We start from the raw sequence: 60948 nt of genomic DNA, 5'->3' as shown, positions 1-60948 counted from the left end.
ACGGCAGACTGCTGGGAGAGTGCTGGCGCTTTAGGCATGGGGGGGGGGGGTCAGATCAACATATGGAATGAATTCTGTACTGGCCATACATAGGGTGTGCCTTGAGTGTACAGGGTTTGATGAGGTCAGATCAACACATGGAATGTCAGAACAGGTCAGCTTCATATGGAGATCTAAGGGTGGCAGCGGGGTCAGTGTCTTGAGTGTACACTGTACAGGGTTTGTTATGACTGTAAGTTATGACTGTAATATTGTAAATCGTATGACTGTGTATATTCTTATCTCTTACAGATGATCAGCCTTCGCAGCGTGTCTGTCCACCTTTGGAGATCCTGCTTGCTGTCGGCATCCCTGTCTTCGTAATGTTGGTCATCGCTACTGCCATCTTAGGTGACCCGGCATGTTTCCAATACTGTAAACCTAGTCTGATGTAGATAACACCAGCCAACTAGCTCTAGCTTCTAAGCTCTACTAGTATATAGCCTACCATGTGGACTCAAAGTATGTTTAACCAAATGTGTTTAAATATTGTACAGGATGAACTTTATTTAATTTATTAGTTTGATACTTAATTCCATTTCCCATTCTGTCTTAATTTAGCAAGGTAGAAGATGTGTAAGGGTTATAGGGTCATACATAGTAGATGTGCCATCTTCCTACGGTAGCATTATTGTCAACTGTTAAAACACCCAAGGCTAGCAGGGATTTAGGGAATTGTGGTATTTCATTTGAGAAAGTGCAGAATTTGTAGGCATACATATAAAAGGTCAGACAGTTGGAGGTTGAAGGTAGGCCTACTATATAATTGATCAAAGCTGGTACGAATGTCTTCTTTAAAGAGATAGTGTCTATCCCAATGAGCAAATATGAAATCAAACTTTGCTGGTTGTTGATACTGTATTATGTGTAGCAAAGGGAAGCATATTCTAGCCAGCTTGTTGTTGCTGCTGCCAGATTTTCCAAAGAAGATAATTATGATTAATGGATTAGTGTATTGTCTGGGTGTGTGCTGGCTGTTACAGCTAGATTACAAGATTGTGACTCTAATTGGCACCATCTGATATGCAATATTTAGTATTTTGGCTGTCCAGAAATGGAGCTGCAATTTTGGCAACTTTTGACTTGTTCTGTTGTAATGAGCCTTTGTTAAGTCTTGGATTCCATATATTTTGCTATGCTTTTTTGTAATTTTACCTTGCGGTGGCTCTCGTCAGCAGTCAAACAATGAATTGTCACGTAATTATCATAAATAAACACATTGGATTGGGGTGCAACAAGCATGGATCTATAATTCTGCGTCATTGTTGAAAAGCTTTGTGGATCCCTGTCCTAGGACAATACAGTAAAGGACAGCTACAAGGAGTGATAACTCATTGTAAGACAATAAGAATAATGTATGCACTTGACTTATTAGTACTCATTTATAAATTGCAGAAATGATGTATGTACAGTATGTGTGACTCTTTCCCGGGCGTATATCTATTCTACATCTGAGCATAGACATGGTAACGCCCCACCTGCCTCTGATTGGCCTACAGACACGGCTGGCCTTACCAGACTTTCCTCCGAGGTGGATACCGGTAGCTATATGCTGGATAGTAGGGGTGTGATAGGGGGTGTGTTGTCAATGGTTTCCTAGGAGGATGCATCAAATCTCTGGTTGTTTGGGGTGGACTAGGCATCAGCTTCCCTGATTGGCCAATATTATGATCCATCGGTTTCGCCGATTGGCACAGCTTTGCGTTACGTTTGTGCCGCTGCGGCACTATAAGTGGTAGCGTGTACAATGGATCTACGGTATAGGCGAAACATTGATTTGATTCCATTTCACAATCCAGATTTTTGGAAGCCCTAAATACCTGTCATAAATAAGGACTTGCGTGAGTAGAGTGCGCAAGTACTGTAATCGGCTGTGTATGTCGGTCGTATGTTAGTGGCATCCCTCGGCCAATCAGGGATTGGCTGATGACGTAACTAATGTATGTTTGGTGGTCGTGTGTGTGTGTGTGTGTGTGTGTGTGTGTGTGTGTGTGTGTGTGTGTGTGTGTGTGTGTGTGTGTGTGTGTGTGTGTGTGGTGTGTGTGTGTGTGTGTGTGGACATTAGTTTGTAGCAGTACTTGCACGCACTTGTTTGAAGTTGGCACCTCGACAGAGTGCATTTCTAGTTATTTGTCCATGATCAGCATTTTAATGCCTACAAAATCTAATTGATTATTCAGCATATAAGGTGATGTTTTTGTGACTTTGTGTAATACTAATACTAGACTCCACAACACTGTTCACTTAACTTCCTTGTTTTTCTTTCCGGTGTATTTAAATTAGTGAAGTTCCTGTGTTTCCCCTCAAAACCACAAGACGTATCTTTTCCATGTTCGATGAAGACCAACTGCAGCATCCCAACATACCCAACTGCCAACAAGAACCCATTCAACCACACAGGAAATATCAGTTCAGGTAAATTATACCGTATGCTTAGCATTAGTACCGTTATTGTTTCACCCCTCCCATTTCTCCATCATTGTGCCTCTGTCAGCCTGCTCAGATTCAACCAGCGATCGTACGGGCAGTTGGCGTATTGTCGGGGGGACGTTGGCGGCGGAGAATGAGTGGGGCTGGCAGAGCAGCTTACACTGGAGAGGGAAACATGTATGTGGAGGGGCAATCATCTCCCCACGCTGGGTCATCACTGCTGCTCACTGCTTCATTGAGTAAGAGCTGGAGAGTGGTAAGAAAGGTGGAATTATTTAGGACACGGATTGTAGCGGGAAAGACCCTGAAGATGGAGGGGCCCCTTCAGGGAGGCATGGTGATCCCATTCTATTTTAGATGTGTAATGCCAAAGTAAAGTTAGACTTTGTTTGCACAATGATGAAACCCAATTAAAATACCATGTATATAATACCTATAATAAATTAGGCTTTAAAGGTGACAGAATTTCAAGTTGCATAGGAAAAATAGCATAGAAATAGAATATTTCTATGCTATAGAAAATTTAAAATCAAATCTCCAAACTGTGCAATAAACTTCTTGCCTATAAGTTTTAGTGATGGAAACAAGAACTATATTTTCCCACAACAGGTTGTACATGGTGCATGAAGAGGACTGGCATGTTGTGGTGGACACAGTCAGTGTGGCAGATGAGTCTCATGGAAAACGCTACAGAGCGCTGCAGGTTCTCTATCACCCCCGCTTCAACAAAGACAACAATGACTATGATGTGGGTCTGCTACGCACAGTCACTGACATCCATATGAAAGGTGAGAGGGGAGGGTTCCATCTGCTGGAGGTTCATCTCCACACAGTTTATTGAAGTCGGCTCCTCAACAGCAACATTTAGATTCAACACTTCACAGTTGCCAACTTTGTACAGTTAGTTAGCTGCATATTATAGGATATAACTGGCACGTTGTAGAATCGACGAGGATAAATAGGATTTCCACTCAAAACAATAATCATATACAGTAACAGTTATATATTAAGAAAAAGCAAAAGCAAAAAGAAAATATATTAATGTAACACATTAGTTAGGTTAACTTAACCCAACAATGTTCTCATTATACTAAGTCTACAATGTAGTCTATATGACAACATTAGATGTTCCAACCTACATCACACACACACACACACACACACACACACACACACACACACACACACACACACACACACACACACACACACACACACACACACACACACACACACACACACTATAACTGTTGTAATCATCCCTTCGTTTATGTGACAGTATGTAACAATGTTATTTTAGGTGGAGTCCGACCGGTGTGCTTGCCGAATCCAAGTGAGACGTTCCCAGCTGGAACCTCGTGTTGGATCACTGGCTGGGGATACACTCATGAAGGGGGTGTGTTGCTTGGTTACGCCCACACTACTATTTCATAGAAGTATTATCCCCTCTGATCATACTGTTTATCCCATTCTGACCTGAGATCAGATTCATAACGAGGTTTCCGCTGGACACACACTGGTCTGATGAACCCATTCTGACCTGAGATCAGATTCTAAAAATGTCAGTCGCTCTTCGATTTTTCAAAAATAGCAGACCTACAAGCTCGTATCGCGCCACTCGGTGGCGCGATATGAGCTTGTAGATCTGCTATTTTTAAATAGCTAAAGCATAACATGATGCTGACACCAAAATGGGTGCCCGTTCAGAATGGTTTATTGTATGTTGACTGTCACTTTATGTTCCCTGTTTCTTCAATCATCCATACTATTTATTTATTTTTCTCTTCTTTTTTAAGCTCTTAATTGGCATATTTACCGTATTTTGTATAATTTCCCCTTACATGTGTTCCAATGCCCAGTGCTATTCTATAGTCTAAACTCAGTTTTATTTGTCATTTGTCACCTTTCCTCCCCTCATTCTCTTTCTCAGGTTATGTGTCAGATAATCTGAGACAAGCTCATGTGAAGGTGATATCTCAGTCCATATGCTCTCGCCCGAGTGTCTACGGCTCCCACCTAACTCCCAGAATGCTTTGTGCAGGGAAAATGGAAGGCGGTTTGGATTCCTGCCAGGTACCCAGTTGCACAACATTTCAATGGAATCTTGCATCAGATAAGACACCATTAGTCAACAAAACTGACATACAACTTTGTCAACATGAAACAACACCCATTTATTATTTTGATTGACTGATAAAACGTTTGTTCGGCCCATGTGGTTTGAAGGGAGACAGTGGAGGCCCTCTGGTGTGTCAGACAGCTGAGGGAGACTGGCGACTGGCAGGGATAGTGAGCTGGGGAGAAGGCTGTGGACGGCGCAATAAGCCAGGAGTCTACACCAGAGTCACCCAACTGATGCACTGGGTTGGAAAATATGTAGAGGTATACTCAGTGAGTGCACTGTGGCACTAATTTAGTGTTAGAGATTTTGGATTCTACTGAAGCCACCCACCAGTGGTTTGGATAAGTGTCCACAAATGGAATGATGTTTAGGTAGTTTAAGTAAATTACACTGTAAAATCCAGTTAAGTATTTATTTTATTTATTTCACACAATCTGGGGAGATTTACAGTAGTATGTAATACATCCTAGTAAAATAAAATGTCCTAGTTCTACCCATCTCTCAGCAGAACTACTGTCAGAGTGACCTTAAACAATGCACTTAGTGTGCATTAAGCATGCATGGTGTTGCTAAGGCTGTTCAGAGTCTCAGACTCTACTGTCTTTTATGTTTATTTACCGATTTATATATTATTTACCCTGGAAAAAATAGAAAGACAAAACCCAAACAAAAGGTAATTAACTTAGTTTAAATTAAGCTGCCACGTGTTCTGCTTTCACAGAAGGACAAACCAGATGAATCAGAGGAATCGCCAACAGCCACTACTACTAGTAGGATTACTGCAGAGAGTACAAAGACAGCATCACACAGCCATGAGGCTGGAGCCCCATGGACAAGCTCCTTCAGCCTGCCGGCTTCCAGAGACTAACACACACTAGATACATTTTCAGTAGGTCTTTATACAAATCAAGACACCAGGAAGAACAGTAGGCTACTTGCTATCAATAGGTCAGATCTTTAGGGTCCCTGTAAATTTCTCCTGCAGCTGTCCCAACTATAAGGCGTTGGGTCAGAGCAGAAGTTAAGTCTCTCATTTGAACAGAGACAACTTAAAACTGTTATCTAAGCTATATTAATTATGAATTGTGATTTCCATATACATCACTACCACATCATAGTTGTTGTTCTACTAGTAGTATTACTACCACATCATAGTTGTTGTTCTTCTTATCACTGCATTTCATGGGCCAACGCAATCATACTGAAATAAAGCACAGTCAATTGTATCTGCTTCCTTTCTGTGTTGTTGCAGTTTATGTTTTAGAAAAGTTGTTACTAGAAAAGTACCAAAAAGTACCAAAAGTACTTGAATGTCACATTTCACTAGTAATTCTGTATAAAGAAAGTATGGAAACAAGCCTTGATGGCTTATCTGAATTATCCTTGAACTGTTAATAAAGTATTCAATCAATCAAGCAGGGCTAAAGTGGTTTAATATAGGTTTTGTAATAATAATCCAAATCTACAAAGTACTAATTAACTACGAATTTCAAATAATCGTAGTGGAGTAAAAGTACAATATTTGTTTCTGAGATGTAGTGTAATACAATAAAAGTATAGCATTTTGAAAATACTCTAGTATAGTAAAAGCACCTCAAAATATGTAGTACTTAGTTACTTTCCACCACTGCAGTAGATTTACTATGCTTACCACATAAGTGTTTTCATATTTGTTGAGGGAGATTTAGGGAGTAGCGTTGGTAGCGTGCAATTTAAAAAATTAGTTTTTTTTTATTGAGGTTCTGCCCTTGCTGCAATTGTGTTGGAATGGACACTGGCACTGTAGTTTGCACTTTGATACAGTAGGTGGCGGTGTCACCTCACAATACCGCCACAAAACCTTGAAGAAGAGGAATGACCATGACCAGTTTGCCCACTGTGCGATAAGGTACAGTTCAGGAGAACATTGCAATCAACGATGACCCGTCTTCTATTGCGCCATCATAACAATATTTGTGATGGCAGAAATCCAGCTTCCAAACGTATGACAGGGTAATGTTGTTCCTTTATAGTTCCTGAAATGGTACTGTTAGGTGGACTATTGCATCAGTGTAAAACTGGAGGGTTCGGGAAGCATTTCGCCATAAACCGCCGCTACATAAAGTTATTCGCAAGTTAAGTTAAGTTGTCAATCATTAGATTTAGATTTTTTTGCAATAAGTTACAAGGACAGGGATATCATATACACACACACCTCAGGTAGCCTACAGTTGCCGTTGGAATCGGAATTGCATGTCTGCGAATAATAATACCCTGTTCAGACGATTGGTTTACGGTGCTGAATTGCTGATACTTTTGCTTGGTATTTTTTTTCCCCAACAGTTGAAACAGAATGTGCTCGGTCAGAAACATGGCAAAACCTGTCCAGGCTCTGGCCTTCAGGCTTTGCATAAGATCATCAACCAGGAGCTCGAGTCATGCTGCAGCCCACAGCAGACTCATCCGCACGGGCGTTCACAGCAGCCTGCAGCCCCTAAACGTCTCCCGAAGAACTTACTGCTCCAGGGCGGCGCTGGAAGGACTCCTCTTTAGACAGGTGAGCTTCAGTCATTAATAATAATAATAATAAACTTTATTTGTATAGCACTTTTCATACATAAATGCAGCTCAAAGTGCTTCACAGGGCAGGACACAAAAATAAAATACAATAAAAACACAAGTAGTTAAAATGATAAAACAATAGCAGAGAAAAAAAACCCGAATATAAGAACATAAAATAAATAAAAAGACATAAAATAAAAATAAAACTCAACTAAAAGCAAGGGTGAAGAGGTGAGTCTTGAGTTGAGATTTAAAAATGTCTACAGAGGGTGCGTGTCTGAGCTCGAATGGAAGTTTATTCCAGGCTGTTGGGCCATAGAAGCAAAAAGCTGCCTCACCGTACTTTTTTGTGCACTTTTTTTTAGGCACTTCAAGTAGGCCAGCATTGGAGGACCTGAGGGGGCGGCTAGGGACATATCTAGGTAGGCAGTCACGGAGGTACGGAGGTGCGAGACCATTGAGAGCTTTATAGACAAGTAACAGAATTTTAAAGTCAATCCTATAAACAACCGGAAGCCAGTGCAGAGATGCCAAAACTGGAGTAATATGTTCTCTCATCTTAGTTCTAGTTAAGACTCTAGCTGCTGCATTTTGGACAAGTTGTAATCTGTCAGTCGTTTTCTTAGGGAGTCCTGAAAAAAGTGCATTGCAATAGTCAAGCTGTTTGTATGGGCGGCAGGGGGAATATTATATCTAACATTAAAACATTATACGATACGTGAACAAGACATCCAAAACGAGAAATCCCTACGACCAGGGATGTTCTGACTGCCCAGTGCCTACAGGGGGGCGGGGGCGTGTCGGGGTCACGGGGCTTACTCCTGGAAATTGTCATTTCACCAGAATGTAATATCTACTCTGTTAAAATGTTTCTGGGGGATGCAATCATTCAGAGATGTTGCATGGTTATTATTAAAGATGGGTCTTACATTTTCAGTCATCAAATTAATTCTTGAGGAAATTGTACCCATCATATCCCAATGCTAGTAAATCAAGCCTGATAAAAGTATCAAACTCCCCAAATTCACCAGAACACAGGTGTGCTACTCTGTTAAAATGTTCTGGATTCCCACAGTCCAATTTTGGCAGCCCTGGCCATACCACAATCCGCATGCTTGTGGTATGGAATCCTGGATGGTTCGACTGTGTTGGAGTTTGGAAGCGCTCGGTTTCAGTAAAGCAACATCCTGCTGCGCTGCCTCCTGCATTATGTGCCAATCAAAACGGGTGGTACGCGGGGCGGTGAGTGATTATCCAACGAGCGCTTCCAAACGCCAACACTTGGAATTTGGGAGGAATTTCTTGACATAAAGTAGCTCATATAACATGTCTACCGTGGATTTTTATGAAACAAACACTTTGCCGATAGTAAGAGGATCGTTCAATTCTAAAAAGGGCGTTTTGGGGTATTTCACCCCTAATAGAGAATTTCTCACAGTTCCTAAGTTGTTTGCGGGGGTCATATTAGCCAAGAACAGCTGAGATATTCTCTGTTAAATGAAGTGCATACATACTGTATCTTAGCCAGGTCCTGGAGTATTTGTGTCCCCAGTCTCTCTCCCTGTTTCCTTAAGTCAGAAAAGCCGCAAACATCTTTAAAAATACAAAAGTTTTCTATTTAATGAATTGTAATTTGTAACAGTAACTTTTATAGATGATCTACTCCATCACCTCATACCCAATGTCGTCATGTTTCTTCTTCATATCTGTTCAGTTATTTGAGTCAGTGAGCAGTACCTATACATACCTGCTGGCAGACAGAGGGACCAAGGAAGCAATACTCATCGACCCTGTCCTGGAGACTGTTGACAGAGATCTGAAGCTTATGGATGAACTAGGGCTGACTCTGAAAATGGCAGGTATGGTTCTAAAATAAACGATTAATTTATAAAAGCTAATACGTGTGGTATTGTGTAGCTGTGTAAACCATCCTAAAGTATTTTTTTCTTTCTTCGATAATGCACACTGAGTTCAATCAGTGACGGATTAACCCCTCTCAAGGCCCTGGCGCTTCACAAAATCAAAAGGCCCCTACTGATTCAGCCAATTAATTAATTAATTAATTAATTAACATGCATGCGTTTAGCGCATATCCACTACTGCCTGCGCTGCCCGCTGACACAAGACACAGCAGCCAGCAGGCACTGCGCACAGCCTTTCCAACTACAGTCTCTGCTAAATTATCTGCAATTTCCCCGAAAAATAATTAGCCTATATCTACAAGCTCCATTAGCAGGCAGCAGCATGTTTTGTCTAAATTGTCTTTGTGGCCAACAAATGTAGCTACATTTGCAAACAGTGCTGTTGACCATGTTGTTACATGGTCCATATAACATGTGTGCACCAACAGACAATGCCAATATGCTATATTAATATGTTTTAAAGACAGATTAATTATTGACGACAATGCAACCTGTGGGTCCAACGTCACTGAAAACTTTCATATAGCAATTAAATTAATTTACTCACGAGTGCTGAAATCGTGAAATGGAGGATGTAAGAACACACTTTTGTTGTATTAGAGCAGGGTAAATATGAAGTTTTGCGCCAAGGTCTTGTTTATATTCCTCTTTACATAGGCTGTATGTTATTGTCGCAACTTGGTCCGTCTGAGAGGGGGCCTTCTTGAGCAAGGGGGCTTTCTGAAGGCGTCGTTTACTCGCTTCCCCTCTGTCAGAGGTGGAAGCGACGCGCAGCCGTGGGGAACCCCCCCAAACCGACTGCCCCCCCCCACCCTCCAGAAAACTGCTACAGAAACTCTCAGAGAAGACCAAAAACACTAGCGGGGGTTCCTATGTTGCGTTATATTTTTCAAAAGAAGAAACAGCTGTACATATATAGTCTCGTACCAGGCCCTGCAAGCTTCGGGCCCTGGCGCTTAAGCTCCACCTAGTTCCATTGTTAATCCGCCTCTGAGTTCAATCATCCACTTTGACTGCTGTGACTAACCATGTTACCGTGTCCACTTTGGTCTAAACTCACTCCTCAGCTTCACCGCTTGATTTAGATCATTTATGCATAAAAAGGAATTGTTCAAATTGACAAAACAGTGGATAATTGAATATTTTACTGTCTTGTAAAAGCTCAGACCACTTATTAATTTATAATTAATAATTATAGATAACTCAAATTGCTAAATTAAACAACTGTGTTTTTTGCATGGAAATTTGGCTATACTATTTAAATTAAAATAATTAAAATATCATACTATAATTCTAACAATGTCTGTGTGTGTGTCAGAAACAATTTAACAAAGCATTATCTCCTCATTGCCTGCACCAATCGCTCCCACTTTTCACACAGGCATTGACCATATGAATATGGAGGGCGTAACGGAGCCCTTTTTCGATTTGACACATTAATGATTAATAATGAATTTATTAGTGAATTAAAAATGCGACCAGGGCGCAGTACCCTGATTGGCCACCAGGGGGGGGGGGGGGGGGGCAAATATCTCACAACGGGTAAGGGCTAGTATATATAATTTATTGATACTTTTGTCCCGATTTATTATTGTTTCTCACCAAGTTCCTTTCCTAGTCAATACGTCTTTGGCAGACCTTGTATTGAACTGTGCTTTTCCTATGTTAATAAAGTTTTCAATCAATCAATCAAAGAGGAGAAGACAAATAAAAGTAACAAATAAAATGTAAACTAATGCAATCCAGTTATTATGTATCAGTCATTTCACAACCATTAACTAACGTTACCGAACACTCCGCTACTGATTCAACATACTAATTTGGTGACTAGACCAATTTCCCCCAGACCAATACATGTGTGCAGTGGGACACACAAATTGTGCTGATTGTCGGCCACAGACGCTCAATTACGTCCTAACTGACCCAAGTCGGCTTGTTGTGTTAGGGCCTCAATGCGCATCCTCTTTTTCTCAATAGTAAACACCCACTGCCATGCAGACCATATCACAGGCACAGGTCTGCTGAAGCAGAGACTGATAGTGTTGAAGAGTGCCATCTCTAAACACGGTGGTGCCACTGCAGATGTGCTCCTGTCAGACGGAGACCAGATTACCTTTGGAGATTACGTAAGGAAGAAACTTTCAACACAATGTACCGTGCTCAGATCTAATTTGATGGCTATCTGTGTTTTGGCTATTTTACATATTCGTCTCTAGACTAATGTGTAACAGTGGCAAGATAGTAGTATATAGAAGTAGTCAAAACACACTCATTGTTTTTTTTTTTAAATCTCAATTGAACAAATAAAAAAAGCTGTGAGACTGAAAATGGTCTATTATTTTACTTTCAGAATGCTATCATGCACTACAAATAAATGGTAAATATTTTCCATTATCAGGAAAAGCACAAGTGTTTCGCCTCTCTGTTTCTTTGTTACTCTCTGCTACACTTTATTCAATTGTGTTTACTCTGCCACTCCCTGCTTCCTCCACAGTACTTGACAGTGAGGGAGACTCCAGGACACACAGATGGGTGCATAACACTGGTGACGGGTGACCAGAGCATGGCCTTTACTGGGGACGCACTGCTGATCAGAGGCTGTGGCAGGACAGACTTCCAGCAGGGTAGGCCTGAGCTCTTACTTTGATTCATCAGGAAGTTATTTAAAAATGTACAGGAGTATTTGTTTACCAAATGCTCTTGATTCTTGAGGGACTTACAAAGGTAGGTCATAGTAAGTGCCATGAACCTTTGTCAATCAAAAAAGGTAAACAAGTAAACACCATTTCTTTTTTTTTTTTTTTTTTTTTTTGCGGCTTACGCCTTTTATTGATTTTTTAAGGGACAGATAGTAGGTTGACAGGAAACGGGAGAGAGATGGGGGGATGACATGCGGTAAAGGCCGTGTCGGGTTCGGGAGTCGAACCCGTGGCACACCGCGACTGGATCACCAGTCCGGTGCCCAGACCGTTACGCTACGGCCTGGGCCGTAAACACCATTTCTAACATTTCTTATACCAAATTACACCAACACCAAATTATTCACAGTGTTGGTAATTTGATTAATGGCAATATATCACATTTATTGATTGGGAGGGAATTGTTAATGGATGAGCTTGGGAAGTTGGGATGGGCATAAAATTAATATTATTATTAGGCAAGTGGTCCGAAGCATTCCCTGGGGGGTCTGGGTATTCCTGGGACTCGCATAAATACGTGTCTCTCTGTCTCACACACACACACACTGACACGCACACAGTGGGCCGTCGTTGCCATAGGTAGTTACGTTATTTGTCCTGGCCGACTCGTGTGGTGTGTGAGACACACACGCACACAGTGGGCCGTCGTTGCCATAGGTAGTTACGTTATTTGTCCTGGCCGACTCGTGTCTGTGTGTCTTGCAACGACCCGTCGTTGCAAGACACACAGAATCAATGTGTGTGAAGACCTTTGCTTCATCACGGTCAGTACAGGAGAGTCTGTGGGGTTTTGTTTTGTGGTGGAATGGAGCAATGTAGAGACGTTGACATCCAAAAACATACGGCTGTCCGCTGTGAGTGCATGTTGAGAACCCCTGGTGTAGACTAGGAGAGTGGTGTCATTGAGGGGGCAGAAAACAGCGCTCGAGCGCTGCTCATGTAGCTCTGGAAAGTGACAAGGTGGAGTTTTAAATACATTGTTTTCCTTCAGCTGTGCAGATATCAGCAATTTTAGGCATGTGTGCAATATGGCCAGGGCTGCCAACTGTTTAAAGTATTGAACAGTGATAACTAAAGTCTCTGTAATGATCTAAAATAAAGGGATTTAAGATCAATAAATGTATGTGCGTGTGTGTGTGCGGACACAGGGAGAGGCTGCGCACACACACACACACACACACACACACACACACACACACACACACACACACACACACACACACACACACACACACACACACACACACACACACACACACACACACACACACACACACACACACACACAATTCAATTCAATTCAAAGGGCTTTATTGGCATGAGAAAACATACGTTTACATTGCCAAAGCACACACACACACACACACACACACACAATCACAACCAGCCACCACGCCACCCACTGGTATTATTGTCAATAACGGTACTGAAAGTAAGGCTATAAGGGCATTAATGGCCTGGGAGTGGGAGCCCTTTTTTTCCTTGTGTGTGTGTGTGTGTGTGTGACTGCACTTCCATAGCTTGGGGCCAGGAGGGAGAAGAGTTGCTTGGAATGTTAGCCAAGTTGTCATAGGTAGGGAGGGACAGATGACCTACTAATCCTAGTGTGTGGGATTGGATCATATGTGGCACAGTGGTAGGCAGGGGGTTGCCATGCCCTTGGGTACATTGTGCTGTTGGTGAACACTAGTGTTTTTTAAGTGAATGCAGATTTGGTCAATCTGTATGTATCCTTACTTACTTTTGACAAAAACAAGGTCTTCTGTTTATTTTTGTAATGTAGCTTAATGAACACATGGTGGCAGCATTACATGTTTTCTTGCCATGAGTGACAATCTCAACATAACTTTACTCTTTCTCAGGTTGCCCCAAGAGGTTATATCAGTCGGTTCATCAAAGGATTTTCACACTGCCTGCTCACTGCCTAATCTACCCTGCACATGACTACAAAGGTTAGCTGCAAATCCCGCCTTCCTTAGTCTCATAATAATTATTTTTGGTTAACTGATTTTAGATTAAATTCAATTTATTATTGGCTATTTATGGTAAGTACTACCAGCTTTACATATGGATACAAAGAAACTGCACTTTGCTTACACACTTTATTGTGAGAGAAAGAAATTGTGAATAAGTCCAAACTAGACGTTGATATATATATATATTTTTTTATTTTAAATAATACTGTAGATGAAGTAAAAGACTGCCTGTCCAAATGTTGACCAGCCACATCCTCTAACCTCTTATCATCTTTTGAAGCAAGTCCAAGATAAAGTCAAAGGTCATCACACCTCGATTGAAACTGATCGATTGACTGGATGTGTTCCTGTCTATCAGGTCAGACAGTGTCCACGGTCGGTGAGGAGCGAAAGTTCAACCCCCGTCTGACCAAAAGCCTGCAAGAGTTTGTGGAAATCATGAACAATCTGAACCTTCCCAAGCCTGCTAAAATAGGTATGGAAGAAGAAAAGGAAAAAAAACGTGATTCTAGTAGTCAGTCTGTACTACAATGCCTCCATTATCCATGCACATAACACTTAATCCCTGGGGTATACTGTAAGAATTATCATGTGAATGAGTATGACAAAGCTGGATTCATCTCAGTGTTTCACAACGTTTTAAATAAGAACATGCAATGGTCTCCAGCTCACATTCACATTGGTGAAATTACTGTATAGTCAGCATTACTTACTATTTCAGAAAATTACATTTCTTTACTTTCTGTTTTTTCCCTTGTCAGATATTGCAGTGCCTGCTAACCTGGTTTGTGGACTACATGAGGTTTGAGTATTTAACAAAAGCAATGCTGTTACTGGCAGGCAACATGATCAGATTTACACTGTTGTGTTGACATAGGATTAACCAAAGCTAAATATTTGAATTTGATGTCAATATAATATTATGTTAAGTACAAGTTTGTATATTTTAAGTTTAAATGATACTTGCTGTTCATCAGCAAATGACAGATGATCAGTTATAATTTGCTACACATGCACAGAAGCCTAAAAATAAAAATAAATACTATTAAGCGATGTTTCAAAATGTTGTAGGGAATAGGGAAACAAAATTATGCATTTTCGCTATTTTATCATCTATTTTTTTAATAAATTTTGATTCTTCTTTCAAATGTCAAAATGCGTTGCTCTTTATGCAGCTGCTTGGTTATTAATAGCACAGAAGTTAAGAAGTAATGCTCAAACAGGAATGTTCTATTGAAGGTTTGGTTTAGTATTCATGAATGCTCAACTTAGACAATTGAGTCCTTCCACATGGCCTTCCCAGTGATTCCGGAGTCCTCTTGCCAAGGCAACGTACACACACACACACACACACACACACACACACACACACACACACACACACACACACACACACACACACAAAAGCCTTTTTGCATAGTAGGAAAATTAAACTCCTGTTTGCATTCAGATTTCAGAATCACTGAAGGCCATGTTTCCACTGTGAGAGTCCTTGTCATGGCTGTGCGTGCCTGCGTTCATCTATTTATTGAATATTAGAGTCCTCTATTGAAATTCATCACTCTGTACTGAAATATAGCGTCCTCACTTGAGAATGTCCACAGAGAAAACATATTGTATTGAGTATTTGTAGGGGATATATACTGTATGCTTACTCTTCATGTCTGTCATTATGGCCCATTGACACTGTCAGGAGAGGAAGACCGGTTTGGGTGGATGTGCATGCCTTTGACCTGATCACACATTAACTGCTTACGCTTCTGATCGTACACTTAAACCCCAAGGTATCCTTTCTTGTATTTCCAAGCAATGCTATATTCTCTTCCCGTGAATATTGTTTCCCCCGAAAAGGTAATTACTTGCGCAAGCAGAGCGCGCAAGTAATAATTTCGCCCAGTCTCTTTCACCGTGACAGCCAACCCGCCATTTCATGTGTATGCAAAAAAACATCAAATCTGTGCCTGGTTTGCTGGGACCAGATTACACAAATGACCATATTTCTTACGTCATCGTTGAGAGCTAGTCATACGTATACTATACATAATCAGTAAAAATTAAATAGCAAATTGTGCCTGATCTGCTGGGACCAGAGTACGTGGTGTGTATATGTATGACTAGCTCTCAATGATGACGTAAGAAATATGGTCATTTGTGTAATCTGGTCCCAGCAAACCAGGCACAGATTTGCTGTTTTTCTTGCATACGCATAAAATAGCGGGTTGTCTGTCACGGTTTTTGGCGCAAAGTAACCACAGTATACCGCTAATCAATTTACAACTACATACTCTATAGTATATGTATATGTATACGTATGTCTTACGTCATCATTGAGAGCTAGTCATACGTATACTATATACATAATCAGTAAAAATAAAATAGCAAATTGTGCCTGATCTGCTGGGACCAGAGTACGTGGTGTGTATTTGTATGACTAGCTCTCAATGATGACGTAAGAAATATGGTCATTTGTGTAATCTGGTCCCAGCAAACCAGGCACAGATTTGCTGTTTTTCTTGCATACGCATAAAATGGCGGGTTGGCTGTCACGTTTTTTTTACACAATTAAATACAAATCCAACTAGACTCTGATCATGATTTAGTATTAATATCACTATAGTCCAAGATGAAATACATTTAAAACAATTGACAATTTACAATAAGTAAAAGAATAATTATACTGTATAATATATTTTAATTCAGTTTATATACATTTTTTTTCATCACATATCAATGATTTATTTTTCTTTGAAAAACTAAAAAGGGATCTAGAATATATCTACATCGATAAAACTGTATTTCTTATATAGATAGAAACATACTTAATAATACTAGGTGTTTATATGCATAAAGTAGGTAGGTAGCAAATAGTTACACCTAATGATTATACATTTCAAACGTTCCTTCACAGATATACTGAGATTTAACAGTTTACAGCGGTCGAAAGTACTTGCGCGCTCTGCTTGCGCACTAGTTGGCCATTTATGGCCTACTAGTGTGCAACAAGCAAGTATGCACTCGACAGAGTGCAGTTCTAGCTGTGAAATGCCTGCAAGTGTTTTGAACTCACTTGAAAGGCACATGGCAGGCTGACAGAATGTCGCTGTGGCTGCTGTGAACTTATGACTGACTGAGTGAACAATATCTGGTAAAAGAGCAAAGAAAAGTTCATTATCCATGTCACATGCACGTTGCTAGCACACAAATAAACACACACGGTCCAGCTCTGTCAGAGGCAGACAACCCTTCTCTCTCACCTAGCTTATGCTCCATCAGGCACACCTGTAGGCCTACCACATCAGGGGCGTGACCGACCAAGACCATGCAAGCATTAGTGTTACAAGTGGAAGATAGGCTATGTTGTTTTGGTGGCAGTGTTTTTTTTTTCTTCATAGAAAAGCCCTGTTTGGCTTTTGAAAAGAAAAGGTGCCACTGCCAGCTGTTCTTTTACCCACTCTCAGAGCCTTAGAAATAGACTATCTATTATACGGCTCTGCCCACTCTGTCCCCCATCTGCTCAGCCTCAGGGTAACCCCACCCCCCCTTTCCACCATCCACTTAAACAGTTTGCCACCCTGGTCCCTGGTCGTCCTCTGCCCATACTCTCCCACACGTCACTGGAAAAAATAATCTATAGTTCTATACTCTGCTGTGGGGAGTCGGGGACTCGGAGGAGGTAGGGCAGTGTGATAAATGTTTTTCAGTGAAGGGAGAGGGTTTCGGCTATTGCAATAAATAACCAAGGGTCGAGTCTGAAAGGCGGAAGAGGTGTGTTGGAACTTGGCACTGTGCCCAAGTGACATTGTAACGGCGTAGAACTATAGCTCCTGTAACAAAGAAAGTAAAGTGGTGTCGTCGCGCCAGTTCTGTGAATAAAAGTCCCACTGCGGTGGGGACGGTACTGAAACTGGCGGTGTTGTTTCGAGTCGAGCCGCGCGCTTCACACAAAAAACTTTAGTGCCCGCCTCCCTTGCTCTCGCACATGCACTAGTACATTCCATTTCACCTGTTGACGCCGACAACTCAGTGAGCTGCCACTTTTCATGGGAAACTATTTGGAGGGATTGAATCAAATCAAGCGAAGATAAAGATATCAAGGCGTAAGAAGGAAGCGGTCCATCCATACAGAAAACAAAGCAGAAACAGTGGACTGGACGGACGCTGTGAAAGTGAAAGCGCACTGAAGTTCACCCAGTCGCTCTTCTTGACTTGCCAGTTGCCACAATATGCAGTTATTGAGGAAATATATCACTTTTCACTGAATTTCTGTCCGTTCTCTCAGGTAAGGTTTCTTTCTCTCGTAACGAGTATAGCCCACATTGTTTCAATTGAAGTTAACGACTTAATTTGTCACATTTTCACGTATGTTGACCTATTTAAGATGACAGAAACACTGGCATAATTTGTTAATTAATCTTTAATGGTTATTATCAAAGATGAATTAACAAACTTGATGGGCGATCGAGTCGTCAATTAAAGTTTGGGCTAAGATCTTCAATATAGGCTTGTATTGACACCACATTAAGATAATTAAAGTTGCCAATTTAGTTTTTTTTATGCGAAATTACCTGCGCGCCTGCGAATGCCTACACACTTTCTTTGTCAATGAATAATCGTGGCTGATGCAAAATTACACTACTAACTTGTTACTTACTTGTACGTGCCCTTTGCCCTAAATATGACACATGATTCATTTTTTTTTTCATTAGGCCTATGAGTTGCAATATAGCCTGTTATTTATGAGTCTACTGTCTACCTACAATAAGAATCCTTGTCCCATGGCAAGCTCAGTTTACGTTAACTCCCACTTTGTTTACAATGTTCTTGTGATATCTCGCTTTTATCCACCCTCATCAGATTCAGAACAGAACAGAGCATAAACAAAGGGTGGGAGTGTATAGGGAGTGCTGCTGAGTGAATGAATTTCCCTGGGAGGGTTGGTGTCATGGGAATTCATAGGTTTGCGTTCAGTCATTCTCTCACACGCCTTGTTTTGGCCATTATGAACAAATCTATGTCTGAGCCCTTCCTCCCAGACTGTCATTAATGGCTCACTAGTTCCCTTGCATCAGGAGAGAAATTCTCAGGCAAATGGAATCTCTGTTGGAGCTGTTGAACGAGCACCAACGCCAGCAATAGTTACACGGGAGCCTGTGCCAATTAGTGCTGCATTGAGCACATTCCATACTATACTATGCACAAACAGAGATGTGTATTACTCTTACTGTAGAGCAGTAGCCTACAGCAGTTGTGCATATAGCCTGCCACCAGAGTATGCCAAACATTCATCCATATCATTTAAATATGGGCATATATATTATATATATATATATATGCTTAGCCTGTATAAAAGCATAGTTTTTACTAGTTTGCATGTAATAACCATTTCTGACACATCCAGGGACTATACCTCACACATCACAATAGATGTGATGATAAAGTTACATGATGATAAAGTACATTAAAACCAATAAAATCTGCACACCAGTATATTGCTCTGATTGTGGGTATTTTCTTTGATAAAGTACATTGCCACAGAATATCAGTTGGCAGTGAATACATTTTATACCCTTGCCTTGCCCCTAGGTAAACGATCAAGGACCAAAAGAGACCAATCGGCAGTGAAAACACTTCCTCTCACCTGCTCTTCCTGATCAGTGGCTGGCTAGTGTTTCTATGACAGCTTCCTGCCTGCCGGCTCTCAGCCAATAGCTGTGTGCAGTGTGAGCTGAGGTCACTGGGTATTCTGGGGCACTTGATATGTCTGATGTCATTGTGCTCCTTCATGGCAGGACGTCATCGTGTGTAAAGAAATTGGAAATGTGTCTGGAAATATTGCGCGAGACACACTGATGTCATGATGTTGAGTCTATAATTGATTTGACAGACTAAGGCTTAGAGATGGGTCTATTTGACTGAAACGACAACCTGTAATTTTGGCCTGTAAGTAATATGTCTCTTGCCCTTCCAGTCCACTGGCCTAACAACTGGAGCTGGTCTTGTTGTACCCTCTGAAGATGGAACAGAACCAACATACTGCAGAGTAAACTAAATATAACATTTGCTTAGATTGACTAGTAATGACGTGTTATTGTCGTGCAGCCAATGTCCTTACAGGATTTATTGCTGACCGTGGCTCTGCAAACGTTATAGCAAAGATATCCGATGGCCAACTGCGGGACCTTCAACCAATCTGTGTTTCCCTGATTATGCAGATCTTCCTTAAATGGAACTAGAGAAAGCTTTTGTCTTGAGGGCAGTTTTTAACAAATACAATGAAGTAAATGTGGTGGTGAATGTACTGCCAATGTAGAATTTCTGCTTCAGCCCACATGACTAGTACCCTCTTGTCCTTGGAGAAAATACCAGTAAAGCTCAAAAGCACCAACAGATTAGGCCCTATCAAGACTACGGTCAGTTCTATTTAGACTATACAAAAGCCCTAAACAACCATGTTTCTGCCATAGCAAGATTTGTATATTCATCATGAAGCATAGGTTCAATTAACTTTTTGAATTAATAATTGAACTGATACTGACTTGACTAATGACTATGACCCGGGCACCTGTGCATTAATTTAATTCAAATGCCTTGGAAACACATCCAACCATCCAGCCATCCATCCATCCATCTTCAACCGCTTATCCGTAGTCAGGTTGTGGGGGCAACAGCTCCACCAGAGTGTTCCAAACTTCCCTCTCCAGAGCAACATTAGTGACTTCCTCCTGGGGGATCCCAAGTCGATGTATTGCCTCCAACTGCGCCTTGGTCTGCCCCGGGGTCTCCTCCCAGTGGGACATGCCTCGAGGACCTCCCTAGGGAGACGCCCGAGAGGCATCCTAACCAGATGCCCGAACCACCTAAGCTGGCTCCTTTCCAGGCGAAGGAGCAGCGGTTCTACTCCGAGACTCTCGTGTGACTGAACTTCTTACCCTATCTCTAAGGGAGATGCCAGCCACCCTTCGGAAACCCAGACGTTTCTATTTCCAGAAAGAAAATGTGATCAAATGTGGTTAGACTCTACTAGGATCAGCTGCATTTTGCAGACAGGTGTTTTTTTATGGCTGTTTTGAAGGAGGGTAAGGAGTCACACTTTTTGATGTCTGTTGGTAGGGCATTCCACATTTTGGTGGCATAGTAAAACGAATTTAACGCCATGTTTGTGCCGAATCTGGATGGAAAGAGATAAGTGAACAACCCTGTCTTATAATGTTAAAATGTGTGGAGTGAAGGGATGTTCAGTATGGACTATAGAAGATGAAATGCAACTGAAATTAGAACAGTGTGGCCTGTGGCCATAGGGTCGGAGAAACTTCACAGTGTGGATTGTCAAGTGTGATGTGAGAGTAAACTTGGCTGCTTTGAGCACATGGTGAGATAATGTGACAGAGATAGTGGCATTCCTCTCTCCCTAGTCCCCTCTAACTCCTGTACTCCCTCACATTAAGTGTGTGTGTGTGTGTGTGTGTGTGTGTGTGTGTGTGTGTGTGTGTGTGTGTGTGTGTGTGTGTGTGTGTGTGTGTGTGTGTGTGTGTGTGCATGCGTGCGTGTGCGTGTGTGTGTGTGTGTGTGTGTGTGTGTTTTTTCTGGGAAGTTATAATAAGCACACACACACACACACACACACACACACACACACACACACACACACACACTATTGAACTCTGTTTATTCTCTTTCTCTAATCTCCCATGCCACTCCCCTGCTATCTAGACCAATTAGTGTGGGCTCATTAAAACAACATTTTGTCATTTAATCTTCCTCTCCATCATGTTTGCTTCCCTTTGCTGCATGACTTTGCTCTCTTTTTGCCTCTGCTATCCAGCCCACTCCCCCCCCCCCCCCCCCCACACACACACACTCATGCACTCATTCATTCATTCTCTCTCACTCTCTTGTATGTGCATTGTGTTTGTTTAGCCTTCTGTTTGTTATGTTTGACATGTGCCTATGTTGACATGAAAGCGTGGACTTTACTCGTGAATGCCTCTGGGTTGTACTGGTGGTGATACTGTATCTGCTGCTCTGAACTTTATCTAGCTTAGAGGTCAGGTGACAAACACTGGTTTTACTTCAAAGCTGACAGCTTTTATTGGAAGCATGAGCATCCCATGACGTGCAAGCATATAGAGTAATTTGATGTGGCCTTTAATTTAATGTAAGTTATCATTTAATGTACCAAAGTAATGTACAGTATATTTGCAATCCAACCATATTATTTATCACAATCGCCAGTGAAAACACAGGAAGGGCTTCGTTCTAAAAGCTGCCAAATGTCTATATACTTTGGATAGAACATTTTCATATTTTTGCACTAATGTTACTGCTGTTCTGTTGATTTTGGTTGTTCATTGATGCAGTCCTGCTCAGTCTCTGTTACTGTTTTTGAGTGGTGCAACCACTCTTATAGACAGCTATGTGTGTCCCTGGCTGGGTCCCTGGCTCGCTGGCTGTGTTAGAGCACGAAAATAGCGAGTTGCACCACTCAGTTCACACGGGTGTGATTTTTTTTATGTTGCACTAATTCTGCAAAAACAATGACCCCTTGGGGACTAAATACATTTGAAGTCCGGCACACTGCAAAATACTCAACTATAATGTCCCTCTGAGATTGTAAAGGGTTATTTTTGTACTCTTTCTGGGTTTAATGAACACTTGCTGCGAACTCTGCCCTCCCTGCCTCTGTGTGCCAGTCCAGCTGGTGTTTGGAACCCCTCACTCAAATACAGTATGTGGGTTGTATATTTATCTTGATGCTCCTTCTCCTCTGCCAACCCCTTCCTTCTTTCCATTGCCTGTAGCCTAATAAGGTCTGGATGGAGAAAAAGAGAAAATAAAGAGGACAGAGAGTCTGAGGAGAGGGTGTGGGAAAGGGTTTGACAATAGGAATCAAGGAATTTTCCCACGTGTGTGTGTGTGTGTCTGTGTGTGTCTGTGTGTGTGTGTGTGTGTGTGTGTGTGTGTGTGTGAGCATTGTACATACTGTACAGTATGTACATACTGTACATATAGCTTGAAATATACCCATAACAACAACAACAACATGTTTAACGATATTCGCTCTGGTTAACACACTTAAGCGAAGCAGACATAGGATTACACCATGAAGAGTCCTTCAAAGTGTATAGTAAAGTATGCATTAATGCATACTTGCAAAGTTGCAAAGTTATGCTGTAGTGTTGCCTTGATCAGTGTTGTGTTGTTTATGCACCGTCTCACCTCTCACTACTTAAAAGGCCATGTGAAGAGAACAGCATTTTCACGCTACAGTATACCCCTGCCCTGGCCTGAGATCAGATTAAAAAAATGTCTTCTACATCCTGACAGTTTTCTGAAAAAGCTATGTTTCTATGTCAGTCGTTCTTCGATTTTTCAAAAATAGCAGACCTACAAGCTCGTAGCGCGCCACTCGGTGGCTATGAGCTTGTAGATCTGCTATTTTTCAATAGCTAAAGCATAACATGATGCTAACACCAAAAGGGGTTCCCGCCCCAAAATGGGTTTGAATGCAAACCCTGAAAAACAACCCCAAAAACACCTCCCACATAGTGCGTTCGCTCCTCTCTTATACTATTACTTCCCATTTAACCCCTCAAGGTGTTTTCTCTATTATCACCAGCCCAGTTTCTGTAATCCTGGAGGGATTTCAGTGCTTAATGCTTTAGGCCAGGGCTTGTTATTACTCAGTTGTGATAGCCCCTCTGTGATCTGTCACCTGATCCCTCGCACGCCTTCAATCAGCCACTGGATCAGATTACCACAACATTTAGTCAAATCATGCCAGCAGAGGCCCCCTAAACTTTACCTCTCATTAAGTATCACCCCCCCACCTCCTCCTGACCTCAGAAATGCCCCGGCACACTATGGACAGCTCCAGGAGCCAATGGGAACCAGGGCTGAGACCCCCGTGGATCACACTGACACAAGTGGCTGGAGGACAGAGTCCAACCTCATCGGGGGCAGAGTCTGATACGGAGAGCAGCAGCACAGAGAGTGAGAAGGTAAGTGAATGTCTGCAACGCTGCATCCAAGTGATGCTTTTTTTATGATGTTAATGCAGATGCAGGCAGCATTCACATGTAAAATGCCATTACATTAGCATGCCGTGCTAGTGTGGCTGCTGTGCAGTATGCCTCAGGGCAAGAAAACAAATGTATTTCCTCAATACTCTCCACTCCCCCGTCAATATTCAGCTATTGTTTATTTCTATTGTAGCGTTCTGAATTGATGATTTTGTGTGGTCGGCTACATAACTTTTTCATCCACTCACAGTCCCGTACCAGATATCTAGAGGTGGGGTCAGCAAGGGTCTTGCCATCGCCCTCCATGTTCCAACAGCGAATCACAGAGATCAATCAGCAGAAGGAGGAACTAAAGATTGAGGTGAGTTGATGAATGAAACTATGTGTCACTGATGACAACTCTGGAAAATAATTTGTCATGATGTCTACAGGAACATGCTTGCTGGCCATTGTTGGGGCCCGTTTGCCAGTGAACAAGAGAGTCAAATCTGTTGCACAGGATTGTTGAATAAAACGTCTTCAGCTTCACGTTGCAGCCACATGCCATTTCCAGATGCCAACATACTCACAGTGAAATGGCATAGTCATCTGTTTCTCGGGGGGGCATTCCCTGTCTATGATTATGACTATCTACTGTCCTCTCAGCTGCAGCTGGAGATAGCCCTGCTCCAAGGCGAGTTGCAGACGGAGAGGAAACAGCTGCACAGACACACACAGCAGCTACAGGCACTACAGAACGAGGCCAAACATCTTGAGAAGCACAGACACACCGACAGAAACAAAGTAAGAGACACTCCCTTCAGGTGTTGTCTACCTGTCGTGTTGTACAGTGGGTCATAGTGGGGAAGTGACTTGGCATGTATTGCCAAGTCAAGTGACTTGGCATGCATTGCACACCACCATTTTCCTATTGTGTGAATAATATACAATTGTATGTAACCCTTTTGAGTTGCTCAACCGTCTGTCTTTTCTGAGAAGAAACTGGGTGAGACGAACAACACTGGGGACCCCCACATGAACAGAATAAAAACTGGGGAGTGGACATTAACAGAATAAAAACATTTCAAACGTGACTGTGACTTTAGGAACGAGAGAGCCTGGAAAAGGAGAGGAGCAGAGTGGAGGAGTTCAGGAGGTGCTTTGAGGAGAAGGAGAGGCTGATCCCCAGTCAGCCAGAGAGCCAGAGAGTGCAGCTGGCACTGCAGCTACAGCAGGTGATGGCCTGAACTGCACAACGGCCACATTTACAAATTACTCTCTAGCTCCTATCTTCACTACTGTATACAGACTACAGCACCATTGAGCAACTGGTATTACACATTTTAAACTACTGTCACACCTTTAACCCAGGTCGATGCCAAGTTTCCAGAACGGCCTCTTATAGCGCCACCAGGAGGCAGACACAAATCGTTACACACTATCTCTATAGTCATGTGTTCAAGACGGATCTGTCCGATATTTCATATTCCATCCGAATTGGCTAACATTGGCTTTCAAAGTTTGCAGGATTCTGAACAAAAAGCCTCAAATCATGAATGCAGCGTGCAATTTACGTGAAATCTTCAAGGACTTTCCTACTAGGCTCTATCCCACCCTTTTCACATTGGCCTGTTATAGCACCACCAACAGGTGGAACAAAATGCCTCAAATCATCCAATTGCCATCCAAGGCATAAGATGTTACCCTTTTCACATTGGCCTATTATAGCACCACCAGGAGGCCACAACCTGACCTGCCCTGGTGGAGACCTGTGCCCTAAGGGGCACCTTTTCTAGTTATATATTACTATTGTAGCGATACACAGTTCAATTTGTACATTATTTTGGTTATTGCCAAACTGGTACTGAGGAAGAATGTATGGATCTCAAATTACTTACTTACTTAACTTAATCCTCTTCGTGCTGGATTAAACATAATTGCAGATTATTTGTAATTTTAATAAATTAAGTTGTGTTGTTGACAGTGTCACAGAAATGAAATGAAATACATCTGCTACTCTGTGAACTGCCTTAAGGACATGGTGATGGTGTGTCATGATATACTATGTTGACACTTGACAGTGCTGCAGTATACTATATATATATATATACAGTATATCGTCTGTCTGTCGCACACTATAGCTGTGTGCCTTTCAGTGATTGCGCAGTACCTGTTTTACCTGATGTGTCTGAGCTAAAGACACAAACAGACGGCTTATTGTACCTGGTGTCTCTCAGAACATAACGATGACAGAGACATGGAACTTGTTTTATGCGTTGCATTTAATGAATGGCTCCGTTCCACCCAGTGGCTGTTGGATGTTCCATGCTTTGTGAAGTCACACGTGTACACTGTTTAAGGGCATTTGACCAAAACAGGTTTGTGACTTATTTGCTTTACGGAGCAAATGGCATACTGTACTGTAGATGAAAACAAGTGAAAGAGAGAGAGAGAGATCTCCATGCTGGCTCGCTACTGTTTGACATCACATTTTCTCACTCTGTTTTCACGTGCATGTCTTGTCTTGTTTTCTTTGTCTTATCTTTTGTCGCTCCTGTGCTTCCAGCGTTATTGTCTTTGTTTATACTTCCGATGTGAACTTGGAACAGTGAATGCCGATAAGCATTGTTTGATTATTGAAATGAAAAGGAACTTCTAAACCTCTATGGATTAGCATCTATCGATAATCAATGGTTTTCACCACCAAGTGTCACTGTTGCGCAGCCTACACACACATAATAACTGCATATGATGATTTTGGGTGTGACAGTACAGTACGGTGACAGGACAGTACAGTACAGTACAGTAGAGGGACCCCCTGGGGACCCCCACATGGTAACTCTGTCATTGCTCAACCATTTCGGACGCACCACTCACATACACAGGTGTCATTTTACATAATATTGAATTACAAACATTTGGACAGTGAAGTTCATTCTCTTCCAAAACTGAATCATTATTTGCCAAAAAGATCTTCCAATGTACATTAGAAGCCTTAAAACGAATTTGTCTCTCTTGTACAGGAGAGAGAGAAGATGGAGGCTGCAGTCCGGACCTTTGAGGACTGGGAGTTCCGTGTTTTGGAGCAAGAGACACACATAGATGAAGAAGAGGAGCAGAATGAGGAGGACAGAGGAATGGAAGTGAGGAAAGAGCGAGTGGGAGAGGGAGAGCTGGAACGGGAGATCTCAAGTCAGCAGCATGCTATCAACACCGCACAGGTAAGCTGTTAAACAGAGAATTTCACAGCTGCTCCAGACTTGTTTTACAAGCTTATCTATGTTGTCATGTGCTCTTAGTCACTGTTTACTGTGGTTGGCCAGCACCCAGCACGGGATTAACTGCTGCTCAGTCCATTGAGTGCATTAGTGTGAAATAGGGCTTTACACACACACTCTCTCTCTCACTCACACACACACACACACACACACACACACACACACACACACACACACACGTGTCACTTTCTCACTGTAAAGCAAAGTATTTTCATTCTAGTAGAATGATGTGCCTCAGTTGTTTTTAAGCATAATTAATTCAGCATTAATTCAAACATACACGCATGCACGTGCACTCATACACGCATGCACGTGCGCACACACAGCTCTTTGTTTCCACAGCCGCCAGGGCGTGTTTGAGGGACCGTCCCTCAAACTCTCCCCCCCCCCCCCCCCCCCCCCCCCTTCCACCACCTCCAAACAAACACTGACATGAGCGTGAACTCTTCTCTCCTCTCACTCACCAGAATCACCCTGTCGTCAGTAATGACATTAGAGGCCGTCCCGAGAACCACAAAGGGGAATGATGAAAGACAGGAAGAACAAGAGGTGGGGTGGGATTGGTTTACAGGTGAGGAAGATTGGGAGACAAGGAACGATGGAGAATGAAACAGGAATTACTAGCAAAGTTCAGGGCTGGTCCATCAACTACGAACTGAAAGAAAGACAAATGGGAGACAAGACAACACGGAAGTGGAGTTTTCACAGAGGGACTGACATGGGGATTTGAAGAGGTCTTTAACGCAGGGTGACCCATGTTCAAAGATTTTGAAAGGCTTTTTGTGTTTTGGTGCACATTGTTGGTTTCTATGACTGGTTATAATTAGGAAGGATTAGAAGGGCCCTCGGGCAGCTGCATGGGTAAAGTACCTGCCCACCACTGTGGAGTCTAGGGGTTTGAACCCAGCATGGTACTTCCAGCTTCGCCAATCGTCTATACAAACACAAATTGGCCCATGTTCATGGGAGGGAAGCCGGCCGTAGGGAGAGTGATCTTTGTCACTGCACATGGTCCTTTTTAATTGGCTCAGGCTGGCACAGCACCTGTCAATGGAGAATGTTGAGCAGGATTGGGATTTTGGGAATGTTGAGCTAGTAGCGGTGTAGGACGGAGGCATTACCTCTTCCCGGTAGGGGCTCCTCAATGGCATGTGAGCCAGTAGGTTACAGCAGTGACAGAATTAGGATTAGACGGGTATTGGCTTAACCCATCCTGACCTGAGATCAGATTCATACGAGGTTTCCACCGGACACACACTGGTCTGATTGACCCATTCTGACCTGAGATCAGATTCTAAAAAATGTCAGTCGTTCTTAGATTTTTCAAAAATAGCAGATCTACAAGCTCGTATCGCGCCACTCGGTGGCGCGATATGAGCTTGTAGATCTGCTATTTTTAAATAGCTAAAGCATAACATGATGCTGACACCAAAATGGATGCCCGGTCAGAATGGGTTAAAGTCCCTCAAAGTACATGACTGAGCTTTTTAAAATTAGTACCTGTGGCAGTGTGGCAGACTGTAAAGGGTTTTTTTTCCACACATATTTCGTAGACGGTAATGATAGCAAGGCCTGAATTTCCATCCAAATTTATAAACTAAACTATTAATGTGAATACACCCCAGAATTTAAATAGATTCCAGATTGTGTCTCTTATGGTTTGAGAAGCGAGGCAGACTGCAGAGAGAATGAGTGCTGAAGAAGAGATGGTATTGTATGTGGTGGAGTTAAGGGAGTTTACTCAGCTGCACTGACACCTCACTGGAGTTGACAGTTCATTTCTATACCTCTCTCTCTGTCTCTGTCTCTTTCTCTCTCTGACACATGCTGTGTCCCAAAGGTGGAGACAACGAGCACAAAATTGATGTCAAACAATCATCTGTCACATTGGCGAGCCTTTTAGCCTTGCTCTCATATATCGCTCTCATGCCCCAGCCCTTTAACTTGCAAATGGTTGTTTGATTTGCATTGTTCCTCCCCAAATGGACTGAGTTGCAATGACGCACTGCATCGATTCACTCTTCACTGTCGTGTGATATTGTGTGCAGAAAGGTTTTGTTTACCTAATATTACAGCACATCATTATAGGCTACATTACATAACCCTAACAGCTAAAATGTCTGCTGTGGTAAATGCATCTTTTGAATAGAATGCATGGCATTGTGTGCCGAGGGAATAATTCCCCCTGATTTTCAGGAACGAGTCCAGCAGTTGGAGCGGCAGCTGAAAGAAATGGAGAGAGAGAAGGAGAGGGAGCTAAACGCATTGAGGAAAGAGAAGAGAGACTTGCTCCATCAAAAGGTAGGCATAAGAGACTAGTTTTACCGAGCTTCAGCACGTTAAACATCTTTTTTTATCCTCTATACCATGTCTCTATCACCAGAGTCTGTTGGTCTTCAGGTCAATTCCATTTATCCATCAAACTATTCACTCATTTGTTGGTTTATTTCTTCAATATTGTCCATAGACTCGTTTGATACGTTAAGCTCTTATGACACCATCTGTAACCTAATTTATTTATATTTAGTGGTCCAACGTGTGTGGTAATATGAGATGCTAATTGAACTGTGGTCAGGGTTTGTGGTGCAACCAATGGTATGCCTTTGATAAGAATTATGACAGCACCAGTTAAAACAAGGGGAGGAGACGGGGACAGGGAAGGAGTAGAGAGGGAGAGAGAGAGAACCTCAAGCTAGAGGGAGGGAGAGAGGGAGGAGTAAGAGATATGAGGGACGAAGGGTGGGTGACTGTCTGCTTTTGTATGACAGAGAGGAATAGAAGCTGGGAAGAAGTTTTTAAGTCCATGCAACAACAAAAAAGCAACGGTAAGCTCAAACCGTTCAATTTATGGGCCTCTATAGTGTGTGTTGTCAGGATTTCACTGAGTGGTTCTAGGTTAGGGAATGCACGGAGCTGGAGGGAGGGCAGAAGGGAGTGGCAGCCTACAGGAGGAGAGAGGGGGGCAGGCAGTAGGTCTGACTGTACAACCGGCTCTGTGTGACTACAGTGTGACTGTAACGTCCTGGATGATTATCGTGAGAACCTGCTGGAGAAGCTATGCTGACATGCAATAGAGAGACAGACGAGAGTTAAACTAATAATGGCACATGTGCTGACTGAATTGCTCATGTGTTTGTGAGTCAGGGAGGGAGGGAGGGAAGGGAAGGGAAGATAGTGAGAGCGATAATTCTTTAACTCATTAGGGCGATGCTAGGAAGTGGAGACAAGATGTATGATATGTCTATTGCTGTTTCTGTTTGCCTCTCGCGGAGTATTTGTTACAGCTAAACATTGACTCCAGCTTTGTAGCATGTCTATTGGTGTTTTTTAGCCCGATTCATGACAGTTTAAAACGGTTTTTGTCGTTGTTTTACAGCAGTTTTTAAAGCTGAGTCTGACTTTGGTCACTCTTCTATCAGATTTTAAAAGAAAAGAAGCCACTCAACGATTGGTCAAACATCACAGGTTCCGCCCCCTGCATGATGTCACTTTCTCCGCCAACCATTCACAGTTCATCCCAGGTATGCTTTGCATCACCACAGATGGACGCATATTTGTGTGAGGTTTAACGTCACTGCATTCATTTATGCTTAATGTTTCACAACAATCTGCTACTTTTGTGCCAGGAACCATGTAAAGAATCTGCAAGTTTACCCCGACGACGAAGCTCACACCGCAACAAACTCACTGATAGGCCGCTTTCAGTACAAGGTGAGCTGCGATTGGCATTTATTAGTTTCTTTTTTTGTGATGTTATTAAACCAGGAGCACTTTGACCTGTAACAATGGGCCTTTCTCTTTCCATTCTTACCATTCTGTCCGTCTTGTTTGTTCAGCTCCCTCCCTCTTCGTTTGAGTCGAAGGTGTGTCATGTTATTGCTGTGCTATAAGCACGACTTACCTGTATAGACCGGATGAGCCAGTAGAGTTTCTGTTTATTGGGTTGACTACTGTGACTCAAACTGAGTCACTGCTGCGAGTCAAACATTATACACACCTGACACAGTAGTCACACTGTGTGTGTGTGTGTGTGTGTGTGTGTGTGTGTGTGTGTGTGTGTGTGTGTGTGTGTGTGTGTGTGTGTGTGTGTGTGTGTGTGTGTGTGTGTGTGTGTGTGTGTGTGTGTGTGTGTGTGTGTGTGTGTGTGTGTGTGTGTGCATGCTATTGCCAAAAATCATCTTTATTACACAGATTATATTTCTAGTTTGTAGATTAGGTCAGTGGTTCTCAACCTGTGGGTCGGGACCCCCAGGGAGGTTCCCAAATAGTTTTTTGGGGGGTCCCCAGATGATTAGCTTAATGTGCAACATTGTTTTCTCACTCAACAATAAACAATTCAACATACTAGTATCTGCACATCTCAGTGACAATTTAAGGAATCAACCAACTATAGAGGGTATGCGCATGCATAAAGTGAATGGCAGATCGAGTGGCAAAGTGAGTTTAATGCAATCAGATAGGACTTTTCTGTTTGGATGTATGGGCTGTCAAGGCCAGAAAGTAGTTATTTGACACTCAGTAGGCGTTCCTGAAGAACTTCCGGGTATGTTGATTGATGATGTCACACGCATACCCTCTATACTATAAAAGGGCTCAAACATAATATTACCTAAGAACGAGGCTACAATTGTGAAAATAGCTGACCTACATCTCGCATTGTGGAACTGAGTGAAACTAAATGTAATGCCTCAACTACTGTCAGGGCAGGGGGATCCCCAGTTCACATTACATTATGCTCATTTTGGGGGGGCGCACGGCCTGAAAAGGTTGAGAACCAATGGATTAGGTTGTCGATTTTAATGCAATTAGTATGTAGATTCATTGCGCGATTCCTCCCTACAAATTCTCCCATCCTAGTATCTCATTGCTTTGCTTTCCTCGTGCCACCTTTATGTAACACAATTTGCACCTTAATGCGTATTGTCCTGGTGTGTTTGGCTCTTCTCTCTCTCTCATGCAGGCCTGCTGAGGACAGAGCCAGACAGCCAGAGCCCAGAGGCCCTTGCTTCCCCCCTCACGTCCCACAGACTAAGCAATGGGTTCAGCAATGGGCACCGACCTGGGCATAGCAATGGCGGCGGGCTCCTCACGCCGTGCAACAGCGCCAGCAGCTCTCGCGCTGCCAGGTCAGTTGTGTAGCTCTTTTGATGGATGTCAAAGGAATAAAAATACGGGGGGGGGGGGGGGGGGGGGTTGATACACTTGAAGACGTTTCATGGAGAGCACAGAAAAGGAATGTTACTGATACTACATTCCATTCTACACCGGACAGTCTTTGTGGATGTGAAGGGTTTCTAAGAACTACATAAAGTTGGTTGAAGTCACACTAGCAGTGTGCAAACTGTGCATATGACTTTTTTTTTTTTTTTTTTTACACATTCATGTGACCAGCCCATGACATCAGTGACGTTTCCTTGACTTCCATTATGAAATTAAAGTTAAATAATAGAGAACTTATTTAATTTGTATAAAGCATGAAGTGAAGGTACTTCTAGCCTACTGGCAGTTTGCACAATAAATCTAGGCCTGTGATAGGTACAATGGCTAGGCAGAATTAGCTCCTGACTGACACACACACACACACACACACACACACACACACACACACACACACACACACACACACACACACACACACACACACACACACACACACACACACACCCTATTATAGACAGCTAGCTTCCTGCAGAGGCACAGCACATCTGTAAAAGAACATACATTTGGGAAAGTGAAATGATTATTATTACCGTTGATGGTCTGTCTAAAAATACCAGGACATTTTATTTTAAATAATGCATACCGGTATTAGCAGAATCCGTTTTGTTTGTAAATGTTTATATTCTATTAGTGTGATTTTTGAGACCTGCTTCTGCATACAAATAGCGTGAACGGGAATCATTACTTCTGCTTCCACTCTCACAGCGCACAGACACATAAAGACAAAGATGATCAATAATATTTTGACTTATATCATGCTCAATGTTGCTTTAAACAATTCTGACCGGGCACCCATTTTGGTGTTAGCATCATGTTATGCTTTAGCTATTGAAAAATAGCAGATCTACAAGCTCATATCGCGCCACCGAGTGGCCGGATACGAGCTTGTAGGTCTGCTATTTTTGAAAAATCGAAAGAGCGACTGACATTTTTAGAATCTGATCTCGGGTCAGAATGGGTTCATCAGACCCAGTGTTTGTCCGGCGGAAACCTCGTATGAATCTGATCTCGGGTCAGAATGGGTTAAACAATTTATTGTCATGCCCGCAGCCCGTGCCTGGGACTGCTGGACCTGGTGGAGATAGAGAAGAGGCTGAGGGAGGCCAAGGCGGAGAGAGAGAGACTGCTCAGGGAGAGGGTGAGTCACCTGCAGCAACACTGACTGACAGACATTCCTAATCGCCACCGACGCACTGCATTAGACATGGCTGTCTGACCGTTGACTGACACCCACGCAACTCACACGTACGTGACCCCCGGACCAAGAAAACAGCCAGCAAGCAGATGGCTGGACGGCCTCTTTCTAATGCATGTATTCAGTATGGGCCACAAATTGGGGACGGTAAATGTTCAGCCATATGCTTGTGATTTGGCTCTGCGGCGGGTGAAGCCTTGTGAGTTCACTGCCAAGGTTGTTTGCGATTAGATTGGTTGTTTTTCAAGTCGGCTTTACGACAATGTAGTCACTCTTTTTTTGTTTTTTTTCGTTCTTACTTCCACTGTGGTGGTGTGAAATAATGTGCTTCTAATGTGTTTCTGTTTTATAACGTCAGTAAGCATAAAATGGCAGCCATGTGAATATAGCAGAACTCGATAACAGAACTCTGTATGGACACAACTTTTTTTTACAGAGAGCACCATGCCCATGTTTCATGCAACAGAGTTCTTTGATGCAAACCTTGTGGGGATATGTAAAAATATCTCAACCTCATTTGCGCGTGTGTGTGTGTGTGTGTGCAGGAAGAGCAGGCGGCGTTTGTTGGTGGAGGAGAGACGACAGAGAGAGCTCAGCTCTCCCAGCAGAACAGAGCCATCACAGCCAGAGCCAGAGACACCACCGAGGACAGGCCCTGACCCACAGGAGCAGCCGGTCCCCACCTCCCCAGAGGTAACCAACTACAGCACCAAGTATCAGCCTAAAGTCAGACAGAGGCTAGTTCCAACTTACTACACGGGGTGTAGATTTAATTGCCATTTTTGCCAGGTGCTTGAAAAGCGCCTGGACTACATTTGTACCTACCCCTACTGACGACCGTTTAGACGATTTTAGTTGCGACCTTACTAGCGACCTAGTCATGATTGGCTGACTCCTAAGCCAATGATAGTCTGAATGGCATAAAAACCCATACTCTGAACGCCACAATGCGGAGTGAGTGGCAACAGAAGCTAATGTTATGAGCTAACTGGAGCTAGAGGACAACCATAACAAAACACAGCGAGTGAATCAACAAAAGAACGTTGGAAAGGAACAAAAACGGGCACTACAAGAGCTTGTTGCACCTGGCAGTAATGACAGAGTCATATTTGTTTTTTCCTATCCATCGATCTTATCAGATAAACATGGCGTTGACTAAAGTTATACTTATTTGTGGGTGGGTGTCGCTCACCGAAAACAGCTGATATACGTATGATATAATATGATATACGCATGATATAAGTTCACAAGTCGTCACAGTGTGACACGCTGTGAGCTTGTTGATCAGCTATTTTCGGTTGCGTGACACTGGCACACAACCAAGTAGAAGTCAGGCTTAGAGGAACGGAGTGGACACTCAGTGTGTGTGTGTGTGTGTGTTTGTGTGCGTGTGTGTGTGCATGTGTGTGTGTTTTCAGCAGCACAGCCTCCCCCTCTTCCTCTCTCCGAACTTTGACCTCCGGGCCCACGTGGAGTCGCTGGGTCACGGGGTGGCCGGGTGTGCATGGGTCTGCGCATGACCCCGCGGCGCTGCGCCGGCTTTCTGACCAAACGGGGGGGCAGGGTGAAGACCTGGAGGAGGAGATGGTTCCTGTTCGACATGGACCACCGACGACTAGCGTACTACACAGGTCAGACAACAAGGCCAGCAGAACCAAGCCTGATTTATTAGTTGCACGGTGCCGGTGTCACGAAAACAGCAGGTCTGCATTGCTCACAATGCGTTGTGATATTGGCTAAAATCAAATGAAGTCTTCTTGTGTAGTTCAGTCACTCATGATGAATGAATGCCATTGCAAATCACAATTTTGTAGTCAGTCTATATCCCATTCTGACCGGGCACCCATTTTGGTGTCGGCATCTTGTTATGCTTTAGCTATTTAAAAATAGCAGATCTACAAGCTCATATCGCGCCACCGAGTGGCGCGATACGAGCTTGTAGGTCTGCTATTTTTGAAAAATCGAAGAACGACTGACATTTTTAGAATCTGATCTCAGGTCAGAATGGGTTCATCAGACCAGTGTTTGTCCGGCGGAAACCTCGTTATGAATCTGATCTCAGGTCAGAATGGGATATTTACCGCACACTGTACTCTCTCTGTTCTCATGCTGCAGACTGTGATGAGAGGAAACTGAAGGGGGTGATATACTTCCAGGCAATAGAGGAAGTGTACTATGACCATCTACGTACAGCCACAACGGTGAGTAAAATAACAGTGTGTCAGTTTAGGTTATGATCATTATGAAACCTCCACTGTCCTTGCAGAAGGTTTTCTCTTTCCTGTTTTGATCAAACTCATGTTGAAATTATTTAAAAGTGAAAAAGCTGTTATAAGTGAGCACTTATAACAGGATTTGTACAGGGTCATAACCCCTGATGCTGCTGGTCAGATTGCTGACCAGCAGGATTTCACTTTTTCCCCTTCTGAGTATTTACATAGGCTCATATTTTTGGCAGTATGTCAGTTATATACTGTAGCTGACAATAATTGCTTTAACCCATTCTGACCGGGCACCCATTTTGGTGTTGGCATCATGTTATGCTTTAGCTATTGAAAAATAGCAGATCTACAAGCTCATATCGCGCCACCGAGTGGCGCGATACGAGCTTGTAGGTCTGCTATTTCTTTTTAAATCGAAGAACGACTGACATTTTTTAGAATCTGATCACTGTGGGTTTGAATCCTCTATACCAGGGGTTCTTAACGTTTTTGGCTGGGACCCACGAAAATGCTTTGGCCATGTCTCGCGACCCCCGCACCACCCCCCTCCCCACCACCAATACAAATTGACCGCTACAATATAGAGAAAATACATCATAAATAAATACTGAAACCAGATCTAATCATTAAGGAAAGTTTATGCATGCACTATGTGTACTATATGTAAACTCTAAATTTCCATTTTCCAGCCAGTCAGTTTTTTCATGTATTTTTTTTTATATTTTGGTTGAGAACCCCTGCTCTATGGTACTAACGACTTGGCCATGTTCGCGTGAGCCACAAATACCTTCTTTTAACCTACCAACATAGTGTGCCATTTGCAATGGCTTCTCAGCTCATTCTGGGGTATTTATAATGCGTATCTAATGTGCAGCTGAGCATAGACATGATAACGCCCCGCCTGCCTCTGATTGGCCTACCGACACTGCCCGTCTTGACTGGATAGTCTGATCTCTGCTGCGAGGTGGTGGAAAATAATACAAGTATACGGTATCGCTATGATACAAGAGAACTGCCTGTAACTTGTACGTTTTATTTTTGTAGAAGAGGCAAACTAATATTGTTTATGCCGTTTGCTTTGATTGAATGATTGATTGAACATTCACGCCGCAATATGATTTTATTTGGGTGTGTTCTAAATAAAGTGTTGATTATTGTGTAAACGTGAAACATTGTACTGTAAGAAGGTCTCTTTTCCCTTCACCTTTATCCTTTTTAGTATAATAGTATTATTTAGAAGTTCACACCCAAATCAAATCATAGTACATTGTACACATGTGTTCAATAAATTATTCAATCAAAGCAAACGGCATAAACAATATTAGTTTGCCTCTTCTACAAAAATACGCGTGCCAAGCTGTCATTCTCTTGTCTTATTTTCCCACCATGGAGTAAACTCGCATTTATAATATCCCTCAGGTTGATTCCGGTTGATTCAGAACCATGAGGCTATATACCTATTCATCCACTAGAGGGCAGTTGTCACACATTCTGTCTGCGTAGACTGAAAAACATAAGATAATTTAAGATTAGCATCTAGTCAAGCTGCTATCACTGCAGCTTTAATCAGGCCTAAAGATTTGAGCCTGACCCGGCCCAGCAGACAAACATTTGGCCTGAGCCCGGCTCGAATCCTAAGAAAGATGTGACCTATTTTTTGTTGAACAGCAGTAGTCTTTTTTCCTCTTCAAATATATTATTGGCTATTCATATGCATAGCTCAGCTTCACAGTCATGGAGCTCACACAGCATTTTTCTTGAAGAAAGAGGGACCATGCAGAGAAAGGTTTTCCCTGCCACTACTACCTCTGCAGTTGACAAAGGTCGCTAGTACCTTGAACATACACTCTGAGCGCTGTCAGATTCGACAGACAAACCCCCCCAAACCTCTTTTTAGTTTACCCTCTGTTACTATTACTGTATGTAGGTACTGTACTTATGTCAAACCAAATGGGCACTTACCATGGGTACATTATGACTAATGTACATATATAGTCCTAGTCCTTACACACATATTCTTTATTACTTCTTCTTTGTTAATGTTATATAGGTGCTACAATGTTGAAGAACCAAAACCAAATCATTGTAATAACCGGTTGTCAGATATCGGCCCAAAATGTGACTTGACATTTGCAAAAACCTTTTACTTGGCGTTTCCTTTCTCCCAGTCTCCAAGGCCCAGTCTGACATTCTGCGTGAAGACGTACGAACGCCTCTTCTTCCTCGTGGCTCCCAGCGCCGAAGCCATGAGGATCTGGATGGACGTCATTGTCACAGCAACAGACGAGCACAGTCGTTACTGACCTCAACTCTGTGAGCCATGATTGGAGCTACTGACCTGGCAACACACTGTATACAATTGTTTACCATATCTAAGGGAACAGTTTGCTTTAGTTTATCCTGCAAACCTCCTGACCCGACTCAGAAGCTACTTTGAACCCAGGATTATGAGACCTTGCTCGGCCTGCATGAGACTTTAATGTGTGGTGGATATGAATGCCAAATGGTCAAGAGGATTCCCTAGGTGATGTGGCCGGGTCAAGGGCACTGTTTTCCTGTAATGGTGCCCCGGGGCTTGCACAAGTACACTACTGAACTGCTATATAACAGTATCGGCTTTTGATTCGCCAGTTTGGCTGACTGGGTGTCACTGTCCTTTGGAGATTTCACTGTGTGGAACTTTATCTCCCCCTTGTGGTCAGAGTCAAGTATTACAGGAAGTGCTCGCTAGGAACTCTATTTTCTTCAGAAACAGTAACAAACACTGTGCATTCAGTTTTAATATTTAACTTATTTGGTGATGTATATATGGATGTGATTTATATTTGAATGAAAACATACACTGTTAAGACTGCACTATTAAAAGGATATTCATAGACTAATTCATTCATTTCTTCTGTGCTGTATACAGTGCGGCTAGATTATTCGCCTGCTTATACAGTACACCTTCTCTCACTGATTAATTTCCATGGGTCGAGATGGCAAATGGAACAGGCCTTTTCCCAAATATTCCAAGCCTGATGTAGTCCCCAAGTGTAGTGTTGCTGCCCAATTTGTGACTGTTATACCTCCAAATGTAGAGGTCTTGGGTGCAATCCTTGGCATACTCAGTCCAACTACCTCCTCTCAGATCCGAGCAGCTGCGAAAACAAAAGTATACATATCACAAATATGAATAAAAGCCATACTATAGAAGATGGCTTGTCTAAAAGCCCTACTAATTACACTCAACCGGACCAAAGTTGTTTGAATATTTAGTTTGACATTACTATCCATAATAGCTGATATGTTCTTTGCTGCAGCTATACGCAAAACGTTGTGAAATGCACTAACATAAAAAAAGTAATTATATTCACCATGTGTTAAAGAAAATTAAAATGTCATGTTATCCTGTCAAACGTCATACAATACTAAGACTATGTCGTGAAAGCACTTGACATGTTGTTACATAAGATATTTGGTGGGCTACACACACACAGCTACCGGTACAGTATGTGTGGCATAATGACTTAACTTCCACCTGAGGATGTTCAAACTGTCCGGTGTTATGTACTGTACATCGTTACGATGATGGAAACCTGAATGTGTTACTTACAGCACACCAGAAGGACAACAGTAGGGAACAGACAAATTGTGTTTGTCTCACTTTACTACTTGTCATGTTTTCTTTCTGGGCTCTGTTTTGTTTTTTTGCCCTCTAGTGGAGGATATTTCGCTAATTCGTCTAAAAGTGCCAAATTTTGCACAGATATAGCCCAGGGCACGCTCTAATGATGACAGCGACCAAATCCATATGGCCACCATTAACAGCCGAAATGGCATTATGCTTTAAGACCAAGTCAAACCAGTTTTCATGATTCTGAATGCTTTCCAAGCATTAGTTTGCTAATGAAAAAATCACTCCTTGGGCTAAATTCTACTTGCCCAAATATTTGTGATGCAGTTTTTATCCCTAAGCTCCTCAACTGTGACTGTCACTGGACACAGTGAACCAGTCTTTTGCTCTGAGACTGTCCATAGTTCGAGCTCTTTGGCCAGTCGATATTTTATTAAAACAATATTTAAAGTAATTATATGAACATGACCTAGTGACATTTTGCATCTTATTTGTCAATACAGCACTAATAATCCACCAAAATAACTTCTTTCTTTGACCTCATTCCAAATAAAACAATGTTGCTTTATCGCCTTTGTTATATACATTGTATACACGCTGTGTGGATGTTGTCATCCACTCATGGACTATGAATTAACACTGAGATGCTTTATGTTCTATTTCTGTCCTCAAGATAATTTGAGTTTGTGATCATGATCAATTATCTTATAGTAATAATGTAGATTTCAGTTTGGTTTAATGGAACAAATTTATGTTCAGGACGATTTGGTTGTCTGTGTGGACTGCTGTTCTTGTACTCTAACATTGTCTTATATTCATATAATAACTTTATTTTATTATCTATGACTATACATTCTGAGAATGTCTGTCTGACTAGCTGGCTGACTGACTGTCCTTCACATATCTCCAGAATTGCTCATTTGATTAACTTTACACTTTTATATTGCTGAGGACCCAAAACGTGCAGTAGTGTTCTTTGACTTTGAAGTATGGCATCTTACTTTAATAAGTTAAAACGTTAATAATCTTGTTGCAATGAGGTATAGATTACTATTAGAGTACAGTATGTAGTACTAACATATTCATTCTGTTTATGTTGTTTGGATATTCAAGAACTAGTATACTATGATGTGTGTTACATCATTTACTTAAAATGTTTGTGAAATACATCTTTAGTAACAACAACATTCTGTTTACTGTAGTGTATACTCTCCCCCCCCCCCCCCCCCCCCCCCCCACCCCCTCGTTATACTTTTTGTAGTCTACTAAAAATCTCCTTTATAAGTTGTGACGTATTCAGGCAGGACCTTTTCAAGAAATTCAGAAAAGTACATAATACGAAAATAGAAAACAGAACTAGTGTCTGGGAGGAACAACTGAAGTCATGTTTTAAAGGAGATGGAGACTTATGAAAGAAACAAAACAAATCTGTGCTGTGTGCCACTCCCCCTGACATCTGTTGTGGCTGAACACCCTGTCAAACCAACAGTCTGGAATGTGGCATCAATTGGAACTGTTTGATTTGTCAACGATGGTAAAGTGTCAATTAGGATAAATCCGATTCAGAATACATTTGAAATTAGACTGAGTATCTAAAGGAGAAGGAGTGTGTAGATCAGTTTGGAATATTTATCTGTATGCAGGTTCAGAAGGGATAGAGGAAACATTTGTTTTGTTACAGAATTAGCTTGTAGTCTAGAAGACGAAGGTGGATTACTATGAACTTCATCCTTGGTTTTGAGGTAAGAGTTAAAACCTTGGCATTCTCTAAAGGCAATTCATGATACTATAGAGTAGACTGAACTAGACAAACTGCATTAAATTCTATAAAAAATATATTTTTCTTACAGAGAGACATGGCTGCACTTCTTCAATTCATCCTCATATCCTGTCTACTTCAAGGTGTGATACTTCACATTTTAATAGTTTGATGATTCATTTTCTTTTATATCTGAATTTAATTATGTTTTATCATGCTTCCCAGGTATTTTATGCCAAGACTGGGTAGCCTTCATGCCTCACAGTATAGACGCACTGAGTGGTTCCTGTGTGATCATCCCCTGTAATTTTCTCGTTGGCCCTGGATGGGATTCCTACCTGGATTCTTCTTGTAAAGCTATATGGAGAAGAGGCTGGAGGCGAACGCGAGTGTTTGATTCCAGTCTCACCAATGGAAATGCGATCTCAAACATCTTCCAGGGCAACCTGACAGGGAATTTGCTTCAGAAGGACTGCACCACCATCTTCAACAACGTTCCATACCATTACGCAGACTATTTCTTCAGACTTGAATGTGATAACGATCTGAAGTTCAGCTATAGAGCAAGTGTCAACATTAACGCAAAAGGTTTTTACTTCTGTTTTTTATTTTTTATTTTGTCCTCTTGGCGTAAGTTTGGTTTTAACATTTAACAGTTGGAGCAGTGTAGTACCATCATGTGTATGGCTGCTTAGATGTGGAGAGTTGTCTCCTATACAGTATGTGCCTAAAATAATGTAAGTTCAAATCTCCCAGTTAGAATCACTAAGGCAAGCCATTCATATTAAGTCTGCCTGATATCCTCCTGTTTCTGCCCTTCTAATGGTGCCAGATTCACCTGATCGAATGATGATCAGAATGTCAAATTGTCAACAACAGTTTTTAACTATTTTGGGGGACATGATCAGCCTCTCCTCAGACTGAAATGGTTCTGCCCCTTAATTGGATGGTAGCCAGTGTTTGTGCTGTGCTGTAGCATTTATACCTCAACCTATATATGCCAATGGGCCAACCTGTTTGATCTAGCAAATTTCCCATCTTTGCGCTTTAGATACTCTGCCCAGACCGACCATAACACCATCCAGGGTGGAGGTGGAGGAAGGGACCTCAGTGAGTTTGAAATGCACGGCTGTAGTCCCCTGTCCCATTCGTCCCCCAACTCTGATGTGGACAACCGGCCTCGGTGACATTGAGGAGAAAATCCAAAGCCAAATCATGACCTCTAATCTGACCTTCGTCACTTCTCACCTCCACCATGGACAGAAGATCTCCTGCACTGCTCTCTACAAACGGCCGTCTGGCAACAGTGACCTCTCACTCGAAAGAAGTTTGACCATTAATATTCTTTGTAAGTACAGTATATAATATATCTCTGCTGTCAGGAAGAAACCACCAACTCCAAACAAATATTGCCTCATCAAAGTTGGTGTTGTGACTTTATATATTGTCAATTACTTGCCTGAAGCACCTTTTAATACTTTCCATTCGTTCAATTATGTTTTTAACCAACACACAGACGTAAATTGTGTTCAATGATTTATGAAGAAAAAAACTTTTAAAAAAAGCGAGTTAGGTGGTTTCCTCCCGACGATATGTTTTGTATATAATCTTTTGTTTTACATTTCACATATTGTATTTTATGCTACGGTTGGTTGCACTGTGTTATGCTACATGTATACATTTCTACCAGATCCTCCTAATAACACATCAGTCAGCCACACTGGACCAGTACTGGAGGGCAGCTCTGTGACTCTGGCCTGCAGCAGCAATGCCAACCCAGCTGTGGAGACCTACACCTGGCACGGAGTTGACGGAGATCAGGTGACTTCAGTGGGTTTCAGGAGGACGCTTTCAATCAAGGTCTCAGAACACAACAGCCAGTTCTACTGTGAAGCCAGAAACAAATATGGGACGCAAAATTCCTCAGTCATTCGGATAGATGTGCAATGTAAGTTATTATTATTAAGGTTCATTTGATCATCGTGACGTCAGCAAGAGAATGGAAAAGAAAAGGAAAATGACATTTATCTAACGATATGAGTTTGTGTCTCCATTGTCTCCAAGTTGCGCCCAAGGACACCTCAGTGTCAGTCAGTCCATTGACTTCAGTACCAGAGGGAAGCACTGTGACTCTGACATGCAGCAGTAAAGCCAACCCGGCTGTGTCCACCTACACCTGGTACAGAGCTGACGGAGACAGCAAGGACATGGTAGAATATGGACACGGACAGACCATTACTATAGACGGTGCCGATCCGAGCCACAGTGGAAACTACTACTGCCGAGCAAGAAACCACCACGGGGAGGATATATCAACACCAGTGGAACTTGATATTTACTGTAAGTTTGATTTTCAAAGGGTTTTTTTTTTGGCTTTCGTCTTTATTTTATAGTTTATAGTATAGTTTATAGTTTATAGTTTATATATTTTATGGAGGGATAGACAGTGCCCAGACCTGTAAGTTTGTTTAACCCATTCTGACCGGGCACCCATTTTGGTGTTATAGCATCATGTTATGCTTTAGCTATTTAAAAATAGCAGATCTACAAGCTCATATCGCGCCACCGAGTGGCGCGATATGAGCTTGTAGGTCTGCTATTTTTGAAAAATCGAAGAGCGACTGACATTTCTAGAATCTGATCTCAGGTCAGAATGTGTTCATCAGACCAGTGTGTGTCCGGCGGAAACCTCGTATGAATCTGATCTCAGATCAGAATGGGTTAACACGATAATACCACTGACGTGCACCAATCTCGCATCACACCAAAAACAGTACATTTCCTGTATGCACTGAATATGGCTCTATTATGTTTTGAAGCGACAATTACTCACGTACAGCTGTGCCATGCCACACATGGTTTGGGGCCAACAAGTCAGTCATGGGCTACACACCATAGTGTCTGGGCCATTGACAAGAAAGCCATTGTCCTGACAACCTCCTGTCTATGTTAATGTCCTCATCACTGAGGTCCGTCTGTCTACATGCGTGCCCAGTGTGGAGATTGTGTGTAGATGTTTGTTCTCTTTTGCCATAGTGGGGTGTTTGCTTATCAAGATGTCATTTCCAGATGCCCATAATGGAAACATTGTTTCCATCAACTGAATACCACTCATACTGTACATCTACTGTTAACTTAAAGAATACATGTTCCTAAATTGTTTTTACTGTCATTCAGTATTTTATAATACCATATACTCAGGTTCCTCCTGGCAATTAAAATACTATACTAAATCCATAATAAGTGATCTCTTTCATCGAAGTCTGACAAAAGACATGTGTTTTCAGATTCTCCCAAGAACACATCAGTGTCAGTAAGTCCCTCTGGTCCAGTACCAGACGGTAGTTCTGTAACACTGAGCTGCAGCAGTGAAGCCAACCCAGCAGTGGACAACTACACCTGGTACAGAGTGGAGGGAGGAGAGGAGGAGGCCGTTGCTTTTGAGAAGGACTTCACCTTCAACGTCACCAAGCTTTCCAGCGACGAGTACTACTGTCAAGCTCAGAACATCCATGGAGCTGACCGCTCAGAGCCCATTAGTATTGATGTCAAATGTAAGACACATTATCTAATTTCATTTGAATTTACCGTACCTTGATTTAGATTTGCTTCGTTTTATTTCAACGATGTGATTCCTTTCCAGTGTGTCAGGCAATATTTGATCTCAATCTTTGGAATGTTTGACATTGGCATCTTGACATGACATCTTTCATCTGGAGACTGTTTTGGCCTTTGCGTCATAACTATAATACACGTTGATATATTTGCAGTTGCTCCTGTGATCCTGACCTCCTCCGGCTGCGTCAGGATTTTGTCTCAGATCAGATGTTCCTGCGAGAGCCACGGTAACCCGCCTCCCTCTCTGCAGTGGGAATTAGCTGGAGAATCGGTCAATGGCTCCGGCGACATCACCATTAAAGATTTGTTCCTGAGCAACACAGTTCTGAGAAGCCTCATCACTTTGCGTGAAGTCGTAGAAGAAGAGATTCCCACTTTAGTCTGCCTCAGTACCAACACAATGGGATTTGATAGTTTTGCTTTCAACATGTCCTCCATTGAGACTCAACCAGGTAATAAAACAATATACATATATAGTTAATGCATCTTCTGTCTTCCAGAAATTGCGTAATATTTGATTGTATCTTGTAGGCGTCCATACGATCTCTCTGTTGATTGGCTCTGCTGTGGGGGCTGTGGGAATGATGCTCCTCTGTGTCCTGATGGAGATCATTTGCAGGTGTTTGACACCTTACACTCACCTTGAATATGAACTTCATGACATTTTTAATTTATAATAATTAGCTTTTTTCTTGTATTCAAGAATGACATTTTGCTTTGGTCTCAAGCAGGAAAAAGACTCCTAAAATAGGACTGAAAGAGACGTCAGAGCCGTTGGCGACTAATGAGGTAATGTGCTTGGAGACACAGTATGTATAGGACTATGTTCAAACGTCTACATACAAACACAAGCATTTAAGACAGGCGACAAGCAGCAACAAAAACGTTTTTCACGTTCAATTCAGAAGAGGATAAAATGGTTTTTATTTTATATATAAAAATGTTATATAAACTTGAAATTTCTAGTACTTAACTTACACTACAGTTATTATGAATTCAACAGTGAATGTTTTTTTTAATGACCCAGTGAGTAGAACGGAAATTGCTTTTACTGTACGTTTCTAGTTATATACACAATTATCCATGACTGACTGCACAATCCAATATCGCAGTGACGTTCCCATCCCTAGACCATTAAAATGCGCCCTATTTGTGTCCTTTTAGGCCACCTCACCACAAGTGGAGGCTATTTATGCCAATAAAGCCATGCTGATGGTGGGTGGAGCAGATGATGTAGAGACTCCCCATGGTGGAGGAGATGATGGAAAGGGTCTCCATGGTGATCAAGGAGGTGATGGAGAGGGTCTCCATGGTGATCAAGGAGGTGATGGAGAGGGTCTCCTTGGTGATCAAGGAGGTGATGGAGAGGGTCTCCATGGTGATCAAGGAGGTGATGGAGATGGTCTCCATGGTGATCAAGGAGGTGATGGAGAGGGTCTCCTTGGTGATCAAGGAGGTGATGGAGAGGGTCTCCATGGTGATCAAGGAGGTGATGGAGATGGTCTCCATGGTGATCAAGGAGGTGATGGAGAGCGTCTCCATGGTGATCAAGGAGGTGATGGAGAGGGTCTCCATGGTGATCAAGGAGGTGATGGAGATGGTCTCCATGGTGATCAAGGAGGTGATGGAGATGGTCTCCATGGTGATCAAGGAGGTGATGGAGATGGTCTCCATGGTGATCAAGGAGGTGATGGAGATGGTCTCCATGGTGATCAAGGAGGTGATGGAGATGGTCTCCATGGTGATCAAGGAGGTGATGGAGAATGTCTTCATGGGGAAGAAGATGATGGAGACACTCTCCATTACGCCACCGTGGACTTTGCAGAATTACAGGCGAGGTCAGAGGGCCAGTGTGAGGAAGGGGAGATCAGAGGACTGGCTTCCAAGACGGCCGAATATGCAGAGCTCCGTCTCAACTCTGGAGGATGTAGAGGAGCAGAAGCTGACGTGGAAGAGATGCCAGCTGACACCGCTTTTGGGCAGAGGAGCGACATGAATGATAAAAACGTTCAAGCCGAGCAGGGAGATGGAAATGGGGTACTAACGCAAACAAACGTTTCTGGTCTTCCAGAGCTGTAGGACATATATAGTTCCAGGTTTAGTATTCACCTGTCAGTAGAGGCCCAACGGGAACATTGGAGGCAGAACAACTCATCAAACAGTCTATGGCAGTGGTTCTCAACCTGTGGGCACTGGTGGGCTAAGAGGGTATTATAAGTAGGCCCCCAAATGATTGGCAAAACACTAAGATTTAATGATATAATAAGATAAGATTAACAATAAATAAGAACTTCAATTATACTATGCTAGTTCCGTCCATTCCATTGATCCGAGGTGGTGGAATTGTTTGATTGATCAATAAAATGAACTGAAAATGCACGCGACCCACCCATCTGACCACTTAACACAGTGTGAAATGTCAATGTGTGTGGTCAATGGGGTGGGGTGCAAACGCGAATGCTATCAATATTTTCAAGAGGGCCCTGATCCAGAAAAGGTTGAGAACCACTCATCTATACATGGTGAGCTGCATAACAGTCAGAAAGAGTGTTAACTGGAGGTCAGGAAACCAAACCTTGTATGTCCGAAACGTTTTTTGTTTTGTTTTTTGCAATAATTGCAAAAATTGCAAAAAGATGAAATATCCCTAACCCTTTGACCTGGAACCCTATACATAACATCACTATAGCCTACATTTCAAACCGGGAACCCCTTTTGGGGTAGTTGTTGCTATACACTATGTACAGTATTTAGCAACATTCTTTTTATAATGTGTAGTTTTTCCAGAAAAGAAATTCAGGATTTAGAAGGCAATTTTAGAATCGGCCTCAGGTCTAAAAGGGATATGGTTTTAGACATAGGCCTATGGCATTTATTTTCTCTGTCCCGACCATTTCCTCTACTCTACATGCTCAAAAAGATCTGAAATATTTGAGAGCCAAAAATCTTCTCAGAAATGTATTGTCCTCAGGTTCTTGACCTCCCTCTGTATGATGTTCTGCAAACTAATAATTTACTGAGTTTAGTAATGTTCCTAATATCCCTCTTGCTGTCTGTATTAATTTATTAATATTTTGAGTTATTTATGAACAGTGTGATGTCAAGGTATTTGTGTTATGGTTTGATTGCTTATGAAAACATTTATCAAAGTATAAAAGCTGGTATATGATATTGATCAGAAGTAAAAAACAAATGTATAATAAAACGTCATGTGTGATTGAACCATCGTGTTGCAGAAGTAAATCACTGTCAAGCTGATGCATAACATTGCAAATACCCTCCAATGCCTCCATTGAGAAACCATTTCAGTTGCCCCAGCATTGCTTGAAGTTTTAGAAATATAGTGCTTTCAAATTTGAGACATTTAACATGGGGCTCAATGGCAGCTCTATAGGCACGTCAAAAATCACTTTCACCTAGAAACTCCATTCACACTTTTTATTATTCAGCTTACTGTGGAGACACATGCTGGAACTTTTTTACTTTGAAATGTTTTATAGTTTCTGAGTTATTTAACTTAAACGCCCAATGCATTCTCTATGGCAATAGCACAAACTTTGGCATGCTACTAGTCCTACATACAAAATGATGAAAAACGAGGATAAATAAAATTCAAAAAACGATGGGCTATAACCCATCGTTTTTCTTTTAATTTTTTAATTTTTTTCAAATCCTCAAAAATGATGAAAAACGGCGTGCTATAGTATGCCGTACGGTATGGGCTATAGCCCATGGTCAAAAATGATGAAAAACTAGGTTAAACTTTTTTTTCAAAATTTTAAAAACGATGGGCTATAAGCCATGTTTTTTTGTTTTGTTTTTTTTAATCTTCAAAAATGATGAAAAACAGCGTGCTATAGTATGCCGTACGGTATGGGCTATAGCCCATGTTAAAAAATGATGAAAAACGAGGTTAAAAAATTAATTCAAAGATTCAAAAAACGATGGGCTATAACCCATCTTTTTTCTTTTAATTTTTTAATTTTTTTCAAATCCTCAAAAATGATGAAAAACGGCGTGCTATAGTATGCCGTACGGTATGGGCTATAGCCCATGGTCAAAAATGATGAAAAACTAGGTTAAACTTTTTTTTCAAAATTTTAAAAACGATGGGCTATAAGCCATGTTTTTTTGTTTTGTTTTTTTTAATCTTCAAAAATGATGAAAAACGGCGTGCTATAGTATGCCGTACGATATGGGCTATAGCCCATGGTCCAAAATGATGACGTTCTGTACCGCAACATACTTAAAAGTATAGCGGTGTATGAGAATGGGTGTTGCGGAGGATGAGAAACTGTTTCTCATCCTCCGCAACACCCATGATGATGTTTTGCTAACAACATAGAAGCCTACATTCTTACACCTAGCAACCCTTACTGTGGAGACACATGCTGGAACTTTTTTTTATTTTTATGTTTTGTAGTTTATGAGTTATTTAACTTAAACCCCCAATGCATTCTCTATGGCAATAGCACAAACTTTGGCATGCTACTAGTCCTATACATACTTACACCTAGCAACCCCATTCTAGCCTACTTAGGTTCATCTTACGGTGGACATGTTTGCCTGAAAAGGAATCTTTGAAATGTTTCATAGTTTTAGAAATATAGTGCTTTCAAATTTACAATGGGGCTCAATGGCAAAAATGAAATTATGAAAAACGGCGTGCTATAGTATATGCCGTACGATATGGGCTATAGCCCGCATGGTCAAAAATGATGAAAAATGAGGATAAAAAATTTAAAAAAAATTAAAAAAAACAATGGGCTATAACCCATCGTTTTTTTCATTTTTTTCCATTTTTTTCAAATCCTCAAAAGTGATGAAAAACGGCGTGCTATAGTATGCCGTACGATATGGGCTATAGCCTATGGTACAAAATGATGAAAAACGAGGATTAAAAAAAATCAAAAATTAAAAAAACGATGGGCAATAACCCATCGTTTTTTAAATTTTTATATTTTTTTCAAATCCTCAAAAATGATGAAAAACGGCGTGCTACAGTATAGTATGCCGTACGATATGGGCTATAGCCCATATCCTCGCGGTGTATAGCGGTGTACTAGAATGGGTGTTGCGGAGGATGAGAGCATTCCTCTCATCCTCCGCAACACAATGCATTCTCTATGGCAATAGCACAAACTTTGGCATGCTACTAGTCCTACATACTTACACCTAGCAACCCCATTCTAGCCTACTTAGGTTCATCTTTTGGTGGACATGTTTGCCTGAAAAGGAATCTTTGAAATCTTTCATAGTTTTAGAAATATAGTGCTTTCAAATTTGAGACATTTAACATGGGGCTCAATGGCAGCTCTATAGGCACGTCAAAAGTCACTTTCACCTAGAAACTCCATTCACACTTTTTATTATTCAGCTTACTGTGGAGACACATGCTGGAACTTTTTTTTATTTTTATGTTTTGTAGTTTATGAGTTATTTAACTTAAACCCCCAATGCATTCTCTATGGCAATAGCACAAACTTTGGCATGCTACTAGTCCTATACATACTTACACCTAGCAACCCCATTCTAGCCTACTTAGGTTCATCTTACGGTGGACATGTTTGCCTGAAAAGGACTCTTTGAAATGTTTCATAGTTTTAGAAATATAGTGCTTTCAAATTTGAGACATTTAACATGGGGCTCAATGGCAGCTCTATAGGCACGTCAAAAGTCACTTTCACCTAGAAACTCCATTCACACTTTTTATTATTCAGCTTACTGTGGAGACACATGCTGGAACTTTTTTTTATTTTTATGTTTTGTAGTTTATGAGTTATTTAACTTAAACCCCCAATGCATTCTCTATGGCAATAGCACAAACTTTGGCATGCTACTAGTCCTATACATACTTACACCTAGCAACCCCATTCTAGCCTACTTAGGTTCATCTTACGGTGGACATGTTTGCCTGAAAAGGAATCTTTGAAATGTTTCATAGTTTTAGAAATATAGTGCTTTCAAATTTACAATGGGGCTCAATGGCAAAAATGATGAAAAACGGCGTGCTATAGTATGCCGTACGATATGGGCCATAGCCCATGGTCCAAAATGATGAAAAACGAGGATTAAAAAAAAAGAACAAAAATTAAAAAAACGATGGGCTATAACCCATCGTTTTTTTTCTTCATTTTTTCATTTTTTTCAAATCCTCAAAAATGATGAAAAACGGCGTGCTATAGTATGCCGTACGATATGGGCTATAGCCCATGGTACAAAATGATGAAAAACGAGGATAAAAAATTTAATTAAAAATTAAAAAAAACGATGGGCTATAACCCATCGTTTTTTTCATTTTTTCATTTTTTTCAAATCCTCAAAAATGATGAAAAACGGCGTGCTACAGTATAGTATGCCGTACGATATGGGCTATAGCCCATATCCTCGCGGTGTATAGCGGTGTACTAGAATGGGTGTTGCGGAGGATGAGAGCATTCCTCTCATCCTCCGCAACACAATGCATTCTCTATGGCAATAGCACAAACTTTGGCATGCTACTAGTCCTACATACTTACACCTAGCAACCCCATTCTAGCCTACTTAGGTTCATCTTATGGTGGACATGTTTGCCTGAAAAGGAATCTTTGAAATCTTTCATAGTTTTAGAAATATAGTGCTTTCAAATTTGAGACATTTAACATGGGGCTCAATGGCAGCTCTATAGGCACGTCAAAAGTCACTTTCACCTAGAAACTCCATTCACACTTTTTATTATTCAGCTTACTGTGGAGACACATGCTGGAACATTTTTTTATTTTTATGTTTTGTAGTTTATGAGTTATTTAACGTAAACGCCCAATGCATTCTCTATGGCAATAGCACAAACTTTGGCATGCTACTAGTCCTACATACTTACACCTAGCAACCCCATTCTAGCCTACTTAGGTTCATCTTACGGTGGACATGTTTGCCTGAAAAGGAATCTTTGAAATGTTTCATAGTTTTAGAAATATAGTGCTTTCAAATTTGAGACATTTAACATGGGGCTCAATGGCAGCTCTATAGGCACGTCAAAAGTCACTTTCACCTAGAAACTCCATTCACACTTTTTATTATTCAGCTTACTGTGGAGACACATGCTGGAACATTTTTTTATTTTTATGTTTTGTAGTTTATGAGTTATTTAACTTAAACCCCCAATGCATTCTCTATGGCAATAGCACAAACTTTGGCATGCTACTAGTCCTACATACTTACACCTAGCAACCCCATTCTAGCCTACTTAGGTTCATCTTACGGTGGACATGTTTGCCTGAAAAGGAATCTTTGAAATGTTTCATAGTTTTAGAAATATAGTGCTTTCAAATTTGAGACATTTAACATGGGGCTCAATGGCAGCTCTATAGGCACGTCAAAAGTCACTTTCACCTAGAAACTCCATTCACACTTTTTATTATTCAGCTTACTGTGGAGACACATGCTGGAACTTTTTTTTTTTTTTATGTTTTGTAGTTTATGAGTTATTTAACTTAAACCCCCAATGCATTCTCTATGGCAATAGCACAAACTTTGGCATGCTACTAGTCCTATACATACTTACACCTAGCAACCCCATTCTAGCCTACTTAGGTTCATCTTATGGTGGACATGTTTGCCTGAAAAGGAATCTTTGAAATCTTTCATAGTTTTAGAAATATAGTGCTTTCAAATTTGAGACATTTAACATGGGGCTCAATGGCAGCTCTATAGGCACGTCAAAAGTCACTTTCACCTAGAAACTCCATTCACACTTTTTATTATTCAGCTTACTGTGGAGACACATGCTGGAACTTTTTTTTATTTTTATGTTTTGTAGTTTATGAGTTATTTAACGTAAACGCCCAATGCATTCTCTATGGCAATAGCACAACCTTTGGCATGCTACTAGTCCTACATACTTACACCTAGCAACCCCATTCTAGCCTACTTAGGTTCATCTTACGGTGGACATGTTTGCCTGAAAAGGAATCTTTGAAATGTTTCATAGTTTTAGAAATATAGTGCTTTCAAATTTGAGACATTTAACATGGGGCTCAATGGCAGCTCTATAGGCACGTCAAAAGTCACTTTCACCTAGAAACTCCATTCACACTTTTTATTATTCAGCTTACTGTGGAGACACATGCTGGAACTTTTTTTATTTTTATGTTTTGTAGTTTATGAGTTATTTAACGTAAACGCCCAATGCATTCTCTATGGCAATAGCACAAACTTTGGCATGCTACTAGTCCTATACATACTTACACCTAGCAACCCCATTCTAGCCTACTTAGGTTCATCTTACGGTGGACATGTTTGCCTGAAAAGGAATCTTTGAAATGTTTCATAGTTTTAGAAATATAGTGCTTTCAAATTTGAGACATTTAACATGGGGCTCAATGGCAGCTCTATAGGCACGTCAAAAGTCACTTTCACCTAGAAACTCCATTCACACTTTTTATTATTCAGCTTACTGTGGAGACACATGCTGGAACTTTTTTTTATTTTTATGTTTTGTAGTTTATGAGTTATTTAACTTAAACCCCCAATGCATTCTCTATGGCAATAGCACAAACTTTGGCATGCTACTAGTCCTATACATACTTACACCTAGCAACCCCATTCTAGCCTACTTAGGTTCATCTTACGGTGGACATGTTTGCCTGAAAAGGAATCTTTGAAATGTTTCATAGTTTTAGAAATATAGTGCTTTCAAATTTACAATGGGGCTCAATGGCAAAAATGATGAAAAACGGCGTGCTATAGTATGCCGTACGATATGGGCCATAGCCCATGGTCCAAAATGATGAAAAACGAGGATTAAAAAAAAAGAACAAAAATTAAAAAAAACGATGGGCTATAACCCATCGTTTTTTTTCTTCATTTTTTCATTTTTTTCAAATCCTCAAAAATTATGAAAAGCGGCGTGCTATAGTATGCCGTACGATATGGGCTATAGCCCATGGTCAAAAATGATGAAAAATGAGGATAATTATTATTTTTTTAATTAAAAAAACAATGGGCTATAACCCATCGTTTTTTTCATTTTTTTCAAATCCTCAAAAATGATGAAAAACGGCGTGCTATAGTATGCCGTACGATATGGGCTATAGCCCATGGTACAAAATGATGAAAAACGAGGATAAAAAAATAAATCAAAAATTAAAAAAACGATGGGCTTATAGCCCATCGTTTTTTTCATTTTTTCATTTTTTTCAAATCCTCAAAAATGATGAAAAACGGCGTGCTACAGTATAGTATGCCGTACGATATGGGCTATAGCCCATATCCTCGCGGTGTATAGCGGTGTACTAGAATGGGTGTTGCGGAGGATGAGAGCATTCCTCTCATCCTCCGCAACACAATGCATTCTCTATGGCAATAGCACAAACTTTGGCATGCTACTAGTCCTACATACTTACACCTAGCAACCCCATTCTAGCCTACTTAGGTTCATCTTATGGTGGACATGTTTGCCTGAAAAGGAATCTTTGAAATCTTTCATAGTTTTAGAAATATAGTGCTTTCAAATTTGAGACATTTAACATGGGGCTCAATGGCAGCTCTATAGGCACGTCAAAAGTCACTTTCACCTAGAAACTCCATTCACACTTTTTATTATTCAGCTTACTGTGGAGACACATGCTGGAACTTTTTTTATTTTTATGTTTTGTAGTTTATGAGTTATTTAACTTAAACCCCCAATGCATTCTCTATGGCAATAGCACAAACTTTGGCATGCTACTAGTCCTATACATACTTACACCTAGCAACCCCATTCTAGCCTACTTAGGTTCATCTTACGGTGGACATGTTTGCCTGAAAAGGAATCTTTGAAATGTTTCATAGTTTTAGAAATATAGTGCTTTCAAATTTACAATGGGGCTCAATGGCAAAAATGATGAAAAACGGCGTGCTATAGTATGCCGTACGATATGGGCCATAGCCCATGGTCCAAAATGATGAAAAACGAGGATAAAAAAAAAGAACAAAAATTAAAAAAACGATGGGCTATAACCCATCGTTTTTTTTTTCATTTTTTCATTTTTTTCAAATCCTCAAAAATTATGAAAAACGGCGTGCTATAGTATGCCGTACGATATGGGCTATATCCCATGGTCAAAAATGATGAAAAATGAGGATAATTTTTTTTTTAATTAAAGAAACAATGGGCTATAACCCATCGTTTTTTTTTCATTTTTTTTCATTTTTTTCAAATCCTCAAAAATGATGAAAAACGGCGTGCTATAGTATGCCGTACAATATGGGCTATAGCCCATGGTACAAAATGATGAAAAACGAGGATAAAAAAATAATCAAAAATTTGAAAAACGATGGGCTATAACCCATCGTTTTTTCATTTTTTCATTTTTTTCAAATCCTCAAAAATGATGAAAAACGGCGTGCTACAGTATAGTATGCCGTACGATATGGGCTATAGCCCATATCCTCGCGGTGTATAGCGGTGTACTAGAATGGGTGTTGCGGAGGATGAGAGCATTCCTCTCATCCTCCGCAACACAATGCATTCTCTATGGCAATAGCACAAACTTTGGCATGCTACTAGTCCTACATACTTACACCTAGCAACCCCATTCTAGCCTACTTAGGTTCATCTTATGGTGGACATGTTTGCCTGAAAAGGAATCTTTGAAATCTTTCATAGTTTTAGAAATATAGTGCTTTCAAATTTGAGACATTTAACATGGGGCTCAATGGCAGCTCTATAGGCACGTCAAAAGTCACTTTCACCTAGAAACTCCATTCACACTTTTTATTATTCAGCTTACTGTGGAGACACATGCTGGAACTTTTTTTTTTTTTTATGTTTTGTAGTTTATGAGTTATTTAACGTAAACGCCCAATGCATTCTCTATGGCAATAGCACAAACTTTGGCATGCTACTAGTCCTACATACTTACACCTAGCAACCCCATTCTAGCCTACTTAGGTTCATCTTACGGTGGACATGTTTGCCTGAAAAGGAATCTTTGAAATGTTTCATAGTTTTAGAAATATAGTGCTTTCAAATTTACAATGGGGCTCAATGGCAAAAATGATGAAAAATGGCGTGCTATAGTATGCCGTACGATATGGGCCATAGCCCATGGTCCAAAATGATGAAAAACGAGGATTAAAAAAAAAGAACAAAAAAAAAAAAAAAACGATGGGCTATAACCCATCGTTTTCTTTTTTCATTTTTTTCAAATCCTCAAAAATTATGAAAAACGGCGTGCTATAGTATGCCGTACGATATGGGCTATAGCCCATGGTCAAAAATGATGAAAAATGAGGATAAAATGCTTTAAAAAAATTAAAGAAACAATGGGCTATAACCCATCGTTTTTTTTTCATTTTTTTCAAATCCTCAAAAATGATGAAAAACGGCGTGCTATAGTATGCCGTACGATATGGGCTATAGCCAATGGTACAAAATGATGAAAAACGAGGATAAAAAAAAAATCAAAAATTAAAAAAACGATGGGCTATAACCCATCGTTTTTTTCATTTTTTCATTTTTTTCAAATCCTCAAAAATAATGAAAAACGGCGTGCTACAGTATAGTATGCCGTACGATATGGGCTATAGCCCATATCCTCGCGGTGTATAGCGGTGTACTAGAATGGGTGTTGCGGAGGATGAGAGCATTCCTCTCATCCTCCGCAACACAATGCATTCTCTATGGCAATAGCACAAACTTTGGCATGCTACTAGTCCTACATACTTACACCTAGCAACCCCATTCTAGCCTACTTAGGTTCATCTTATGGTGGACATGTTTGCCTGAAATGGAATCTTTGAAATCTTTCATAGTTTTAGAAATATAGTGCTTTCAAATTTGAGACATTTAACATGGGGCTCAATGGCAGCTCTATAGGCACGTCAAAAGTCACTTTCACCTAGAAACTCCATTCACACTTTTTATTATTCAGCTTACTGTGGAGACACATGCTGGAACTTTTTTTTATTTTTATGTTTTGTAGTTTATGAGTTATTTAACGTAAACGCCCAATGCATTCTCTATGGAAATAGCACAACCTTTGGCATGCTACTAGTCCTACATACTTACACCTAGCAACCCCATTCTAGCCTACTTAGGTTCAGCTTACGGTGGACATGTTTGCCTGAAAAGGAATCTTTGAAATGTTTCATAGTTTTAGAAATATAGTGCTTTCAAATTTGAGACATTTAACATGGGGCTCAATGGCAGCTCTATAGGCACGTCAAAAGTCACTTTCACCTAGAAACTCCATTCACACTTTTTATTATTCAGCTTACTGTGGAGACACATGCTGGAACTTTTTGTTATTTTTATGTTTTGTAGTTTATGAGTTATTTAACTTAAACCCCCAATGCATTCTCTATGGCAATAGCACAAACATTGGCATGCTACTAGTACTAGTCCTATACATACTTACACCTAGCAACCCCATTCTAGCCTACTTAGGTTCATCTTACGGTGGACATGTTTGCCTGAAAAGGAATCTTTGAAATGTTTCATAGTCTTAGAAATATAGTGCTTTCAAATTTACAATGGGGCTCAATGGCAAAAATGATGAAAAACGGCGTGCTATAGTATGCCGTACGATATGGGCCATAGCCCATGGTCCAAAATGATGAAAAACGAGGATTAAAAAAAAAGAACAAAAATAAAAAAAAACGATGGGCTATAACCCATCGTTTTTTTTCTTCATTTTTTCATCTTTTTCAAATCCTCAAAAATTATGAAAAGCGGCGTGCTATAGTATGCCGTACGATATGGGCTATAGCCCATGGTCAAAAATGATGAAAAATGAGGATAATTCTTTTTTTTTTAATAAAAAAAACAATGGGCTATATAACCCATCGTTTTTTAAAAAAAAAAATCATTTTTTTCAAATCCTCAAAAATGATGAAAAACGGCGTGCTATAGTATGCCGTACGATATGGGCTATAGCCCATGGTACAAAATGATGAAAAACGAGGATAAAAAAAAAATCAAAAATTAACAAAACGATGGGCTATAACCCATCGTTTTTTTCATTTTTTCATTTTTTTCAAATCCTCAAAAATGATGAAAAACGGCGTGGTACAGTATAGTATGCCGTACGATATGGGCTATAGCCCATATCCTCGCGGTGTATAGCGGTGTACTAGAATGGGTGTTGCGGAGGATGAGAGCATTCCTCTCATCCTCCGCAACACAATGCATTCTCTATGGCAATAGCACAAACTTTGGCATGCTACTAGTCCTACATACTTACACCTAGCAACCCCATTCTAGCCTACTTAGGTTCATCTTATGGTGGACATGTTTGCCTGAAATGGAATCTTTGAAATCTTTCATAGTTTTAGAAATATAGTGCTTTCAAATTTGAGACATTTAACATGGGGCTCAATGGCAGCTCTATAGGCACGTCAAAAGTCACTTTCACCTAGAAACTCCATTCACAATTTTTATTATTCAGCTTACTGTGGAGACACATGCTGGAACTTTTTTTTATTTTTATGTTTTGTAGTTTATGAGTTATTTAACGTAAACGCCCAATGCATTCTCTATGGCAATAGCACAAACTTTGGCATGCTACTAGTCCTACATACTTACACCTAGCAACCCCATTCTAGCCTACTTAGGTTCATCTTACGGTGGACATGTTTGCCTGAAAAGGAATCTTTGAAATGTTTCATAGTTTTAGAAATATAGTGCTTTCAAATTTACAATGGGGCTCAATGGCAAAAATGATGAAAAACGGCGTGCTATAGTATGCCGTACGATATGGGCCATAGCCCATGGTCCAAAATGATGAAAAACGAGGATTAAAAAAAAAGAACAAAAATTTAAAAAAACGATGGGCTATAACCCATCGTTTTTTTTTCATTTTTTCATTTTTTTCAAATCCTCAAAAATTATGAAAAGCGGCGTGCTATAGTAGGCCTATGCCGTACGATATGGGCTATAGCCCATGGTCAAAAATGATGAAAAATGAGGATAAAAAAAATAAAAAAATCAATGGGCTATAACCCATCGTTTTTTTCATTTTTTTTTCATTTTTTTCAAATCCTCAAAAATGATGAAAAACGGCGTGCTATAGTATGCCGTACGATATGGGCTATAGCCCATGGTACAAAATGATGAAAAACGAGGAAAAAAAAAAAAATCAAAAATTAAAAAAACGATGGGCTATAACCCATCGTTTTTTTCATTTTTTCATTTTTTTCAAATCCTCAAAAATTATGAAAAACGGCGTGCTACAGTATAGTATGCCGTACGATATGGGCTATAGCCCATGGTCAAAAATGATGAAAAATGAGGATAAAAAAAATTAAAAAAATTAAAGAAACAATGGGCTATAACCCATCGTTTTTTTTCATTTTTTTCAAATCCTCAAAAATGATGAAAAACGGCGTGCTATAGTATGCCGTACGATATGGGCTATAGCCCATGGTACAAAATGATGAAAAACGAGGATAAAAAAAAAATCAAAAATTAAAAAAACGATGGGCTATAACCCATCGTTTTTTTCATTTTTTCATTTTTTTCAAATCCTCAAAAATGATGAAAAACGGCGTGCTACAGTATAGTATGCCGTACGATATGGGCTATAGCCCATATCCTCGCGGTGTATAGCGGTGTACTAGAATGGGTGTTGCGGAGGATGAGAGCATTCCTCTCATCCTCCGCAACACAATGCATTCTCTATGGCAATAGCACAAACTTTGGCATGCTACTAGTCCTACATACTTACACCTAGCAACCCCATTCTAGCCTACTTAGGTTCATCTTATGGTGGACATGTTTGCCTGAAATGGAATCTTTGAAATCTTTCATAGTTTTAGAAATATAGTGCTTTCAAATTTGAGACATTTAACATGGGGCTCAATGGCAGCTCTATAGGCACGTCAAAAGTCACTTTCACCTAGAAACTCCATTCACAATTTTTATTATTCAGCTTACTGTGGAGACACATGCTGGAACTTTTTTTTATTTTTATGTTTTGTAGTTTATGAGTTATTTAACGTAAACGCCCAATGCATTCTCTATGGCAATAGCACAACCTTTGGCATGCTACTAGTCCTACATACTTACACCTAGCAACCCCATTCTAGCCTACTTAGGTTCATCTTATGGTGGACATGTTTGCCTGAAATGGAATCTTTGAAATCTTTCATAGTTTTAGAAATATAGTGCTTTCAAATTTGAGACATTTAACATGGGGCTCAATGGCAGCTCTATAGGCACGTCAAAAGTCACTTTCACCTAGAAACTCCATTCACACTTTTTATTATTCAGCTTACTGTGGAGACACATGCTGGAACTTTTTTTTATTTTTATGTTTTGTAGTTTATGAGTTATTTAACTTAAACCCCCAATGCATTCTCTATGACAATAGCACAAACTTTGGCATGCTACTAGTCCTATACATACTTACACCTAGCAACCCCATTCTAGCCTACTTAGGTTCATCTTACGGTGGACATGTTTGCCTGAAAAGGAATCTTTGAAATGTTTCATAGTTTTAGAAATATAGTGCTTTCAAATTTACAATGGGGCTCAATGGCAAAAATGATGAAAAACGGCGTGCTATAGTATGCCGTACGATATGGGCCATAGCCCATGGTCCAAAATGATGAAAAACGAGGATTAAAAAAAAAGAACAAAAATAACCCATCGTTTTTTTTTCATTTTTTCATTTTTTTCAAATCCTCAAAAATTATGAAAAGCGGCGTGCTATAGTAGGCCTATGCCGTACGATATGGGCTATAGCCCATGGTCAAAAATGATGAAAAATGAGGATAAAAAAAATAAAAAAAACAATGGGCTATAACCCATCGTTTTTTTCATTTTTTTTTCATTTTTTTCAAATCCTCAAAAATGATGAAAAACGGCGTGCTATAGTATGCCGTACGATATGGGCTATAGCCCATGGTACAAAATGATGAAAAACGAGGATAAAAAAAAAAAAAAAAAATTAAAAAAACGATGGGCTATAACCCATCGTTTTTTTCATTTTTTCATTTTTTTCAAATCCTCAAAAATTATGAAAAACGGCGTGCTACAGTATAGTATGCCGTACGATATGGGCTATAGCCCATATCCTCGCGGTGTATAGCGGTGTACTAGAATGGGTGTTGCGGAGGATGAGAGCATTCCTCTCATCCTCCGCAACACAATGCATTCTCTATGGCAATAGCACAAACTTTGGCATGCTACTAGTCCTACATACTTACACCTAGCAACCCCATTCTAGCCTACTTAGGTTCATCTTATGGTGGACATGTTTGCCTGAAATGGAATCTTTGAAATCTTTCATAGTTTTAGAAATATAGTGCTTTCAAATTTGAGACATTTAACATGGGGCTCAATGGCAGCT

General features: G+C 40.9%; 3 protein-coding genes across 3 annotated transcripts; all 3 read left to right on the top strand.

Annotated features, from left to right (window-relative positions):
• The first annotated feature begins 6448 nt into the window (after positions 1-6448).
• On the top strand, positions 6449-14885 carry ethe1 (ETHE1 persulfide dioxygenase). The gene is made up of 8 exons (XM_083761038.1): positions 6449-6583; positions 6914-7127; positions 8847-8991; positions 11032-11180; positions 11549-11678; positions 13616-13705; positions 14088-14204; positions 14491-14885. The coding sequence occupies exons 2-8, from the start codon at positions 6924-6926 to the stop codon at positions 14535-14537; spliced, it is 882 nt and encodes a 293-aa protein (XP_083617164.1). The 5' UTR covers positions 6449-6583; positions 6914-6923; the 3' UTR covers positions 14538-14885.
• A 2830-nt stretch (positions 14886-17715) lies between these two features.
• On the top strand, positions 17716-39087 carry phldb3 (pleckstrin homology-like domain, family B, member 3). Its single transcript, XM_083760267.1, is given in 17 exon segments — positions 17716-18008; positions 23573-23727; positions 23999-24109; positions 24394-24531; positions 24834-24962; positions 26751-26948; positions 29202-29306; positions 30425-30526; positions 30632-30716; positions 31966-32131; positions 33276-33363; positions 33966-33971; positions 33973-34113; positions 34839-34919; positions 34922-35051; positions 35536-35621; positions 37811-39087. Coding segments are annotated over 16 exon segments (1854 nt in total). The 5' UTR covers positions 17716-18008; positions 23573-23574; the 3' UTR covers positions 37946-39087.
• A 1889-nt stretch (positions 39088-40976) lies between these two features.
• LOC310856745 (myelin-associated glycoprotein-like) lies at positions 40977-47028 on the top strand (the record flags this gene model as incomplete). Its single annotated transcript, XM_083762217.1, has 11 exons — positions 40977-41000; positions 41109-41160; positions 41243-41551; positions 42069-42365; positions 42708-42965; positions 43082-43357; positions 44305-44571; positions 44788-45087; positions 45167-45254; positions 45364-45424; positions 45800-47028. The coding sequence occupies 11 exons, from the start codon at positions 40977-40979 to the stop codon at positions 46712-46714; spliced, it is 2847 nt and encodes a 948-aa protein (XP_083618343.1). The 3' UTR covers positions 46715-47028.
• Positions 47029-60948: the final 13920 nt, after the last annotated feature.

The sequence above is a fragment of the Protomyctophum parallelum genome (assembly GCF_964188405.1).
Source record: "Protomyctophum parallelum genome assembly, chromosome: 3".
Taxonomy (NCBI): Eukaryota; Metazoa; Chordata; class Actinopteri; order Myctophiformes; family Myctophidae; genus Protomyctophum; species Protomyctophum parallelum.
The sequence above is the reverse complement of the archived record's forward strand: the minus strand, read 5'-3'. Positions and strand labels throughout refer to the sequence as shown.

Coding starts and splice junctions, on each gene's coding strand:
- ethe1 (XM_083761038.1), top strand. CDS start 6,924: ATGTGCTCGGTCAGAAACATGGCAAAACCTGTCCAGGCTCTGGCCTTC. Junction 8,992..11,031: donor GCTGACTCTGAAAATGGCAG/GTATGGTTCTAA, acceptor TTTTCTCAATAG/TAAACACCCACTGCCATGCA. Junction 11,181..11,548: donor AGATTACCTTTGGAGATTAC/GTAAGGAAGAAA, acceptor CTTCCTCCACAG/TACTTGACAGTGAGGGAGAC.